Here is a 71,286-nt window from a genome sequence, read left to right on the forward strand (position 1 = left end):
CCTTTATAAGTCCCGCGAGGGGAAATTCGGTAGTGCTTTTTAAAGCCATTCACACATGGATGGATGAATGAATGGATGAAATGATAGAAGTAGTTTCAAGAAGAGATTCATTTAAATGAGTGCACTGATGGACATAGTGATGGATGGATGGATGGGTGAATAAATGAATGGATGGATGAATAAATGAATGGATGAAAGATTAATGGAGGAATGATAGAGGGAATTGAAGAGGTTCATGTGAATAAGTGCATAGATGAACATACAGTATATATGGATGGATGAATAAATGAATTGATGAAAGATTGATAGATGGAATGATAGAAGAGGATTAAAGAAGAGATTCACGTGAATGAGTGCATTGATAAACATAGTGATGGACAGGGCCGGGTCTAGGCAGGGGCAAGAGGGGGCCTGGCCCCCTCAAATAAATGTTGTGCCCCCTCAAACTTACATGTAAGTAAGTAAGTAACAGCACAATGCCCCCTCAAGATTTGTGGCTGCCCCCCCGATTGATGACACAAAGCCTTGAGTGATGTTGAAGAACTTCCACTTTTGCACAAAGACAAAACAGACTTTCATGAACGCCACATCGACACAGATTTTGTTCTCACTCATCTTTGTCCTTCGCTCGCCCAATCCTCAGGAGTCGACCGGCGCACTCATGTTTCCTCACCTAACCTCACCTCCGCTCTAATTGATGTTAGATTTATTAGAGTTAATGAGCCAAATGCCATCTGTGGAGGGACCGACACACACATGCACACGCACACCTACACACACACACACAAAGAGGTTGACGTCCCTCCTTCTCTGGATTCAAAAACAAGCATCACTCAGTTTTTCTCTCTGGTTCGTCTCGAGTATTTTTTTACGACGTTCATATTTCAAGTATACGGCGCTCTATACGGCGCCGCTATACGTGTCCCGTGATGAACCGCCCTCAGCTCGCTCCGTGGGTCCACTAAATCACTCCAGTGTTTTCACACACTTCTCAGAGGAAATTTTAATTTGGAGGTTGAGCATGTGGAGGAGGTGTTGGACAAAAGAGAGTAATCATTTGTGCCTGAAAACATCAGGCAAAGAGAGTGTTGTGTCTTCTGGCTCAGCTCGACGGATGGATGGATCAAATGAATGGATCATGGAAGGATGAAGGGATGGATACATGTGAACAGGTACGATTACGGTTGGATGCTGAGATGGATGCATCGCATGAAGGGTGGAAAGACAAACAGATGGATGATTCATATAATGAGAGATGGATGTATAGATAGATGAGTCAATTGTGGATGGAAAGCAGATGAATGGATGATTAATAGACTGATAGAGAGATGGAGAGTTGGATGGATGTTAGTGAGCAAATTGATACAGGAATGGATGAACCGAACGATGCACAAACTGAGAGATGATGGATGGATCTATATATGGAAGAATATTTTGATGAACGGAGGGATGGATTGATACATGGATTAACACAAGGATGGATGAAATAAAACAGGTCAACATGTGGATTGATAGAAGCAGAGAGAGATTGACACATATAAAGGATGGATGAAAGAAAATGAAAAAATTGAGAAAAAAAAGGACGGAAGATGGTTACTTGTGTTTTTTCCAACATCATCTCCAGTTTAAAAGTCGATTAGAAGTCGTTACAACCAACTTATTTTTCCTGCTTCACCTGGCAGCACCACACAAGCTTGTTCGGGCAGGAAACAAGTTATAAAAGTAAACAGTATCAGTGTGACGATCGCGGAAGTGGTCGACCCAATCGCAGAAGTGAAACGTTTTCTTTCAGCTTTTTATGAAAATCACGACAATCCAAAAGAAAGGAGTTCAGAAAAACGGTAAATCCAAAACGTAGTCGACCCAACGAAACAAACACAGAAACAGAAGAAATAGAATAGAAGAACTGAATAAAAAAAATGAGAAATTACGAGAGAAAAATAAGGCGCAGGCAAAGCTTGGAATGTCCATAGGAAAAAAAACAATTCGATATATCCAACAATATCCCGAGAAACAAGCGGCTGTCACTAGGTTGGGAAACGTGATTCACCGGCGCTGGGTTCACAGACTGTCGGAGATTTAGGCGTCGCTCAGCGCTGATTGTGACATCGCCTAGAGCAGGTGCTTCCTCGCCTCTGTCAAAACAAAAACACAACACAACGACGAACAGAAATAAGGTCTACAACATAACATATAAAGAACTGAATCATGACAATCAGGTCAATTACCAAATTAAACACAATTGGCATATGTTGAGATTCACTTGAAATTGACACAGACTGGAAAAAAAAATGATGGTACACCAGGCCAGGTGCACCAAACCCATAACAGAGAATTATAACAAACTGTGTGAGTCGAGAGTAGACAAATGCATCTTCCCTGTATGAAGCTCCTGCAGTCTCACTGACACCTGTGAAATGAAGGATGTTTTGCGACAAGGTACGATCAGAGAAAAAAATAAAAAGGGTCTTAAATATGAATGAAGGAAAAATTCAACAGGTTGTTTTAACCAAAAGCCAAATTAACAAAAGATCAGAGTTCTTTTTTTTTGAGTCCAAAGAAAGAAAGAAAATTGGTTGTCATTCAATTTCGTTAAATCCGACAAAATGATCTTAAAAGGAAGAGATAGATTGAGATGCCGCGGATGTTTGCATTGCTGTCTTTAAAGCCAGTGGAAATGAAAGGTTTGTTAAATAAGTTCCTTGTGAGGGAGGCGAAGACAAGAGTGCATGCAGGGTTGAGTAAACAGCCGTCAAAGATGAAGGTTCTTGGGTCCGAACCAGGAACTCACTGATTTACTGGCAAGATGCAGGTCCAGACCTAAAGGTCTCTAAAGGACGGTCAACTTGCAATAACGGCTGTTGTTGTTGGTGCTTTATTTTGATTATATCTGCTGCAATAAGAAAGGTTAGGTTTGCACAACATCCGGGAGTCACAGGGAGGATGTTGGCGTCTTCTGTTGATCCAAATCCTGCCCGAGGACATTTACACAGCAAGGCTCCCCTGAGAGCAAGAAAAACACTCGCCGCTGCGCCGCACGTCAGCAGAACTGGTTAATCACCTACCAGAAAAACTACCGTCCACTCGTTTTTGATTCATTAGCTCTCACTTTTAAATTATTTTTAAAAATTCAGCTATTTAAAATAAACAGTATTTACATGTTTCTGTCCTCTAGCCTGTTATTTATTCAGCCATTTTCATTCATGTCTTTGGGAGAGTTGATTGCAAACCCAAATTTTAAAATATTTTTCTTTATAGAAACTTTTAGTTTTGTGGGTTTTGTGTTCAAATTTAAAAAAATGTAACTGACTTTACTGGTGTGAACGTCAAGTCTATTTGTCGTCAACTATTTATCAACAATTTAGTTTATATTCAGGAAATCCTTCAACAAAACTCATTTTTCTTTTGCAGCTACTTTTTGTTTTATTTTTGTAATATTTTAAGGGTTGATTCTACATTTTTTATTAGATTTTCACCCATCACCACTATTTTCAACTTAAAATAATTATTCTCAATGAACGACTTCTTCTCCTGAAACTTGCCTTTTCTTTGCATTGTACATTGAAAAAATGCATTAGTCCATTTTCTAGTAGTTTCTTTACTTCTCGCTGGACTCCGAAAAGAAACCTGACAAAAAACTTCCGCCTCCTCTCAAGTAGCCAATGCGCCTCAGTGAGCAGCGTCCTCGTATTTCAGGCTGACAGAAGGTGAAACCTGAAAAGATGGAAAGCAGGGAGGAAATTAGAATGATTGAGGGAAGCGGCAGCGAGAGGTGGAGGAGCGAGGGAGGAGGAGGGATGGCGATCAAATTTTATGGTTGACTTATTCCTCTCACATCCTGGAGAAAAAAAGCCAAACAATTTACAATGATCTGAAGCTTCTTTGTGGACGAGAAGCTCCTTCATTCATGGAACAAATAAACAGTGGAAACAAAAAAAAAAGGAGAAGTGAGGGAGGGAGGGAGGGAGGAGGAGGAAGGGTCTTTAACAATTCATCATGGAGGTAGGAGGAGTCCAGGAAGGTTTGATAGGAGACTCTGAGCTATTTCCTGCATGACGGCGTCGCTGATCTCCATCGAAGAAAGAGAGACGGAGGTCGAGCAACAGAATCATCATCACTGGGTTCTTGACTCTTCACTGCTGACAAAACTTTGGACCTAAACAAACAAAATTACAACGATGGTCATGTGTCACCTTTCCATGCATTCTCTTTAAACGATACTTTAGATACTTACATCAATGATGAAGTCTTTAAAAAATCCAACTCATGTTTAATCGACAATAACTTTTTTGACACATTTTCTGTTTCAATGATAACAATGTTGACCTTCTTGTGAGGATGTTTAAAAGTAATTCGGGGACTTTTTTTTCACCCTTGTGTTATCTCTGGGTCATAAAATCATTCACATTTCTTTTTATCGAGCCTTCGGGTCACCTTGACCCAGAGATAACACAAGCGTTAAGTCGTTTTTTTGATCTGCTTTTGTTTTAGTTTGTGAATACGTTACTTTTAAGTGTTTGTTTATACTTTTTTTTCCACATTAATGTTTATGATGCTTTAAGAACATTCAATGAAGTAAACTTTATTAAAACTTTCATTTCTGTGTAAAACCATCAAAAACATGAGGAACTAAAAACATGGTTCTTGTGATTCGTGGATGTTAAATTAAGGTTGTCTTTTGATGCGTGATAGATTGGAATTTATATCTTTAGATTTTTCAGTTTGTAACAATATCTTATGAACAGTTAGTTTGGTTATAACTATAAACTACTCTTGGAACAAAGGGATACCTTAAAGATGATTGGCAGACAAAACTCTCCCCGGAACTCTGCTTTACTGGATCTATGCCTCAACACCACCTACGTCAAATTCAGTGAGCGCCACTACAGGGTTTCCCTGTTCTTACATACACAGAGAGGAATGCTCTAACTTCCTTCAGCGGCTACATTTTGTATATACTCTCTATATATAGATAGATAGATGGATGGATGGATGGATGGATGGATGGATGGATGGATGGATGGATGGATGGATGGATGGATGGATGGATGGATGGATGGATGGATGGATGGATGGATTTATTGATCCCTCTGTGTGTATTAACAAGTCTTTACATCTAGAATTATATTTGTAGTGTTGCTTTTTGCATTTTTTTTCACCTGTTTCTACTGTAAACTAAAATTGTTTAAAAGTTGAAACATCTTCCCAAAATCTACTAAAACCTGTTGCTTCGGAACTCCTTGGATAACCATGACTTGGATGAATGAGGACCTGCATGAAAAAGAGGATACATAAAAAATAATAAACGAAACAACAAAGAAAAGAGGTCTAGTCGTGAATCAGGGAACATTCCAAGATGCTAACATCTGACTGAATTTAGGTGTAAAAGCAAGACAAGAAAAAACGAATAGGTTTTAGCTTGATTGATTTCACATATTAGATGATATAAAGTTACTCTGTTACAATATTAGTTAAGTTAGTTTTTATTATTATTTATTTATTAGTTATAAACGCTGCACCATTTTGCCGTTTTGATAGAGCTGGTATTGAAGCTTTCTTATAATTCCTTGTATTTGTGTGACTGTACTTGTGTGACTGTTGAGGAGGAGAGTGTGATTTTGAATGTCATGTGTCTTATCTGGAAAGAAGAGTTGAATAGAAGACGTGAAGATCACATGATAAGGAAACAACTTGGCAGTTAAACAATACCTTTTCTCTGCCAAGTTCAGCGTCAGAATCAGATAACAGGTCGCACAGACGAACACTATCATGATCTCAAGAAAAAAACAAAGTAAAAACGTAATTGCAGTGCAAACATAAAGACGATCCAAGCATATGTCCCTCGTGTGTCGGTTCAACACTCTGAACTTCTTAGTAGGAGTCTGGCAGTCTTTTCAGGTTAGCATTAGCATGTAGGTAGAATATACTGAGCAGAACTTTGTACAATTTTGTGGCCGTTACCAACCAACTTATTTTTGTTTTTGTTTTTAAACATTTTAATTTACTTTCTATTGTCTCACTTACAAAAATATATATATATATTTATATATCTTGTTTTGTTCTACATACGATAGACTACTGAGTGATTCAGGTTTTTAAACATTCAAAAGGTATTTCACATTAACAAGAAAGTCAACAGTAGACTGGAAGTGCTAGTGATATTTACTCGGAATACTTCCTGTCTGTGTAGCATGTTAGCCTTATTTTATAAACATGTTTAAAATATAGAATTGTTATTTTTTTGCCGGAACCATTCCTGATGTCAAGGTTTCAATACAAGAGGGACAGTACAGACGAGCACCCTGGAGGTATTTGGATGTTTTAAAGTTTGTCTTTTGGGATTTTGGAAGATGAAGACAACAACAGAGTTCCAGTCGCTACTTTAAAATGAGGGTGAGTAGAAAACAAGTTTAAAGTTAAGATTTTGGGAACTATCCCTTTAATTATCCCTTTTTTTATTCAATATTTTGCCTTATCATGATTATTCGTTTTAGGATTGATTGATTCAGGATTTAATTTGATTGTTTTTCTATTTTGGTGAAATCCCAATGTTGGTAACATATGTACTTTAGCTAATGGTTGAAAAAAGTTATTTAACTTGTTTTGTTATTTTTTGTATTAAAGCTAATGTATCACTTAATTTGGTAATAAATTACATTTTTTACTGTTTATTGCGTAATTTTTTTTTTATGCAATATTTACCTTCTATGATCTATTTTATTATCGCAATTGTTATCTTGCTAATGTTTAGCTAACGCTACTGTGCTTTATCTGCTTGCCTCCCTTTAATTCAGTCATTCAGCCACATGGTCCGAATTTCAGGGATAGAAAAAGTGAACCTGCTCATCCAAGATGGAAGTTGGAGAAGAGGGTGATAAGTCTTCAGAGTCCTGCTCATTATGAGATATGATCACAAGGACGACGTGGAAATTGAAACAGAGAGGAAGCTAAAGAGATAGCGGCGTGAGAGCGAGATAACATGCAAACGACCCTCTCAGCTAATTACCGGAGAGCAGGATTGAGGCTGGAGGTGACGGGACTCGAACCCATGTCAGCGCCAAGCTCCATCAGTCACTGAACAAAAGAGTCTTGCAGGCCAAGAGCAGTGCCACGGAGCTTCCTGTCCTCTCCTGTTAACCCTTCCTGCTCCTCTTCATCCTCTCGTGCCTCAATTAGCCGCCACTTTACACTTATGATTTATGGACGCCTCGTCTGCTCCGTGGATCGGATTAATATTCACTGCTTGGCCTGATAAATGGAGGCGCAGGAGACACAATGAAGGTTAGAGGTTCCTCTCCGGGCTCTGCGCCATCCGGCGCCCCGGGTTGTCTGAGAAGTTATCAGGACATAAAGAACGATAATGGAGTGTGTGATGAAGTCGCTGGCAGGAAACAATTAGAGTTGTTATTGTGGCCGAGAGGTGCATGATGGGACGTTAGTCCACGCCATTCTTCTCTGTCCACGTGGGAAGAAACTGAGAGATTAGAGGCGCATCCTTAGCCGGAGGGCTTGGGGGTCAACCTAGGTGCTAACATACATCATCATCATCATCATCATCATCTTCATCATCTCACTTTCACACACTGTGGCTGAAGACGATTTAGTTGCCATGGTTCTGGTTTGGAGGTCATGAAGTCATACACACTTGACACTTGACGTGACAATAGTAACATAACCTCCAGTGGGATAAAGTCCAAGTGCATGGCTCTGGCTTTTGACCAGGTTTAACTACACGGCAACATTAACACCTTCCTTCTGCTCCAATGATTCATGTAGTGAGTGAATCTACAAACTTGAGCGGACCAAATGGAGTTCAGGGTCCTTCTGTGTCCGGGACATCTAAGAGAGGCCATGTGACTACAATACAGACTGGAGACCGACACTAATCCGACTAGTCATGATTCAACTCACATTCTCATCCTATGTAAGTAAGTAAGTAAGTAAGTCATTTTTATTTATATAGCGCTTTTCCAGACCAGGGTCACAAAGCGCTTAAAAAATCAAACAATTAATAAAGAATATACTTTAAAGGTCAAGATAAAACTGATAACACAACAGGAGTTCCAGAAAATCAAGGAAAAGCCTGAACAAATAAAAACGTCTTAAGATGTTTCTTGAGGAGTCAGTAGTTTTAATGATCGGAGAAATGTGAGTTCTTCTACTTGAGCGGGTCATAATTCTCGCTGCAGAGTTCTGAATCAACTGCAGGCGAGACAGCTCTTTCTTGTTAAGACATGAAAACAAACTGTTACAATAGTCCAGGCGAGAAGAAACAAACGCATGGATTACAAGCTCCAGATCGTGTTCTGACAACATTTTCCTAAGTTTAGAGATTTTTCTGTTTCTGGTCAGTTTTCTGCAGTTTTGAACTAGAGACATGTCTTTATTAAATACAACACACAGGTTTCTCAGGCTCAGTTTGACAGACTGACCTAAGTCACCCAAGTACTGACTCAACCCTAGAATCGTCAGGAGAAATCACCGAGTTTCAGTTTTGTCCACATTTAGCTGCAAAGTGTTTTCACTCAGCCATTGTTTGATTGTTTGATTGTGATGCGGGTCATTGACTCTCTCAGATTGTTGACCAGGTTTAACAAACAGAAACACTCCACGGAAAAAAAGGCACTTTGAATTAAAGAGTCCAGCATGACTGAAATTAAGTTTTAACCCACTCGACTCGAGGGTTTCCATTCTGAAGAAGTAGCTTTAAATGACCACAAAGATCATCAGCCTCAGGATGGATGGGAGGGATGGATGGTACAACGCTGGCAGTCGCCCTGAAGCAATGGCGGTTATCCGCCATCCCGCTGACCTCATTAAAGGACCTGTGTTTCTTAGCTTTCTCCATCTCTGCCGCTGCTGGTGATAAAGAAGTACCTGTCCGGTCATTAACCCCAGCAAGCCAGGGTGTGCGCGTGGAAGGACGGCCCGAGACCTGAGATTATTAACGGTTTAGCGGCTAACAAAGCCTGACAGGTGCTTCTCTGGCCTAGATTAAGGGGCGCCGGGTTAATGACGGCACCGTGAGATTGTCATAACTCACAATAAGCCCATTAAAGTGGTATCACTGATACGGGCCCAAACACCTCCACGACGTTGAGGAGCCAGCTGCCATTCTTCAAACTATCTTTTCAGATCCGCCGCCGGAGGACAAGATGAGACAAAGGATTAATTTTGACGTTTCTGCTGGGAAATACAAGCATCATGTGACCCAACAGAAAACGCTCCTTTCTTACTTTACGAGATCTGCTCAGGTCTGTGGCTTGAGGTGGACAAAGAACATACCTTCACAGCACTGACACAAAGGAACCGGGGAGGGCAGATTACTACTCCCCTCTAGCGGTCAGTTGATGCCACCGCAGCCCGAGAGGAACAAAGAAGAACAAAGGCAGATGTTTGGTACTTTTTCCTTTTGCTTAATTAATAAATGAATCCAAAAACATGATGTTTGGCTATTTTTTAGTCAATTTAAAACATTCCAATACAAAGATTAAATATTAAATCATCTTCTCCTTCAATTTAGTTTATAGTGAGAGAATGTAGTCTTTCAGGTGCTCAAGTTTCCTCTCAATCATCAGTTGTTTTCCGTTCGTCAGATTCATTATATTTTCATAAAATGTCATAATATTCATACATTTCCTGTTCACCAAATCCATGATTATTATCAAATAGAATCCTTGCTTTCAACATCCTTCTTTTGACAGCATTTGAAAATATAAGAGTGAAAGTGAACTACTGAAGGTTGAAAAAAATCATGAATTTGAGGCAAAAGTGAGCATGTCATTGGGGAAAAAAATATATATATAATTGTATCTTCACATACCTGATGATTTCCTACAGTTACCCCAGGTGCATACAATTTCCCTAAATAAGATGAACTCTACATCTTTGGGCCTAAAATTAAGAACAAAAATGACCTTGACCTTTTATAATTCAGTTAATTTAATTGACAGAATTTGTCATTTTGTGCCACCAAAAATGAAGTGATGACACTGGGAGAAAAATGAACCCTCTCCAAAAAATAACCCCTATTTGCCACTTTAATATGTACATAACATTAATAATTGATGATTTTAGGAGAGACAAATAAGGAGATTGTCTTAGTTTTAGTTGAATGTAAAGCATGAGGGAAAAAGCACTTCTGGTAAAAAAGAACGGGAGATCGGAGAGAATAACTAAGTGGATAAAATAAATTATTGCAGGGAAATGTGTTTCTAAAAGAAAAATGATAATGGACTTGGGAAAGAATGCATAACTACTGAGTCAGTGAAAACAAAGGAAAAGAAATTGAACAGTGGAAGAAATGCATGGCAAGTTACCAAGAGAGTATTGATGTACTGGAGTCAAATCAGAGAAGGAACAGTCTCAGGGTTATTCAGGCCCTAGAGAAGGCAGGAAAAAAATAACATGAATGGATTCGTGGAAAAACAGTGGAGGAACCCTCGGTTTATTAGAGGCTGGTAAAGTAAAACCAACCCTCAGGTTGGGACCACAGAACAGTGAACGGATAATGGTGAAAAAAAATGAAAGTGCTAGGAAGGCAATGGAAGAGAAGACATCTACCATTAACAATGAAAGGGGCATCAGAAACATCACGGCCCACAACTTCTCACCCAGAACGTCAAAAGCTGCACCAACTCAGAAAGAAGCTACAAAAGAGAAAAATCTTGTTTTGAAATATACTGCTCCTGTGACACCCAGGAATAGTCATATTACACACAAGATATGCACACAGAGTGTGTGTAGCTAAAAATAATATATTTGTAAGTGTTTTATTTTTCGTGTTTTGTGTGATTGTAAAAAACCTGCAGAAATGACTGAAACTGATGTTGGAAAATAGATCAATAATACATAGACCGTCAGGTTGTTTTTTATTGTTTTTTTTTGTTTTTGACATTTTAGGTTTCAATTTTCCAAATTCGTTTTTTTTTTTTATTATTATTTTGCAAATTATTTAATAATGTTTGTCTATTTCAAATTGTTGTTTTTTTTGTATGTATTTGACTTTATTCTTACTCTCTGGTGATAAGGTAAGGTAAGGTAAGGTAAAACTTTAATGATCCCTCAGGAGGTCTCCTTCAGGAAATTGTTTTTTCCCAATAGCCACAGAAAATACAGCAATTTTTCATAAAAATAAAATAAAATAAGAACAAGAACAAAGAGAAACAAAGAGAAAGAACAAGATGACACAATCTAAGTCTAAAGATAAAGATAAAGAACATAGATGAAAGAAAACTAACAAAGACAAAGGATACAAAGACTAACATAGAACAGAACATCCAGATACTTTCACTCCACTCCTGCCCCCGAACTCAGAATTGTACAATTTAATAGCCCGAGGAATGAATGAGTCCTTGAGTCTATTTGTTTTGCACCTGGGTAGGAGCATTCGTGCACTCATTCTGCTTCTCTGCTCACTGATGACAGTGCTTTAGTTTGTAGTTTGTTCAATGATCTCCTCTCAACAACTGTCACCAGTGAGTCCAGCTTCATTCCAACCACAGAACCAGTCCTCTTGATCAACCTGTCCAACCTGTTGACACTCCTCTTGGACACATTTCCACCCCAACACACCACAGCATAGAACAGGACACTGGCCACCACAGACTGGTAGAACATGCAGAGGACCAGATTGTCTTACTTATTATTTTACTGTCCAGGGATCGACTTTGTGGCGATCTTACTTCTAGTAGTTTTTTAGTGACAAACTATAATTTTTAATACAATGTCACATACATACAGTGGTATGAAAAAGTTTGGGCACCCCTGTACATTTTCACGATTTTCCTTTATAAATCATAAAATATAAATTCGTAAAATATATCTTATAGGAGACAAACACAGTGATATTTGAGAAGTGAAATAAAGTTTATATGATTTACAGAAAGTGTCCAAGAATAATTTAAACAAAATTAGGCATGTGCATAAATGTAGGCACCCTTATATCTTATTGATTTTAATACCTTTAGCACTAATTATTGGAACTCAAAATTGGTTTGGTAACCTCAGTGACCCTTGACCTCCGTACACAGGTGCGTCCAATCATGAGAAAGGGTATTTAAGGAGGCCAATTGTAAGTGTTTCTCCTCTTTGCATCTTCTCTGAAGAGTGGCAACATGGAGCCTCAAAACAACTCTCAAATGACCTGAAAACAATGATTGTTCAACATCATGGTTTAAGGGTAGGATATAGAAAGCTATCTCAGAGATTTAAGCTCTCAGTTTCAACTATGAGGAACATTGTGAGGGAATGGAAGACCACAGGCACAGTTCTAGTTAAGGCCTGGAGTGGCAGACCAAGGAAAATCTCAGATAAACAGAGGCGCAGGATGGTGAGAACAGTCAAAGTCAACCCACAGACCAGCTCCAAAGACCTGCAACATCAACTTGCTGCAGATGGTGTCACTGTGCATCGTTCAACTATTCAGCGCACTTTACACAAGGAGATGCTTTATGGAAGAGTAATGCGGAAAAAGCCTTTTCTCTGCACACGCCACAAACGGGGTCGCTTGAGGTATGCTAAAGAACATTTGGACAAGTCATCTTAATTTTGGAATAAGGTGCTGTGGACTGATTAAACTAAAATAGAGTTATTTGGACATAACCAAGGGCGGAAAAAGAACACAGCATTCCAAGAAAAGAACTTGCTGCCTACATTAAAATTTGGTGGTGGTTCCATCATGCTGTGGGGCTGTGTGGCCGGTGCAGGGAAGGGGAATCTTGTTAAAGTTGAGGGGCGCATGGATTCCTCTCAATATCAGCAGATTCTGGAGAACAATGTCCAGGAATCAGTAACAAAGTTGAAGATGCGCCGGGGCTGGATCTTTCAACAAGACAATGATCCTAAACACTGCTCAAAATCTACTAAGGCGTTAATGCAGAGGAACAAGTACAACGTTCAGGAATGGCCATCTCAGTCACAAGACCTGAATATTATTGAAAATTTATGGTGTGATTTAAAGCGGGCGGTCCATGCTCGGAAACCAACAAACCTGACTGAACTGGAGAGGATCTGTAAAGAAGAATGGTCCAAAATACCTTCCACCAGAATTCAGACCCTGATTGGAAGCTATAGGGAGCGTTTAGAGGCTGTTATTTCTTAAGAAGGAGGATGCACAAAATATTGAGTAATTTTTCTTTTGTGATGCCTAAATGTATTTATTTTATTTTAACTTTATTTCACTTCTCAAATATCACTGTGTTTGTCTCCTATAAGATATATTTAACTGGATTTTTTTTTTTATTCAAACAACCAATGATTTATAAAGGAAAATCATGAAAATTCACAGGGGTGCCCAAACTTTTTCATACCACTGTATGTGTTTGAATTTCATGTTAAGTCTTCCGAGTTTATAAGCTTGTGCACTTATCAACATGACTTAATAAGACATAGTACACAATCAAATCACCAAACCGTCTGCTGAAGCTCACTGGGTCAGGGATTTATTTGGCTGACAACAAGACAGTTGCAATTCACTTCTCCGCCTGAGGGGCAGTAATGAATCTATCAAACAAGCCAGTTCCCCGAATGTACTAGAGGGACACGATGGACCCTAGTATATCGGCAAGTCAACCAGAAACCACCAATCCCATATGTTCCCTCTCCCTCCTTTCATGACCTTGATGTCAAACACGCCGTCGACGTCTTTTAACTTGCCGGGCGTCTTTTATATGCTACTCTATATGTTCCTCGCACACCCTTGTCGCTCTGACTGCTCCCTAAACACCCAGCTGTTGGGACAGCATTCGGTACCTGAGAATAGAGTGCCGGAGACAAGCTCCAACTTAATTGAGATGAGTGCTGAAGCCATGGGCCGCTTGCTCTGCATGCGCCATGTCTAGCAGCACCTCGGGTCACCCGCTGGATATTCTGTTACAGGAACTCTTGTTGTTATTGCTCTATTGGTGAGTATATCCATCTGATTATCATTTTGAAAAAGCAATAGAGTTACTATTATTAACCCTTTTTGTGACTGGAACCCAAAGACATTAAAATATCTCCAATTAAAATGAAATCTAAATCCTAAGAAAAGGATATTTGTATAATCTCAGCTCCTTTGGTTAATTGTAAGGGGGAAGTGGGGGAAGTGTGATAATTTAAATCCAATTTAATGAAGACAAAACTGCTTGGGAATGAGAATGTAGACTAATGACCTCTCAGTGAAGGTTTTAACAAGGTGGGATAAGGTCAAGGGAGGCAAAAGACCCCCATAGGATTTCAAACATCTCTTATTTGGTTAACAACAGAGGGTTTTTCAGATGAATCCAATACTTTCTGTACATTGTATGTCAATGTTGAATTAAGTGTGTAAGGTGAACCCTGTTTTTTATTAATCCAGTCGATTTAAAAAAAAAAAATGCATTAAAGACATATTTTTTAGGGTGGTGTGTACGTGACTTCTGGTCTTGGACACTTTATCGACTGCTGCTTTTGGCACATCCATATTGACTTCGCTTTACCCTCGTGATCCTACACAGAGATTCAGGCAAGTGAGCAATGGATTGTGAGTCATAGCAGACAACAATAGCAACAATGCTAGGCAATCTAGCGAGAGTTTTCATTTTATGTCTATGAATAACTGACTACAGGACGTTTTGTTACAAGGTCGAAATACTTTGAAATTATACAATAAAGAGATCAGAGTTGAATGTTACATTTATATGTTGAGTTTTCAAAGCATCTTCAACCACTGATTAAATCGCTTACTTCAAAGTCGCTCTTGGAAAAAGCTAACGCTAAACTATGCTTTTGAACATGTCATTATAATTATTTTGGACAATGACAGTATATGTTTGCTGAGTTAGCTGATAGCCTTAGCCTGAAACAACGAGGAGCTAACAGGTTAAACACCCTCGTCTACTTTGAATACTTGAAGCAATATTACAAAAAATTGTCAGAGGGCAGACCATCATTTCACTTTGTTTCCTTGGGTATTATTGTCTGCCAACGTCAGTGGGTGTTGGCACTAAGGTAACGGTGGAAGGGGGTGACAGGGCTTTGGTAGTTTGATTTTCATAAAGTTTAAATCATCATGAAATTTAAAATCTGAGAGATTTCAGCAAGAAAATGTTGCATCCATGAGACTGCGGACAAGTACCACGGACAATTGTAACGTCCATTGTGGCTTCATGGTAGAATATGGAGGCTAGTGAAGGGACGCAGTACAGAGTGCTATCAAAAACTGACACGACTGAGTGGAACTTAACTGGAAGAGTCTTTCCAGTCAAGATGTACTTTATGTGAAAGACAGAAGAATGAATCTTTTGTCTGCAAACGTAACAGAGAAGAAGTCTTGCTCTCTCGTGCTGTCGTACAACAATGTGAAAACTTATTTTTAGCATCCTTTGTTTCTCTCCACACAGTCCCACGGCTAATTCACGACACCACAGACCTCCATCTTTTCAGCCCCGAATCCCCTACCTGTGCTCAGTTGACACCTGTAGGGGTCAGAACTGCCACCTGAGCCAACTCCTCTCCCCTACTCACCCCCGCATCACCACATCCCTCCTCTCTGACCACTCCCATCAGTCGGCCTCAGATTCCTGACGCGGCATCGATGGACCTTTGCAGTCTCCTTGGCTCACCTGGACACACCTGACTAGAACGCGACTGTTTGTCAAGCGACCTTCTCGACACCAACACCCAGCGCTTGAAACTGCTCTGTGCTCAGGTGAGTCGACTCTTAGCTTTGGAACATGTTTGGCCGATTTTTTTAAAACTTTTTCTTTCTTTTAATCCAGATAAAAAATGGGGTGCTTCGGAATCCTCAAGACATTGATGATAATCTTCAACTTTCTAATCTCCGTGAGTACATGTGTTCTCAAATGAGGAGGTAACAGTGTGTGGGGGCGAAACACTTAACTAAACATATTTTCAGGGAATAAAAAAAAAGGAAAAATCCTAATTCCTAGAAAATGTTCAAGAAATAATAATGGAAATAATAATAATAATAAAAAAAACATCCTAAATACAACATATAAAAAAAAACATTTTAAAGAAGAGAAAATTGCCAACGTGCTAGAAAGAAGTCAGAGCAGACACCTTCATGCCTGACTTTGTAACCAATGTTGGTAGAAAATGTAAATTCCTACTGGAATCTTTCACAGACATCATGAGGATCAGCTCCTTTAAATCTGAGACCATGGTTCTTCAGATAAGATCTCCCCACAAGTGTAGTAAAAAAGGGATATGGATGATCAATGCAGTGCCTTTAAGACACTTTCCATGACAGTCGTAGTGAAGAAAGATAAAAAAGGTCTGGATTGAACCGTGGATTTCTTCTTTCACCAGTGGTGAGTTGAGAACAAGATCACAGAGAGGTTTCTCTGTAGGTGGCTGGACTCTCAGCTTGGTGATCCAGGAGAGACTCAGGGAAGAACAAGATAATAGTTAAGAGAAAAGTCTTATTACAATGTCTCCTGGACTACTGAGATCCACATGTAAGTAGGGGCCCTGGGTGGACCCCAGGACACCCACGAGAGAGGACGTCTCTTAGTTCATCTGGCAATTCCTTAACTCCTCAAGGTCAAAATCAAGTCTAAAGTGTTGCGAACACAGCTACACCAAAATTCCATTACATTTGTTGTGTTGTGGAAAACATCACTAGGCATCATAGTTCATAGTATCATAACCATAGCTTTTGATGGGGGATTCTGGTGTTATGGGGAGCCGCCTGTCAGCTGAAGTTTTCCTTTCAGGAAAAGCAACTTGAAGCCGTCAGACGATGACTAATGTCCAGTTGCACTCTTAATGTTAAAATCTAGTTTGAAGGTGTGGTAGGGGATCTTCAAAACAGTGTGTGCATGCTAAATCCAAAACTACCTTTAAGAATGATCAATTATGTTTCATTTTGTATTTTTGATCTGCATCAAGATGATTAAACCACGTTTCCCTAGCATAGCGAGACTCGTCAGTGAAAACCCAAATGAATGTTTGTGAGACTGGTTGTTACTCCGGACGTCAAGATGTCTCTTGCTTTGTTGCTTTATGCCGAAAGAAAGACCTCTGGAAGGGAGGAGAGCCTGATTTTGATCAGGTGGATGGATGACGTCTCTCTCTTTCTCCATCAGTGGAAGCGATTCCATTCCTCTCAGACTGCAACCTTCTTTCTATCATCTCTTTATCTTTCCATCTCTTCCATTGTCCAACCTGAAGTGGATACACTCCACGCTCCCACTCGCTACCTCAGATCTCCTCGGATGCTCAGCAGGAAAAGAATTAGCCATCTTAAAGAGTGCCAGCCGTGATTACACCTGGCGAGGAGCTGATGGACGCAGACGGGAATATGCTTGTCGGATCCCATTTAGCTCTCGCTAAAGTGAAAGGTTCAAGACGGGGGAAACCCTGAGTGAAGGTGCAGAGAGTATGAAATAGACGGGAACAAAGAGAGATGGGAGTGGGGTGGGGTGTGGGGGGCGGTCACTGAGTCCCGTGGGGGGGAAGTGACTGATGAAGAACCCGGGGTCTTCCGGATGCTACAAGGCTGATGGAGTCTGACAGACTGTATCAGGTTTCAAGCGTGCCCCAGACGCCGAGGTATCACTCGGGATGGGAGGGTAGGCGAGTTTCATAGGAACGGTTCTGAGAAGGTTTCTATCATTGATGAGATGTCTACAGCATCAGAGACACTCACTCAGGTTGGATAGCTTTTCATAGTGAGAGTTATCAACTGGGTAATTTTCTCTTTCTACTATAACCTATTTTCTGAAGCCTATGAATGTGTGATGTGTAAGACAAAGATGTCCATTCAATGGTCTGATCACAGTTGAGGTGTATGGACGAGGGCTCATTTAAAACACTCAGAAATGGGTTAAAACAATGAAGATTTGTTTGTTAGGTTAAATGGCGGGTCAACAAGTTAGAAACACCGGCCACGGCTAGCGTCAGTGGAGTTGCAGGTCTTAAAGGTAGTCCCTTTTGAGAACTGAAGGTCACAGAGGCAAACCACAACTTTTGCAAACAGCAGTGATGCAATCTGAAACCAGGACTTCCTAACCACAGCATTAATTATCGTGAGACGAATTTTGGAAGTCGACCAGATGATGGGCAGGAAGACAGTACCGTATTTGTGCTTCTAAAAAATGCCGTTTTTTGGTGAAGTAAAGCAATGTTAGGCCTCAGACCTATTTGATCCGCTCAAGCTGACAACTCGACCCGTAACCACCTTTTGGTCAGAGATTCCTTGGACCAAATCTTGACCATTTTTTAAAAGTGAGAAAGCTTCTTATTTCGTCATTGTAGTTTACCCTTCACTCAAATTAATTATTCTCACGGCAGGGGAATAATGCTGTCATAGCAAGTCAAGTCGAATGTTCAAGTGAGTTTACCAAAAAATTGAAATAAAAACAAAACATTATACAAAAAATATAGTGCATATACAGACATATATAAATGCCAACAGTTAATCTAGAAAGCTCCACAGGGTAGATACAGGAAGGAAATAATTCAATGGAAGATGGGTGTATTTATGATTTTGACTTAAGGATAAAATTGTAGAAAAACTCAAGTTTACCTAACTCAATTAAGTCCCTTATCACGAATGATCTCATAACTACGATAAAAAAACCCTGGTTAATACATACACCCCCACCAGAAGGACTTTTGTCAAATGAATCAAAGCACTACAGTTTCCTCCCACAAATCCAAAACTTACACAGGTTAAACATATCTATATGTTCCCTGGGATTGGCTGGCTAAGTGTAACTGGGATAAGCTCCAAGTTCTGCACCACATTATGGACTAAGCAGAGGAAAACGAATAGATAAGCGACACTTTAATTGATCTGATTTTTGTTCACGACAGAAAAAGCCTGCGCTCTTCACTTATCATGACTCAGTCTTAAGTTCCTGCACTTTCTTGTCTCACAGTTGTGCGGCGCAGTCATGCTGTCCCTGGGGATCTGGGTGATCGTGGACAGACGCCCGCTTCTACAGTTCCTCGGGCCCTTCGTCAAACAAATCCTGAAGTATGCCATCGTGGGATACATCATCGCTGGCACTGGAGCCGTCCTGACCTTGCTGGGCCTGCTGGGCAGCTGCAGCGCCCACAAGGAGAACAAGTGCCTGCTGATGACGGTACGTAGAAGGGTCACAGTAGATTGATTCAACGTAAACGTTTTTACTTAAAATACATGCCATGACATTTTAAAACTAAATAAGCTACAATGTTTGTTTTTTTGGCTATAATATAAAAATGGTAAAAAGGCATGCTTTTTCTTAATATTTTTTCAATTCACTTCAATATTATTTTTCAGAAGTTAGGGCCAAAAAAACTGATGAACCCTTGTGTTATCTCAGGGTCAAGGTGACCTGAAGGCCTGTAAACAAACCTCCACTGCTCATGTATTTATAGAACCCGGAGAGGTCGTTCAGAGACAGGACAAGGGATACCTCACATTTGTTTTTAGGCATTCGGGTCACCTTGACCCTGAATAAAATTGTTAGTTAGCTCTCAGGGGAATTTATACATGATTTTTCTGCACTTGAAACAATGAAATGCTACCTTCAGAAGCACTCACAGGGGGAAAGCTGGTTGTGTGAGTAAACGAAATAAGACCGAGACTGAGGGTAAAACAATATTTTCACGCTCCGTATCACCCAAGTATCAGCAGTTCTACGCCTCCCTGCACATTAGCGCCAGACTGTCACATCGCCCTCATTAACACACCTATTAAGTGTTGGTCCACCAACGTGACTCTTAATGTTCAGTTTCCAGTGAGACAAATGATGGCATCAGAGGCAGAGTTCATGGTCTAGATAAAGTTAAGAGCTTGATAGAACTACAGGTTCTTTCTCCAGGTTCTCTACACCATTCAAACCAGTCCCAGAATATATTATGATGTTAACCAACTGAGCTATATTTGGTTTGAACGGTGTTTTTTAAAGAATCCGTGTGCGTTATTGTAACATTAAGTGCTGTTGTGTATTTAATGATGTTTAATTAGATTGATTTTAGATTAGTTATGGTTTTAACAAAGTTAAGATATGTACTGGATTTCTACTATAGATCTGTGGAGGATTTATTAGAGCCCAGATATGAGGTGGAATTTTGTTACCGTTACCCTGTGGAGGTTTCTTATTCAATTCTGGTCTGTTAAATTTATAATTGTTAAGCTACTTGAAGGATTTAATTTCTAGTGTAGAGTGTATAAAAGTGTTTCATAAAAGTGTAGATCTGTGGTGGTTTTATTAGGTTAAAATCTGTGGTGGTTTATTAAGTTAAGATCTGTGGTGGCCCTATTATACCGTAGTTGGTGGTGGATTATGAAAAAAAAAAAGTTATGTTTTATTGTTTGGTTTTAGAAGAGTTTAGATCTGTTTTTACATTATTATGAAGTTAAGAAATATTTAGGCTTTTTTAAGGTAAGTTAAGTGGTATACATATTATATGTAAATCAGTGGTGGATTTAGATCTGTGGTGGTTTTTATTACAGTAGAATCTGTGGTGGATTAAAACATTTTTTTAAAATCTTTAGTAGTTTCATCCAAGCTTTTTGCTAAATGTTTTTTAACGTAGATCTGTGGTAGATTTTACAAAGGTTGAAATTTGAGGTTGCCTTATTAAGCTTATATTTATGGTAGATGTATTATATTGTAGATCTGTCGTGGATTTTAATAAAAAATTAGATCTGTGGTGGTTTTATTAAGATAAGATTTATGGTAGATGTTTTTATATTGTAGATCTGTGGTGGATTTACAAAAGTTGAAATTTGTGGTGGTTTTATTAAGCTAAGATTTACGGTATATGTATTATATCGTAGATCTGTGGTGGATTTTAATAAAAGTTTAGATTTGTGGTGGTTTTTTATTAAGCTTAGATTTATGGTAGATGTTTTATATCGTAGATCTGTGGTGGATTTCAATAAAAGTTTAGATCTGTGGTGGTTTTATTAAGCTTATATTTATGGTATATGTATAATATCTCCTCTTCTCCCTGCAGTTCTTCTCGACCATCCTCATCATCTTCATCGCAGTGGTGGGAGGGGCGGCAGCGTTAGTGGTCTACTATTCGTTGGTAAGTTCTCAATTCACCCCCTCTTTGTTTCTGCTCTCCTCCCTGTTCCCCCCTCGGTCCCTCTCTGGGTTTATCTCCGTGTAAATTCGGCGGCCATCATTGAATTAGGTTCTTTATGTCTGCCTCACTACGTTCAGCCACTTAATGAATCCGGATCGCCCCCGGCTGCCTCCGTCTCTCACTCTGAGCAATTTATTACTCTGGAATATTGAAGCTGAGGCATTTTATATGCAAAACAGCCTATTTACATCCCGGTCCTCTCTCACGCTCCATTTCCATTTAGCGGATAATAATTACAAGGATTTCAACTGAGTGAGAGAGCGAGGTCGTGACGGAGAGCATAAAACAGTCACGTTTGTAGGAGCTGATGGACAGTCCAACAGATAACCAGACATCGACAGTGTTTTAAGCTCAGGTGGGTTCATTACGCTGCTGTTGACCCAGCGGTGGGCAAACACTCGAGGGCCACAGTAGGAACGTGAGGGAGCGGCCCAGTCGGCTTTGTCATATTAGCCAAGTCATATTATTTAAATTAATCACATGCGAATATTCAGTCAAATTTAGTTAATTCAGTCAAAAAAAACTACTCAATAAATCAGTGAGAGTTTGTGTATGACCTTGTTATTAAAGATTAAATAATCAATCAATCAAAGAAAGGTGACCCACCCCAGTTAATGCTAACTTTACAGGAGGAAAGGAACAAGGTCCACCATATGTGGTGGCTTTATCATAGATGCATGGTTTCTGTATTGGAAGCTTGCTCTGTGGCAGGTTTAATATGAAATGTGGTGGATTTATCAAAGGTTATATTTGAGGGGGTTTATTATTATTATGGGAATCTGTGGTGGCTTTTAACATGGTTTAGTTCTGTGGTGGCTCTACTTGTTTAATGTGACGGTTTATTTATTCTGTAGTTTACACAAGTAGTTCTTTAATGATTGTTTAGTTTTGATCCATTCGGATTTTGTTTATCCTAGTTTGCATGTGGTGGCTTTTGTTAATATTTGTGGTGGATTCAAGTAGTGATGCTAGTAACTAGATTGACTAGATGCCTACAAATGCTTTTTTTTGTAAGGAAGACGGAGGAGAGCTACATTTGTTTAAAGACTTAAGTTGGAGTTACGCTCACCACCCACAGCATGAACGTTGAACTTGAATTCCAGATTTCATTATTTCAAGGCCACGGCCAAGTCGATTTGAGGCGTTGTTTGTTAGCTCAAATGTTCATCACAAACACAAAGGACATCGGAGCCTCCATCCTCCGGATATGACTTAGACGTGTGGCTTCGATAAGACACGGCAAACACAGAATAATGAACAACCGCCACTATACATCTCATACGCATATATATGAGTCTCCTGTGTCAATACCTAAGAGGCGGCCGCGCAGACGACGATAGGAAGCGATAAATAAAGTGTTGATCTATCCAGAGCGACACGCAAATCTGCCTTTTGGCTGCCGGCTGGTGCGAGCGGCGAGCCAATAACCTTCAGCCGGTCAGAATAACAGAGATTTAATAAGCAATTCCAGCCGCCATTATGAGATGTTCCTGATCACGGAGTAGCCGGGGTTGAAGATTTATCACGGCGGATTAATGAAATAGATGCGACGTGACGTTTAATGAATGGCAGCGTCACTCCGAACCCGCTGCAGGAAGGTGCTCTTAAGAAGCTAATCCGGCGCTGATCGCTGCTTTAATTTCTCATCAGTAAGAGGAAAGATTGGCTTCAGACGCCGATGTAAGCTGATTAAAAGCAATTACCTGCACTCTAAAAGGGACAGCAATCAATAGCCGCGCGTTAACAATGATGATGCAAGCCGCGAGGTGTCGTGCCAGATTAGCATCTGAGCAAAGAGATTTGAGCGCGAGCGGACGGGTTTACCAATGTTTACACGATGGTTGACGAGTGATCGAATGGGAGGTTATTTTTTTTTTCTTATCTCTGGATGGAACACTTTTAACCGAGCGGGCCGCGTTCAATCACGGTGTCAACATCACAGGTCAAGATGAGGTCACATCAGGTGAGCGTGGAAATCTACAGATGAATATGAGCAAAGAGGGTGAAGGATTGTTTTCATTCCTTCTGTTGTGCTGTAGATAGAGCTGAGGCAAAAGAACAATACTCCACTGATGTCTCTCTAATTGTTGGTCGCCAATAGTGCTGCTAGCAACTAATGCTAGGAGACACCAATGCTGTTAGCCAATAGTGCTGCTAGCAACTAATGCTAGGAGACACCAATGCTGTTAGCCAATAGTGCTGCTAGCAACTAATGCTAGGAGACACCAATGCTGTTAGCCAATAGTGCTGCTAGCAACTAATGCTAGGAGACACCAATGCTGTTAGCCAATAGTGCTGCTAGCAACTAATGCTAGGAGACACCAATGCTGTTAGCCAATAGTGCAGCTAGCAACTGTTGCTGTTAGCCACTAATTATGTTTGCCAATAGTGCTGCTAGCAACTGTTGCTGGTAGCCGCTAAATATGTTAGCCAATAGTGCAGCTAGCAACTAAAGCTGTTAGCCACTAATTATGTTAGCTAATAGTGCTTCTAGCAACTAATGCTAGGAGACACCAATGCTGTTAGCCAATAGTGCAGCTAGCAACTGTTGCTGTTAGCCACTAATTATGTTTGCCAATAGTGCTGCTAGCAACTGTTGCTGGTAGCCGCTAAATATGTTAGCCAATAGTGCAGCTAGCAACTAAAGCTGTTAGCCACTAATTATGTTAGCTAATAGTGCTTCTAGCAACTAATGCTAGGAGACACCAATGCTGTTAGCCAATAGTGCAGCTAGCAACTGTTGCTGTTAGCCACTAATTATGTTTGCCAATAGTGCTGCTAGCAACTGTTGCTGTTAGCCACTAATTATGTTAGCCAATAGTGCTGCTAGCAACTGTTGCTGGTAGCCGCTAAATATGTTAGCAAATAGTGCAGCTAGCAACTAAAGCTGTTAGCCACTAATTATGTTAGCTAATAGTGCTTCTAGCAACTAATGCTGGTAGCCACTAATTATGTTAGCTAATAGTGCTGCTAGCAACTAATGCTAGGAGACACCAATGCTGTTAGCCAATAGTGCTGCTAACAACTAATGCTAGGAGACACCAATGCTGTTAGCCAATAGTGCAGCTAGCAACTGTTGCTGTTAGCCACTAATTATGTTTACCAATAGTGCTGCTAGCAACTGTTGCTGTTAGCCACTAATTATGTTTGCCAATAGTGCTGCAAGCAACTGTTGCTGTTATCCACTAATTATGTTAGCCAATAGTGCAGCTAGCAACTAAAGCTGTTAGCCACTAATTATGTTAGCTAATAGTGCTGCAAGCAACTAATGCTGGTAGCCACTAATTATGTTAGCTAATAGTGCTGCTAGCAACTTATGCTGGTAGCTACTAATTATATTAGCCGATAGTGCAGCTAGCAACTAATGCTAGTAGACACCAATACTGCATCTAGCAACTGTTACTGGTAGCCACTAATTATGTTCGCTAATAGTGCTGCTAGCAACTAATGCTCGTAGACACCATTGATGTTAGCCAATACTGCTGCTTCTAGCTACTAGTCCTGCTAGCGGCTAATGCTTCTACCCAAAAGTTCTGTTATGCAAGCTAGTCGCCAGCTCCTCGCATGAACTGCTTGGGCTGAACACTGTGTTTTGTTACTATATTCCAACCAAAAACACATTTTCAAACTAATAAACCATTAAATTAGCATTATATTATTATTAACAACTAAAATGAACAGCACTGCTGTAGTCACCTCATCCGAAAAAACATATCAAAGATTATTTTGTGGAAGCACTAGGTCGATAAAACACGCAGAAGAAGACTCTTATCGTGGCCCTATTATTGATGGATGCGTTATCGCTTCTTTGCCTGGACGCCGCGGTGTGTTTGCGCTGCCTTTGTCCTGCCTGTCCGCATGTGTGTGTGTGTGTGTGTGTGTGTGTGTGTGTAGCAGGACGTGGCGAAGCGCGGGCGGCGAGTGACAGTGATGAATTAGCCGCCTGGTAATAACCCGCTCTGATCTCGGGCACTCTCCCGGCTTCTTGTGGGGGGCACTTTTAATTGTGGCATCTATCCCCCCCACCCCGCCTCACGTGAACACACACTCTTCATGACACGGCCTTTGTGTGTCTGCGTGATTATTAATCAAAGTTGGAGAAAGAAAAAAAAAAAGCAGGCGGCGTCGGAGAAGGTGTGTTTGCGAGTCCTGCACAACAAAAGACTCCCACTTAATGGCTATAAACACCTGACGAAACGTGTCCTGACCGCCACTACCCGGAGCGTCAATATATATGTAAATGCTGCAGGCTCCCGTTAAGAAATACCGGAGAGTCGTAGCTTTGATTTATTTTCATTTTTCTGTAGGTGAACGACGGCCCTTTATTTCCCCGGTGCTTTGTGAGGGGTTTATTTGATATGCGAAATAACTTCACTGATGGCGAGGAAGTGGGTCGAACCTCAACTGTTTACGTTTCCTCCCCTACGTCGCTCGGATACTTTTTTCTCCTGGATCACTCCTTTTGTTAGATTCCCTTTGACGCCAACGTTTGACTTCCTCTTCCATCCAAACAGATAGAGGGCATCTTCCAAGAATGGGCCACCTCGACTCTGAAGGAAGACTACGGCACCGACGAAGTGGCGACAAAGTTGTGGAACGGCATCATGACGGCGGTTTGTTTTCTCTACACTTCTCTTGATCACCTTTAGGAGCACATTGAACAAGTGGCTCTCAGGGAATTGAATGTTTGTTTTAGTTTGTAGATACAGAACAAACAGTTATTTACTTACTTGGGGAAACAACATGAATTATTTTACATAACTAAGATTTTTTTTTTTTAAGATGCCAGTTTCTTTAACCTTGGACCAAGTTTTTTAGGGAACAGGACAACTTACTATTTGTGAATTTGAAAAAATAATGGATATTCAAAAAAGTTATTGTTGTGCCCTGACCTTTTTATCTGAAATACCATTATGTATCTTTAAGAAATATTTATATAAGTCTTTATTCTTAATGTAGAGCTGTATGTTATATTAGGGTCTTTTGGATGCCTTAGGACAACAGGTTATCTCCAGAAAAAAAGTGTGTTTAGAGTTTTGTTCAAATAAAATAATGCAGCAGGGAGCTGGATCAGTGATGTAAGGAGTCTGACCATGAAAGGCTCTGAAAGTAAGAACCACAATTAAAAAATTGATGCTGAAAATGGCATCCGAGTTTTAAGGATCGGAGAAATGTGAGTTCTTCTACTAGAGCAGGTCAGAGTTATCGCTGCAGAGTTTGTATCAACTATAGGCGAGACAACTCCTTGTTGTTTAGACACGTAAACTAACAAAAGTCTAAACGAGAAGACACGAACGCATGGATTACAAGCTCTAGGATCGTGTTGTGATAAATCTTCCTGAGTTTAGAGATTTTCCTCAGTTGAAGGAAACATTTTCTGTCCAATAATCAGCCTTAAATGCTGCTGTCGAATGTATCCTCTTGTCCTCAGTCATCGCCAGGATCTCACAGGAGGTCATTCTTACTTTGTCAATCATATGACCTATGACCCTACAGGTCAAGTGCTGCGGATACAACAACCACACCGACTTTGTGGGCTCCCACTACAGCAGGAGCAACTCAAATGCGATGCCTTTGCAATGCTGCCTAAACTCCGGCGGAACCTGCACTCTGGACAGAGCCAGGACATTGAATCTGCCGGTAGGTTTGGCAACTCTCTGGTCTCACGCAATCGTAACGACAAACGCTTCTCGTCCTGCAGGGCTGCTTCGACCATATTCTGAAATTGGCGGTGAAGAACATCCAGATCATTGCGGGCATCGGGGGAGGACTCTGCGGCTTACAAGTAACGACAAGCCGACGCGGAGAGAGTTGGGATTCTAAACTACTTTTGTCCACAGGTGTCCTCCATGATCGTATCCATCTACATGTTCACACAGCTGGATAAGAGGTTCTCGTAAAGGCTCTCCTGCTGGAAGGCTGAACAAAAGTCATCACCTCGTCTGTGATTTCAACTTATGTTCCACGACGGTGCACCTCTAGATTTATCACCATGAGCTGTAAATACGTATCAATAAAACATCTTGTGCACAACCTGGCAGCCGTCAGATAACAAACTGGAACGTTAGAAGACTCCAGTCGCTTTTCTCAACACCCTGAGAGGAAGAATAGACGATTAAACTAGAGATTTCGTGTGTATCGCGATGTAGCAAATGAACATGTGCAGGGTTTTGTAGAGGATCCTACATGGTTTTCTTTTTGCATTGGCTGATCAAAATGGTCAATTTGTAGCCAGGTTCAATAAAGTTTGGAAGTACAACAGAAGCAATTTCTTGAATCCTTAGATATAATTTAAAAATGGTAAAAAACAAGTTTTTCTTATTACAAAAGTGGGTGGATAAAAACGGAGCAAAGAAAATAATTGGAATTGTTTTGCTAGAAGCAACAAATAGTGAATTCAGATACTTGAAAAAAAAATGGAAACAAGTGTATGAATAAAACAAGTAAAAGAATAATAATTACCAGCACAACGATTCAGCAATACCAACGTTAACATTACACAGTGATTTAGAGGATGTGTTCAAAGGCTGTGGCAGATGTAGGAAACTTCCATGTCACTGGAACCACTGGTGATGAAGAGGAAGCATTTGCAGTTTTTGGTTGAAGGTCTTCACGGAGGAGGCGCTGAATGAGACCATGTGACGTCCTCAGCTGCACATGTTGAACTAAAATCCAAACTCCTTTAGATATAAATCTCATCAGGAGGTTTGTTTGTTGAGGTTGTGTATCCAAATCTCAGTGACGTTAATGAACACAACCGAGAACTAACACACACACACACACACACACACACACACACACACACACACACACACACACACACACACACACACACACACACACACACACACACACACACACACACACACACACACACACACACACACACACACACACACACAGGAACACGAGCAGTAACGATAGAGACAAGCAGTCATTTTCACGAGTAATGAGCAAAACGCTCACATGACTGAGCCAATTACACACCTGCGAGGTGTTTAGAATGAAATCTGTCATCTGGAGAGCACTTGAAGCTCATGTTTAACACACACACACACACACACACACACACACACACACCTGCACACACAATCAATATTCCATCTACATCAGAGACATTAGCTCATCGGCATGCTCGATAGGTCAGAAATGACATTTTAAAGGGGAGTGAACACACAAACTCACACACACACACTTTGACACAATGAGTGACTTCTGACTGACAGTCACAAATGAGAAGGAGTGATCGTGTGTTTGTGTGTGTGTGTGTGTGTGTCCACACAAGGAGTTGATGTATGTTGCGAGAAACTAAACATAATGCAACAAATGGCTCTTAAATTAATCTTACTTATAAAGCACTTCTCCAAAAGTGCTTTACACTTAGTTACGCACTCATCTAGTTACAAACACAATCACACAATGATAGGAGTTGGCCGCAACGCAGCACTTAGACTTAGACTTAGACTGCACTTTATTGATCCCTTTGAGATGACACTCTCAGGGAAATTTCTGTTTTCCAGTAGTATAGAAGGAATAGAGAAAAAACTAAAACAGCACACAGAAGAACGATAGTATTAAATAACAACAACAGTCACTGAATATAACGATACTATAAATAAAATAAAAGCCACTTCAACCCCCTGAAGCAATCTGGGCAAAGTTTCTTGCTCAGGGACACAACGCCACAATGTCATACTGAGCTGGGATTTAACCTTCCACATCTAAGACCACAAGCCAACCCCTCTACGTTCGGAGCTAAGGCACAAATCCAAAACATAATTCTTGGCTCAATTTTGGAATATAGTACTTACAATAGTATTTAATGGAGACATGAACGCAAAGCCACCCTTCTTTGGCTATGTCTTTAAAAACACATTATTTAAAAGGAAACTAAATACAACAAACCTCTAAACACAAGAACTACAAATGAATAAAAAGAATAAACAAACAAAACAATTAAATAATGTGTTGTTTAATTTTCAGACAACAACATATTGGAAGCACCAAAAATATATTTTAAAAAAGTCAGGACAAAAGAGGCAAAATATATCAACACACTAAAGCAGGAATATAGTAAGGGTGCTTCATGTGAGGCAACACAGCCGGCATGATTGTCACCCTGTGGGTCAGTGATGAGTTTCCCAGTGGAGCGAGGAGGGAAATCTATGTAAAACCAGGAGGCTCTGTGGATTCCTCGCTCTCCGGTGCAAGGACAAATGTAATGTTGTGACTTTCAGGTCAAGCCATGTGATAAATCACTCGCTCAGAGGGAGAACTGATTCCCTTAAACGGTTTCAGAGCAAGTACGAAAGGAAACAAACTCTTCCACTCCCCAAACACACTGGAGTCGTCAGGTTGAGACGGAATCCAAAAATTCTTTCTATAGGAGATAAATATATACATATAGATTCACACTCTCACATGATAGATTATTCTGTATATTATTATATTTGTAAAGTGCCTTTTATAGACCATGGGCACAAAGTGCTTCAACAACAAATCAATACACACAAATACGCATACACATTTAAAAACTTTAAAAGGTCAAGACAACAGGGTGACAAATATAGGAAGTTATGACACTTATTCAGACACTGAATTTTGGGTTTTCATTATCTATAAGCCAAAATTATCAAAATTTCAAGGAATAAATGTTTGAAATGTTTTACTCTATATGTAATGAATCTATATAATATATGGGTTTCACATTCTGAAATGAGTAACAAAAAATATTTAACTTTTTCATGATTATTTTCGAGATGTACCTGTAAGTAAAAGTTATTTGTACAGCGCCTTCCTAGACCAGGGTCACAAAGCGCTCTAACAAACAAAAACAAAATACAGTTAAAATACATGCTTTAAAAGGCCAAGACAACATAAGACAGACACAGGAGTCCCGAGATATCAGGGAAAAGCCTGCACAAATAAGAATGTCTTAAGATGTTCCTTGAAGAAGTCAGTAGATCCATCAAAAGCAAAGAGAGGAAGATCGTTCCAAAGCTTAGGAGCAACAGCCTGGAAGGATTTCTCTCCTCTGGTCCTGAACCGTGTTCAGGAACCATCAGTAGATTCTGATCCACAGACCTCAGAGCCCGAGCTGGGGTGTAAGGCTGGATCAGATCAGTGATGTAAGGAGGAGTCTGACCATGAACAGCACTGAAAGTAAGAACCAGAATTTTATAATTGATCCTGAAAGAAACTGGCAGCCAGTTTTAAGGCCAAGAGTTTTAAGGATACGGAAAATGTGAGTTCTTCTACTAGAGCGGTCAGAGCTCCTTCTTGTTTTGACATGAAAACAAACTGTTGCAATAGTCCAGACGAGAAGACACAAACAAATGGATTATAAACTCCAGATCATGTTGTGACAACATTTTCCTAAATTTAGAGATTTTTCTCAGTTGAAGGAAACAGTTTCTGGTCAGTTTTCTGCAGTGTTGAACTAGAGACATGTCTTTATCAAATACAACACCCAGGTTTCTCAGGCTCAGTTTGACAGACTGACCTAAGTCACCTAAGTACTGACTCAACCCTGGAACCTTAACATCAGAATGTCATCTCAGTTTGATTATTCATGTCTGTTCAGACTTATTAGCATGTCATGAAGTTGACAAATCCATTGTTTTTTGTTTATTACTATAACAAAACAAAATGACATTGATGCGACTACCTGCATTAGATGTTAGATCTTGTGGCCTGTGGGCTATTTGCAGCCTTTGTGAAGATATTCTACAGCCACCCATTTGACGTCCAGGTTTCGAATGAGAACAATGTGAGTTGAGACATTTCTTCTCATTCTCAATTATGTTTGCAACACAAAAATCAACAACACAATATTTAAAGGATTTTAATCAAATTACGTCTTAGAAAAATAATTTAAGTACTCCTTCCAATCGAGTTGCTGTTTTAACCAAAAAAATGGAAAAGATCAATAATAAGAAATGGACTGTTCCACTTCAAAGTGCTTGTGGGCCACATAAAATAAGTTGGCAGGCCAGATCCGGCCCCTGTGCCCAGGTTTTGTACCTGTGACTTTGTACATTGAAGAGTTCAACAATGGTTGTTGTTGATCCGACACAACACCATGTGCATGCGTCACAGTTGTGTTCGGTTCCTGCTAACAGACGAGGACCGGCTCTCCCCGGGGCCTTCTATCAGTGAGCATTGAGTTACTGGGATGGTTTCAAGTGCAGCTGAAAATAACCGCACGGATACACAATTCTTTTTTTGGACTTGGGGCGACACCAGGGACCACCGAGATTGACAGGAAAATTGCAGCAAGAGAGCATCCAGGAATCTGGGACGAGGATTGAAATCGCTGCGAGCTGACAAGTTAATGCAGGATGAAATTTAAAGCTGGGTATGTTCCCTCACTTCCTCCCTTTTTGTCGTTTCAGGGTTTTCGTTTTTAAAAGGATTACTCAACCGATGACTTTGGCAATATTCCAATGTTAGAATTGTGTTTTTACTCGTTTTCCGCCTTTATGCTCCTTTTGACCATAACTTCTTTTTTTTTTTAATTAGCTTACTTTATTTGTACTTTAGTTGTTAAAATTCAATATTTTCCTCTTTTATTTTTAAAATATTTGTACTTATTACTTATATTACTTCTTTCTGTTATTCATTTTTTTTATTTTTTTTTTTATTTGCCATAACTCAATTGTACCAAAAATATGAATGTGTTGCTGCCGAGCTGGTGTTTAAGTTTTTCTGCTCCAAAGATTCAAGACTAAAAAGCAAGTTTAAACTATTCCTTGAGTTCCTGTAAACTGACATTTATTCCAAAGTAAGTGTGTGTGAACAAAAAGGAAATTTCTCAAATGATGTAGAAAACCAAAACAACTTTATTCAACACTACTTCAAACTGTTTTCACTCATAGTCACGTCAAACAAAACCGTTGAATAATGCAAAAAAAACCAAAAAAAACAAAACACAGCAGACTTCGACAACGGCAGTGCTATAGAAAAGTTGTCCAGTTCCGAAATTGACAGGAACACTGGAATAAAAGCTCCCGAAGGAGTGACAAGTTGAGTACAAAGAGAGAGACATGTTGACTCGATGCACTTGGTCCAGGACTAGAAGTGGACTTGCTTCACACCGTCATGCATTTTAATAAACCGTAAATACATATTTTGTTGATTTTCTTTCCAGAATCAAAAAAAGCTGCTGGTCTTCTCTGTTGGAATCAGACTGTGGGATCTTGGGTGGCATTTGCAAACGCTAACAGTCATTAACCAGATGAAAGCATGAAGTTTGAAATCCTCCCATTTGCAGTTTTCAGATACTGGACTTTGATGAGAACATCAAGCTGGATTCAAACAAATCGTGAGACGTCCATGAGTTCTGGTTTATTAAACATCCAGGTGTTTTAAGGTGGATCTTTAGAGCAGTATTTGACGACTGAAGCGTTAAACCTGGAGCTGGTATCATCCTTGGTTCAACCATCCTTGGTTCCTGACCAAATAATGGGAATTTGAAACCAGCACTTGACTCCCTGGTCTATCATGATCTGTTCTGTGCCTCAGGTCCAACACTAGTGTGTACAACCGCACTAGATCCGTCATGTCCTTGGGCACAGGTTCTTCAAAGACAAGAGGTGGATCCAAGAAAAGATTAGCTGCAGGTCTGGGTCATCATAAGACTGTGGCCGCATGTTTCGACGTCGGTGTTGAAGATCCTCGGGGACCGGCATGATCGGGAAACACTTCAGTGTAAAGATTCTAAAAGGACATAACGATTGGGTCCACACGGTCCTGGTCTACGACTCTCAGAGTCCGCCTCTTCACCTTCCATCATTGGTGGTCACGTGATTTAAACAAGAGTTTTATGCAACTAAAGTGGCTCCAGTTGAGAAATCTGAACACTAACGATCAATATTGTTGACAAACTTAAATGATAAAAGCACGACTACGTTCAAAAGTCTTTGTTGCTCAAAAATATGTGAATCCTTCTCAGACAAAAATAGATATTTGGCATGTTTACATGTATGTACACGTGTGTGACGGGTCAGGATCGACGGGGGTCGACCAGATGATGAAATAAATATTACTCGATGGAGACATCAGTAGTTTGAACTCTAAAACGCTCAGTCGGTCTGGGAGATTTTCCCAAAGTCAGGAAGAGGAAGTAACACTTCTATATGTCCGACTCACTCACAGTCTACAAGTATGACTCGGCGTTTTTTGTCCAAGACACACACATAGTGTCTTAAGGACACCCACAAAGTGTCTTAAGGCTTGCGAGTGAGTGTGTGTGTTTACATCTGATCCACCGGTGCTCCTTCTTCTTTGGGCGGCGGCTCCAGGTGAATCGGGGTGACGTTGGCAGGTTTCTTCACACTGAAGGAAGAAAATTGAGGTTCAAAAGTTAAGACTTTTTAAGAATAATGAAGCTGGTAGAAGTTAACATGTGAGATTTCTAGTGTTTTTAGGAAGCCTTTTTTTTTTCTTTCAATTCTTCTTATCTAGTCCAGTTTCTGTCATCGAAAAGTCTGAACAATGGAGTATTTTCGTTTAGATTTATTCAAAGAATATTGTATTTAAGTATCTTCTTGGTGAGGTGTTTAATTTTACTCCATCTTTGAGGATAAATTTTATACCAACTTTTTTACGGGACTTTTGGGTATAAAAAAAAAACTCACTGCTATTTAACATACATGCGTTTTCTGGTTCTGCTCATAGCAATGATGACATTTTTTCATCGTTTTTTTTTTAAAGATCAAAAGATATATGACCTTAAACCAAATAAAGTTTTACCTTACCTTACCTTAATATGAGTCAGTGTAGGTTCTCATGTAATATTACCAAATATTTTGAAACCAACAATAAATCTAATTTATTATTTGAGTTATGAGAATTCGATAATCCCTTTTTACTTCATGCATTAGATAAATGGCAACAACTCTGCCTGGTCTTTCATCCACCACTTTGACTTTCTACTAACTCCCAGCTATATGTTCTACTTCGAAGTTGGTTTGGTTACTAGAAGCGAACGACCACTCAGTTTAAAGTAGCAGAAACAAGTGATGTCAAGTCGTGTTTGGTCTTAACGCACCAGTCGTTGAAGATGTTCAATTAGCTGCCAAGAAAAACACAGTTGTATAGGGGACTCACGAGTACGGAGAGATGGGCGTGGCCACCACCAGCACCTGATTCCTCTTCCTGAACAGTCGCCAAATCCCGCGGTGATATCCGCGCACGTCCAGGTCCCAAACATGGAGGCACTGAGAGAAGAAAGAAGTCGAGAGTCCAGGTCTGCATCCACAAGAACACTTTACGCACCTTAGCCAGCTCGGTCCAGGTCCCGGTGTCCGCCTCCGTCTCCATTTTAATGAACATGATGTAAACTTTTCCCTCGGTGTCTGGTATGAAGGCGTCCTCGCACGGATTCTTGGAGTGATCCAGTACCTCCGCCTCTCTGGAGAGACACGATGAGAGATATTTGCAATAACTCTTGATGACAACTGCATGACATTGTCGAGCTTGAAGACACAACAATAGACACAGAATTTATTTGGTCTTCATGTATTATTTATGTAAAAAGAGCTTCTAATGTGTTGCTTGCACTGTCCTCCCTGGAATATATCCAGTGCTATGCTTCTTAAAAAAACTGCCATTTTTTATTTGCCTCCATTTTTTGCTTACGTTTAATCCAAGCTACGGAGAGTTTTATATTTCTTGTCCCCTCAAAAAAGAAAAACATAATCATAAAAACTTTTTTTCTGTGTTACTTAGTGTTTTTTTGTAAATGTATGACCCCTGGGCTGGAGGGTGTGTGACTCTTACCTTAGCAGGTTTTGAATTTCCACTTCATATGCGTCCTTCTTCAAACTGAGAGAAATAAGAATGATACACGATATTACAAACCGGGAGACAGTCTTTGACAACCTCAGAAATCCAAATGATGTCTCACAGAGTCATTGAGGATTATATGATTTGGTTTGATGACCACATACATTTCTGCTGAAAAGGTGTATTTCTGGAGAGTTAAGCACTTAAACTTACTTAAGCAAATATTGCGACAATGGCCTAGAATCCATTATGAGCAATTGTTCTTAATCTGTCCAGGTAAGAATTAAACACTTGCACAGACAGAGATGGTCAATATTTTGGGGTCTTGTTCATGAGTGACAAAAGGATGGAGAAGTCTGCACTGGTCCAACATGGAGAAGAAGGAGCTGAGCCAAATGACAGTTTTCTTATGGACAGAAGTCATCTACTAGAGTAGATTAGACTAGAACTACTGCTCCAGTTGAGCTAAGGAGTCTGTTCACGCTATTGACGTGGCGTGAGTGTTAAACTTCCACCAGGTTAGCCGCCGTAGCATGAACATGAAACATTGGTGGTGTTCATGAAAGGACATGTATTCATCGGATCACTCAATAAAAACCGATAGGGATTCCCCGAAACAACAGGTGTTGTTCACAATTTCAGAGAAACCACACTTTTAAAGCTTTGATGCATGAAAGTTTCATCGTGAATCTGTCACCGAGAGCAGGGAGGGACGGAGGGGCGCTGGATTTAAATGCAGACTGGATATCTCGAGCCAACAGGTCTGACCTTCTGAACTGTCCCTGGAGCACAGACATGGATCCTGGAATATTATAAACTCATGATGGAGATATTGATCGCTCATCTGTCCAACCCGAGAAAGCTCTGCCCCCCTGAGGTGTTCCAGTCATGCACGACTGTGCAAAGGAGAACCTCTGGACACTGGAGGCACAAACCTTTCGACATTCTTCAGCTGTACGTTGGGAACAGTGTTGAACTTGTGTTTCTTGAAGTAGACCTCCTGCAGAACAACATCCGAGTTAATCGTCTTCACTGGTCCGATTAAAAAAGGAGAGATTTGTGAACTCACGTGGAAATAGCCGTTCATGTTCAGGCCAATTATGCCGAAGTGGTACGAGCGGGAGACGTCGGGGATGATGCACTCTCGACCTTTGCGCTGCTCCGGCATCCGCATCCACATGTCCCAGTCCCACAACTGAGGAGCACAGAACAGATGAACACCCCATCCAAGAAAACAGCACCCAGTAGACAAGCAGCTAATTGTGAACAAACAAGAAAAGAATACAACTTTAAAATGTTGTCTTAAATGACCAAACATACAGTAAAAATCTACTGCGAGTGGGATGATAGAGTTGAAAACAATTGAGATGACTTGGAATTTGTTTATCGAGTAATAAAGTGAGTCTGAAAGTTGTTTTTATTGTTGTTAGAAGCCATTTAGACAGTGCTGTATCACACTATTGAGGGTCACGCTTTAGCATTATAAGGAATCAGTTTCAGTTCAGGAACTGCTTCAAGTCGTACCATGGCGGCTAAATATTCAATCTAAACTTATCTAGAAGCATCTGGACATTGACACAAAAGCTGAAAAATCCAGGAATGAAAGTTTGTTATTATAAATATGTAAAATAGTTCAATCTAAACTGGTGTTACACAGAAAGCAACTCTCAGTAATCATTAAAATATTATAATAATATTAATTTTTAAATTATATTGAACAAAGTGAAAAAAGTCACTCAATACATTTTGAACAATTCGACCCCAACCCCAAAACGTGTAGAACTCTTTGTAATAAAAGAGTTTAAAAAAATTAGACGTCAGCAAATCAACCATCCTCACAGGAACAGTTATGACTGTAGCCTGGCTCTAGTCCACGTGAAGGTCTTGTTTACCTTTTCTGGGGTGGGCCACCTGGGCTCCAGCTCGTCCTTGTAAAGGCTCTTCTTCAGCACCCAGCCCAGGCCAGGCATGCTCTCCACCCTGTAGAGAAGGGCCGGGTCTTCTGCTGTATGCTCGTAGCCCTGCACAGACGGATGAAATCAAGCTGGAGTTCTCTACGGCTAGAACAGGATCGGGGATCAAGCTTTAATTTCACCTGCAGGTCATGAAAGCTGAGAGGTTACATCACTGAGTGTCTTCATTGTTGAATAGGTTTCTTATATACCAATTTTATATAGGCAATAGAAACATAGATGAGCAGGCGAGGACCCTCTTTGTCATGGATCATTCTTAATAACAGACCGTGGATGCAAGAGGTAAACTGACCCGGAGAGATAAAAGTTCATCCCAAGAAACCACAGAATGAAAGGTCAAGACAAATGAAGTCTTGTCAGAATTCCTCATGGATGGAAAAGTTTTTAATATAATGATCAAACTTTTTTTTATTATTTAAATCAATAATTTCTACTTCCAAATATTAAATACATTTTATAGCATATTTAATCATTTAAATACAATAATTTGCATATTGAAATGTTGATATTTTTTCTATGAATGAAAAAAAAAATTGAATATTCGCAAAATGAATGATTTTATACATACAATTCCAGTATATTCAATATTTTTGGCCTTTTAAATTAAATATAATGACATTTTATAGCCTATAGAATACCAAACTCTCTGTTAAAAGAAATGTCATTCATTTTGAAAATTTTCAAATTTTTCAATTAAATAATTTAAAAGAATACATTAAAATCCAGCCCTTCAATAATAAAAATGATTTAATTTAACTTTTAAAGAAAAACAAATTCACCCTTTCAATACACAAAGTATTATATGCATTTATTAAAAATATGATAAAAAAGATAAAAATCATGAAAAAGTTTGAATTAAAATGTTAAATGTAATCATTTTATATTCTGATTGCAATTATATACTTCGATAAATGATAACCTCCTTAATGATGGACTTTGCCTGTAATAGAAATACAGTAGTACATACAAATTTATGTCATTTGTATTATGAAATATATACACATAAACTGTATTATAATCCATTTTATTACTTCACAGTGGACTACAAATAAAGATTTCAGATGACAATACAAACACTCACCAGGTCGTTCCAGGCAGAGATGCAGTACACACTCTCGTCTTCATCCAGCAGGTGGATGGTCTGGCTCATGAAACTGTGGGTCAAAGGTCAACCTTTTAGAGACTCATGAAGTAAGAGGATTCAGATTCAGGAAGGACAGCGGTATAGGTTTGGGATATTGAGAGAGAAGTGAAAGGGTTGGACCAAGAATGATGGAGATGAAATCAAATAATCTTATCCTTTAATATGCCTTGATACAAATTAGTACAATAATATAAAAATAATGGCTTTTACTTAAAGGTTCTTTCAACAAACCTTAATCAACATATCAGAAATAATCAACTAGTTTTGAGAAGCATCAGTAAAAAGAAAGACTCAAATAATTGCTGAGGTGACACATCTTGCTGTGGATCTATTGCCCCCTAGTGGATAGAGTATGAGAAGCGCAGCATAAACGGATTGAATACCATCTTCCTCCTTAACATTTATACTGGAAATGTATTCTTAGAGAGTGGATGCATTTTGGGATATTGAGAAAAAGTGAACTGAACCCTGGTGGATCTCAGAGAAACGCACAGAGAAACACCGACAATATTTTACCTGAAGAAGTCAATGGAAACGTCCAGATCTTCCTCCAGCACGATGGCAAAGTTGGCCTCCTTTTAGAAAACAGATGATCATTTTCTGTCTGTCCACGTCTGGCCATAAAAAAATGTAATCATCATGAAGAAAGGACTCACCGGATGGAGGTTGAATGTTGCAGTGAAACTGGCCTTGTAGTGCTGTGACACACAAACACATGAGACGGTCATATTCCACAGCTGTACTCAAGAAAGCATTTGGATGCATTTGAAACAACAACAAAAAGGCTGATTTAGATGTCAACTTCCACACACAAACACTTAAATTCACACTTAAGAAACCACATGATGCAACGTTGTCCCTTAAACAGCAACACAAACACAAACCCAGAGAGAAGCACTGAGCCACCACACATGACTCACCTGTGACACCCGGGCGTTCTTGATACTGATGGGAGTGTGTTGAACTCCCTTCAGACCGAACAGCTCCACAACATCCATCGGCTCCTGCACACATCGTAGCATTTAAGAGAATAGAGCAAGTTAAAGTGTGTCATCTGGCAGAGACTCTGCTATTAACTAATCCAGTGACTATACACGTCAACTGTAACGAGTTTAGAGCTTATGGAAGACAAAACTTGACCTACTTCATAATACCCATCGATGAAGACGGTGATCATCAGCGGGTTAACCCCGTGAGCAGACAGAAGTGATCTCAGCATCCTGGGAAAAGGTGTTTTTAGCTTCTGTGGTACGACTTGAAACGGTTACTGAACTGACACCGATGTGCATGGTTTTAGGAGAGACACAAAAAATGGAGCAAAAACACTGTACAACTATTTTCTCAACTCAGTCATCAACTCAGTCTTAACTTGTTTTTTCCTCTTTGTCTCACTCCCTCTCTATGAACTCATCACTGTAGCTGCATGCTCTGGGCTCTGTTAAGCATTACATTATTTTAAATTACCATCAATCGTTCATGAGTTATCCAACAGAATTCCAACAAGATTTCTGCAGGTGAATCTGGTTTAACTCTGTGAATGTTTATTACCAACTAAATTTTAAGTTATTTCAAAAAAACGTCCAAGATGGACACCTGGACTCCGAACCCCCCTTGCCAAGCCCTTCATCCCCCGCCAGCAGAGGAGCTTGTACCTCACCTAGTACCTCCATCAATAAAGGGTGAATGTCAGGTGATTTATCGTTATTGATTAACGTACAAAACAGTCCTGAATTACAAACTTCTTGCATGTGAAATCAATCTAACAGCAGTAAGTAAGTAAGTAAGTAAGTAAGTAATATTTATTTATATAGCGCTTTTCGAGACCAGGGTCACAAAGCGCTTAAACAATCAAAACAATATTCAATAAAGTATATACTTTAAAGATCAAAATAATACTGAGAACAACACAGGAGTTCCAGAAAATCAATGAAAAGCCTGAACAATTAGAAACGTCTTAAGATGTTTCTTAAAGGAGTCAGTAGATCCATCAAGCGCAAAGAGAGAGGAAGATCGTTCCAAAGCTTAGGAGCAACAGCCTGAAAGGATTTCTCTCCTCTGGTCCTGAGCCAGTGAAATTGTTGCATGGCTCCTGAAGTTTTGATCAGACATCTCTGGAACTCACCGGTAGAGATAGTTGGGTCTGTTTCCAGCGATGACGGCCACTGGGACGTTGACGACGTTGTTGATGGGCAGCTGAAGACAGTAAAAGACATTTACGACTTCAACCTTAGTGGTGTTACCACTCATTTTGACATATTTTAAAAGACTTGGATGGATGAGGAAGACGGGCGACGATGGAGGATTCTTGAGGGGGTCAACAGGATCTTACTGGGTCAGGGTTGAACTCGATGGGAGCCGGGTCTTTGCAGCTGCATATGCTGCCATATCCTTCCACTTTGCTGCAGAAAAGCTTCCTGCGTCGGTTGAGCTCCGTGTCTGCCCAGTGGCACTCTGCCTCTGCACGGACGACAGTGAGAACGAGAGCTCCGGGCTGATGAAGTCGTTGATGAGAGTTTCACCTTCTGAAGCGGTCAGCTGCACTTCGGTCTTCAGGAGAACTGGATCGCCCCACGTGGACAGAGCCGGAGATTTGGAGTGCTTCTCCCCATAAACCTGACCTTAGAGAGAAGATGGAGACACTCTGTATAAAGCAGTGCTGGGCTTTGATGTGTCCTCAGGGGCCACATTTTATACTGTGGCTGCTGTGAAGAGCAGTCAAGCATTAATAAAGAGCGAAAAAAATTAAGTAATAAAATAAAAACTAAATGTGCTACCATTATGAATTCATTGTATATAATAGAACTGAATGAAAAAACTGGTATAAAAGCCTCCTTCCTTTCCCAAATACGTTTATAATATTAACTTAAATTTCTTTAAGGGGCAATACATTCTGTCAAAATCAATGATACGATTATGAGGTTGTGACAATCGACTGCCGAAAGAAACAAAACACACACATTTTATTGTGTGGCTCGCACACAACAAATCCAAGATGTCGCACACTTTACCTCCTTTCTTCACCACCAGCGTCCACATGTCTCTCCAGCTCAGGCTGAGGGACACTTGACTGCCGAGGCCCTTGAGCAAGTTCTTGGCTGCCTCCTTAAGGTGGAATGTTCCTTCATCCTGGGAAGACAACGATCGGATTCTGAAACCCATTTTCCAGGAGACACTCAGGTGAGTTCCGCCTTCGTCAACTTCGTACCTTGATGGTGAAGATGAGGACGCGTCCACGCGTCACCATGTTGAGAAAGAGGATCATGGCTTCATCCTCGTGAGGGGAGTATGTGTCAAATATCCTCTTCGCCATCACATGACCCTGACACACAGAACATGTTTCTCAGGCAATGTGGCTAAAAACATTACGCTGGTGCTACTGGATCATTTTGAATGAATTTTACATGATAAGAGTTTACTGCTCGACTGTACAGAAATAGTTAGAATTTTCCTTCAACTCACCGTTGCCTGGTTGAGGACGATAACGTGGATCCCTCGACCTTGTTCCCGCATGTCGTCCTCCAACACCTGAACAGGGAAAATAATTAGACACGTAGACCAAGATAGGATTCATATGATCATTTCCTGTTCCTGCAACATCACTCCAGAAGAAAACAGTTTCATTTTCAGAAGCAGGACAGACTTTTCCTAAGTTGCTGTTGTTTATGTTTCAGAAGTTTAACCTAGTCAATGGTCTGAGAGACTCGGGGCCAATGAGCAACATCCAACTGTCAAATTTCCATTTTGATTATACTCTTAACTCACTAGGAATTTTGCAAAACAAGCAACCGACTGTGACTGAAAAGTAAACAAAATGGTTTCAGGTTTCATTTAACCAATCATAATTCAGCATGCCGGGACTCAGCCGCCTGACTGAAGCAAAACCGGCAGACTAGATTTACAAGTGTTCTTTACCTAGCGAAATGAAATTCAAGCCAGAATTAAATATATATATACGATTTATACGAAGTATAAAACAGAATTTGAAGCACCAGTGCTGTTCATTACTTCTACCTTATGCAAGCTGCTTCTTTTAACCAGTGAGAAGGGTTTACAAATATGTCTTGCCAAGTCACAAGAAAAGTTTGCCTTTGCTTTTGAGACAGTGATTAGAAAATAAGCGTTAACTTATTTTTGTATTGCCCGTTTTGAGTTCATGAAGCCTCATCAAGTAATGAAGTATTATCTCAAGAGTAGAGATTAAAGGCTGGTATTTTTGCTAATATTAACCTTTTCTATTCTGCTAGATTAAAGTGCTTATGTTTTACAATTTAGCAAAGCTTTTTTGGGGTGTGTGATAAACTCACAGTTGTACCGTCAACAGCCACATAGACTTTGGAGCGACTGGAGTACACCTCGATGTCCAGGACCTTTCGTCCTTTAGCAGGCCGACGCGGTGTCTCCATGTTGGGCAGGACATCGTCTGAAAACAAGATGAAAAGAAGTTAAACCTCAGTCTATGAATAATCAAATGAAATCAGAGTACTGCAGAGTTCCACACCATATTCTTGCGCAGCTTCCTCGTTAGCGACTCTTCTCGTGTCCAGGATCAGTTTGATGTTGACGATGACGGTGACCAGGAGAAACAGCACAGCGCCAGCCTGCAGACATTTCATGTCCCACCTCAGTTATTCCAATGTTTTATAAGCTTTGATTGGTTTTTAGTTCAACCATTAATAAGTGGGTGCAAATATTTTGGGAAGTCCAAGACCATGGTTCCGATTGAAAAAGGTTTAGAAAAATAAATAATAATTACAATAATAATCAGAAGAACATTTGAAGGTTGTAAACATAAATATTGGGCAAGAAAGCCTGATAAAAACTAAATACAATTCAGTGTTCCTTTCTTGGCAATGCTTTACATACATAACAATACAGATTACCCAAATGAAAAGGTTAAAGTAAATTGGAATATCTTTAGCTTTGAACCAATAACTTCTCAAATCTGTGTTTTTTATGTTTTCTGCGCCAAAAACAGTACTTAAAAATTGACATTAATTTTCCTGCAAATTAAAGTTGTTGTTCAAATACTCTGACAAACTGCAAGGTTTGAAAACAATTCACATATGTGAAATTCTGCCAGTGTCATTTGGGGTCTACAGTGCGAGTGTGTGTTTGTGCATGAAGAGCTTTGCTAGTCGACCTCAGGAGAAGAGAGAGAGAGTGAGAAAATGTAGCGATTCATTGATCTGATGTGCCTATTTTTGAATTCACGGTAATGTCTATATTTCCTAATTTTAACATTTAACACAAGCGTGGATAACGCTACTCCATCTACATCAGGATCCCTCCCTTCTTGTAGATTTGACTCTTGAGGAATGTGTCTCAGTTCGTTGTGGTGAAAGGAAGCGCTGAGCCTGTAGACAAAGCTCTCCACTGATGGCTGGAATCCTACTCTAACCTGTGGTCACCTGCTTTGTGCAGGGTTCCCTAAAGCTTAAGGCAAGTAAAATGAACACTTCTAAATCCTTTTTTTAAAATACCATTTGAAATTAAAATCAGGACACAATAAACTAACATTTTAAAAAACAAAAAAGACACCACATCAATTCAATTTAGGTTAAGGGACAATATAATCCAAATGTTTACCTTAAAACAAAATAAACATGACAGTGTCATATCATAACAAAGTGACCTCAAGACACTTGACAACTTGAGCGAGAATATATTGGAGAAAGGAGAAACAGATCCCAGCGAATCAACAATGAGTCATTCGCAGCCTGACAGTGTCAGGGAAAAGTTTTTTTTTTTTTTTTTTTAGAAGGCAGAAAACTCGAACATAACCAGACTCAGTGTTGACTTGTTTTCAAACATTTCCTGCCTCGTATGCGTCGTCAGGTAATGCTTTTTAAAAGGAAAAATATACCATTAGCCAAATTCTCTATATAGATTTACACAGGTTGCCTCATTCATAAAAAGTAAAAAAAACACTTGCCATTTAACAATTGTATTTTTGACATTTAATGCCAAGCCCTTTTCGCTTATTTCACCTTTTACTACTGTTTAAGGATCCATTTTAACCCTTTAAGTCGTGACTGAAAGAGCAAGACCACGGAAATTCACAGGTATCGACTTTAAAGTCTCTTTTACAGGTTTATATCCTGTAGTGTGTTATCTCTACACCGTCTATTTGGTGCTATTTGGTCTTGGTGTATCTAACAGAACCCAAGAGCTCAATTTACTGGTGGATCGGGACTTTGTCGAAGCATTTAGAATGCGATATATTGTTGTTACAGGATCACAAGCAAACGAAAGAAAGTTTGATGAACTTCCAGAGCATTATCGAGGCTTGTGTTTATTGAATAAAGATCTGCTCACCTGACAGAACCGACGGAGCGAACGTTTGTTGGTCAGTTTGTATTTCCAGGTGAGGTACAAGCTCCTCTGCTGGCGGGGGATGAAGGGCTTGGCACGGGGGTTCGGAGTCCAGGTGTCCATCCCGGTCCTTCGCCCGGATCATGCACTGATCCACGGACTCACCTGCACACGTCCAACATCGTCCTCCCGCTGACAGGTTTTTAATCCCAGGTAGAAACAAGCCGGTTAGCCGCCGCAAACTTTAGCTAACGGGGACTATTTTGACGCCGAATGTAAAAATTCCATGTGCATTCCTTCACGCTTGCTTCCCCGCTCATTCGAAGAGCGGTCACTGACTTATAAAAAATATCTTTTAATCACTTCTCTGTCAAAACAAGCAGCGAGCGGCTCCCGCTACATGCTATGATGGTGACGTCATCGTTTCTTCTACGCTCAAACAAGACACTGGTGTTGACAGACGTCACATTTTACCGCCATCTACCGGTTAGTAATGTGCACTGAAGCTTCGCCACAAAAACGCTTCAGTCATCAGGATTTTACCAAAATAAAATAAAATAAAAGTATTCTCAGTGATTCGGAGTTGAGTTGAGTTTATTGATTTCGATTACAAGCGAAAGGCATCTATAATAATCTAAGATTATTAGAATTATTCAAATCAATCAATAAACACTGTATTAAGGTAAGGTAAAACTTTATTGATCCCTCAGGAGGTCTTCTTCGGGAAATTGTTTTTTTCCAACAGCCAATACATACAGCATTTTTTTATAAAAACTAAAAACAAAGAACATAGATCAAAGAAAAACAACAAAGACAAAGGATACAAAGACTAACATAGAACAGAACATCCAAATACTTTCACTCCACTCCTGAACCCGAACTCAGAATTGTACAATCAGAATTGTTATATATTATAATAATATATATATATATATATATATATATATATATATATATATATATATATATATATATATATATATATAATATTAATGGTATATTCGTCGCAATCAATTTATATTCCAATTTTATTATTTTGTAATTTCGCAGTTTTATTCTGCATATTCAGTTTATTCATAATTGTTTTTAGTGATCTTTTCTAAATTTGATTATATATATTGTGCATTTATTATTTTGCTTCCAATTGTGTGAAATACCGAACAACCTTCAGTGAACAGCACTATCCATAACTGTTTTGTTACAATAAAGACATTCTATTCTATTCCTTACAGATGTTGTTAACAAGAAGGATCTGTCTCGCCTGAAGTTTATACAGAATTCTGCAGCTAGGATTTGGACCCGCTCTAGTAGAAGAACTCACATTTCTCCGATCCTTGAAACTCTTCACTGGCTTCCAGTTTCTTTCAGGATCAACTTTAAAATTCTGGTTATTTTTTCAGATCTATTCATGGTCAGGCTCCTCCTTACATCGGTGATCTGATCCGGCCTTACAGTCCAGCTCGGGCTCTGAGGTCTGTGGATCAGAATCTACTGATGGTTCCTGAACACGCTTCTGGACCAGAGGATAGAAATCCTTCCAGACTGTTGCTCCTAAGTTTTGGAACGATCTTCCTCTCTCTTTTTGCGCTTGATGGATATACTGACTACTTCAAGAAACATCTCAAGACATTTTTATTCGTGCAGGCTTTTCCTTGATTCTCTGAGACTCCATCTCGATGTTGTCTTGAACTTAAGCATATATTTTATTGAGTATTGTTTTGATTGTTTAAGCGCTTTGTGACCCTGGTCAAGAAAATCACTTTACAAATATTACATACTTACTTACTTACTTACTTAACCCTTGTGTTATCTCAAGGTCAAGGTCTCTGTCTCCGGGTCAAGGTGAACGACCCCCACCACTGACCCAGATGCAACACAAGGGATACCACAGGCACATTTGTTTTCGGGCCTCCGGGTCACCTTGACCCTGAGATAACACAAGGGTTAAAGTATTATCTGAGGCAGTGGTCAAGTTGCAATGACATGTCAGCAGATATCAGTGTTTCCCCTTGATGATCATAAATAATGGACAGAGTTGAACGGCCCGAATTATCAAGGCACAAAAGCTGTTTTAATAAACATTAAAAGTTAAAGACTGTCATCCAAAGTCTCTTGTTGTGTCTGTGTGACATCAAATCAAGGTTAATTATATTGTGTCCTATGTCCTTTGTTGAATCTCTAAAAGTGGAGAAAGAAAGAACAGTGTTCTCATTTTGAAACAGACAGCCAAAGAGAGGAGATATTCTCACCACAGAGCATCCATCACAGTGTCGAGGTTCTTCAAAGGCTGTGAGAATCAGTAGTAATCTGACATTATAAAAAGTAGATTCAATGGTTACTTCATTCTTATTGGCCCCAGAGAAGAACCTGTTCCAGTTGTAGCCAAGTTCTGACTTCAACCACTGATCAGAAAGATGGAGGGAAATAAAGGACATTTGGATTCCAAAAGCAAACCTGCTGCTTATAAGAGAGAGCAAATCAAGAACCAGATCAACCCGGATGATCAGCTGCCTGCCTCACAGAAGATCTTTCTGAAATGGGATGAAGTCAGTCTGGAGCTGGAGAACTTGTACAAGCAACTGTCCAAAGAGAGTGACTTAAATGTTGTAGAAGAGACACAGAAGTTTGAGAGGGAGATGGTGGAGATGAAGAAAGACCATCAGAATTTGCAGGGGAGCCACCGGAGTGTTCAGGAGAGGTTCTCAGCTGACCTCCAGGAGAAGAGAAAACATGACAAACTTCTCAAAACACGTCTGCTGGCCATTAGAGAGTCTCAACTGAAGATAAACAACCAATTGGGATCTTTTGGAGCGCAAGCAGAAAACTTGAAGCAAAAGATCGATACGGAAATCAACTTGCAGGCAGTCGAGGTCGAACATCACAAGCAAGGGATCGAGACCTTCAGGGTCAATCGGAAAGCCTTTGCCTGTGTGATGGAACAAGAGCTGGCAGTGCTGAGGAAAAACGCCTTCAAAAGAGAGGAGACTCTTCGCAAGGTGATGAAGGAGCTGAAGCTTCAGCTCGGAGAGACTTCCAAGCAGACGGGAGCCGATCTGATAGAGCCAGTGGAGGGTAACAACCCCCCAGAGGTTCTTTTCATGGCCAAGAGGAAGGTTCCACCGACCAAGTGGTCTTTGTGGAAAACAGCAGGACACTTCATGAAGCCGAAAATGAAGGAAATCCAGAGATAGATGTGACATCGGAGACTGTCATCTGCCTGCCTATACCTGTTTGCTATAATAAATAATCTGTTTTGGAATCATTGTTTCTGTTGACCACAGGGTTCCTACGTTAAAACTGCATGAGTCCAACCACAACAACTGCTGATTTCACCAAATAAAAAATTAATTAATGAATCAAAAACATTATACCCATGGGATCTTAGGGTCCCTGAAGGATGTTGTTGAAGCCTGATTAAAAGACTTGTATTTTTAAAATGATGCTCTAATAGGAAGTCATGTCAGCTGTTATGTAGCTCCAGTCTAGAAGGCCGAATTTAAATAAACTAACCAAGACTGAGAGTACTATGCAAAATTATGACAGATGCTTTGTTTTTTTAACTAATCGCACTATTTTATTGTTTCATCTGAGCCAGATATTCAAAGGTAATAAGGGAAAGAATGATTCTGAAATCAGATTGAATGACGTAATCCTATCCTAGTTTTAATTTGAATCACTCTTAGTTTGTGTTGTTCAGAACATTTCTGTAGGATCTGGACTACTTTTATCAAAGGATTATGGATTATCCTGATCTCAACAGGGGATAGGATCACAAGTAATAATACATTAGTATATTTTTAATTTATATTTTCGAACAAAATCTTTAATATTTTCTATTTTGAATCAAGGTTTTCACTTTTGAAATGTTATATATAACCTTTCAACATTCTGATGGTACTCTCCACCGTCAAACTGGATCAGATTGATCTAAAATACAAATATTTTTTATATTTATTTAATCAATTAAATATTGAAAGTGTCAATATTGAAAATGTGACTCTTAAAATATGCAAAGAAAAAAACAAATTAATGGCCATACGTTGTTTAAAAATACAGTAATGGAAACATCAAGCAGTTGCGGTGTATTTTTATTAGATTGAATTCATGAAATTAGTGAAAGTGAAATTCCAGTAAACATGGCTGGTAGGACTCGACTCCGATTACAAGTGACCAGGCAGTCGGTGGGTCAAAAAAAACAATGTGCGAATCCATCATTTAAAACAATATGTGGCAGACAGATACATGTATAACGTACTGTAATATTATAGCGATTCAAATTATTATTTCACTTTGTGAGGGAATTTGTAAAATGTTGACAGAGAATTGAACAATCTATTCTTGCTAAACCAGGACATGTGTTCTACGTCATCACTATTGTTGTAAAGTGGTAAGGAAAACAACGCAAGTTGAACCGGGAATACATGTGTCTGGCAGAAATCCCATAAAACATCATTTGGTTGTGGAAACCTTATTAAAAATCCATTTTGCGTTCGTTTCAGGCCGAACTAGGTCCGCAGAAGGCTACTCATCAGCGCAACACTTCCTGCATATGACATAAGATGACCTGTAGACATCTCTGTAATATATTATGCCTTTATAAGCAATGTTTGAAATCAAAGAAGTGACTCAAGTAGTTCATCTTTGTATTTGTTTTGAAAGTTCACAAGTGTGATATTATGTTGTATGGAACCAAATGGCTTATTCAAGTGTCTTTAGGTCAAATTAATTCCTCTTTCTTCTTTAGAACACTTTCTTTTACTACTAGATTGTCTAATTGTCTAATGATTTAACTTCGAGTTATCCCATGGCCTCTCGTCTAAAGGTATCCTTTTAAAATGGTCACAACACCCATACAAATATGACCTCATCCCACCACCATTAGGGATTCCAGGCCCCAGTTTATCATCTCTGCCACCTTTTCAGAAAACCAAGGTCAAATCAGTCATATTGAAGAAGTTGCCTGGTCATCCGGACTTGCTTTTATCCAAGGATGTAAAACGAGCTGGTCCAGGGTGGGGCGCTGTTTGGGGTCTTCAGCCAGGCACAAACGCAGCACATCTTGACAACTCTGCGGCAAAGTTTCTCTGATGTTCAGTTCATTTTTCAAAAACCTTCTCGTCTCAAAGTCGTCACCGTCGTGCAACATCTCGTACAGGACAATGCCCATCTGCCAAACGGTGGTCGGACCAGGTCTGTAGCTCTTGCGAGTGTACCATTCTGGGGGGATGTGTGCCGAAGTGCCATAGAATAGACTGTACCAAGAGCTCTTTTTGGTGAAACAGCTTAGTCCGAAATCAATCAGCTTTAAATGTGGGATTCCGGAGCTGGTGTCGATCAATATGTTGTCCACCTAGGGAAAAAAATACATAATTGACATCATGTATGACCATCAGAACACACACTGGGAACCAAGAAAAAATAATAGCTAGAATAGAAATGAGAGATGGGTTAGTTGTTGAGGATGTTTTCATTATAGGTTAATGTTAGGATTTCTAAATCTCTTTTGTCTTTTAATGACACCGAAAGAAAAGTGTTTCAATCCAAGGTTTCAATGCAAGTTAACCCCCAGTATCTTCTAAACCAGTGGTTACCTGGAACTTGAAGAAAGCCTTACTGTTGAATTGCTGTACTAACCAAAAGAAAAGTGTACCTTAATGTCCCGGTGAAAGATAGATTTCAAATTGAGCTCGCTGAGTGCTTCCACTAGTTGCTTGAAAATGAACCTTGCTTCGTCATCCTGCAGGAAACCTCCTTTGGTCTCAGCATAATCCCGAAGATTGCTAACTTGAGTCGGACGTTCCAGGACCAGCACGAGCTCTTCTTCGAGTTCGTAATAATCCAACAGTGATATAGCGATGGATCTCCCTTCTGACTCTGCGTCTCCACAGGCCACTCTGTCCATCATGACCACTTCTGAAGGGACCATCATGTTTCGATACAGCACTGATTTTCGAAAAATGTTTTTTCTTGGAATACGTTTAATTGCCACCGGAACATTGTCAACTCGTCTGTATCCGGTGTAAACAGATGCATGACCGCCTCTGGCCAACAAGTCTGACTGACAGTATTTAGCTTCAAAGTCCAGCCTCCTAATTTCGTGTGGTATCTGGACCACATTAGGAACTATGTTCTCTGCTGTATCTCCAGCGCAACCCAGATATCTGGTTGGCTCTGTTTGACTTTGACTGCTTCTGTGTCTTTTGCTGACCAGGTCATCCTGACATGGGGTGTTCCTTTTCCTGTTTCTTGTCCTGAGGTTGTATTTGCCAGTGTTTAGAGAACCGCTGCACCTCTCCAAGTCTTGGGTTACATCTCTCAGAAAAGATGATGTGTGAACACTCATATCAGGGTCAAACAATCATGCAAATTAGTTCAGTAAAATAAATGAACCAATAATCTGTGTCAAGTGGACATCTGCTTCTGTTGTTAATATGTCTTCTACATCAAAGGTGCAGTTTACAGGCATACCTTTTGTGTTAAGCCAATCAGTCCTTTTATTCCTTTATTTGGAATCATATAGGGAAACAATTAAAGTCATATGAACCAAGTAAACCTATTCATTATCTCTTGATGGCTTTTAATGTTATGGGTAACAACATTTAGCAACATTTTAACCTCATCCTACAGCTCCAGCAACTTCTCCTCCATTGTCTTCATCAAAGATCTTTTCTCTTCTTGGCTGGTGATTCTTTCTGTCAGGATTGTCAACCGATAGACCACCAATTTTCTAAAAAGTTTTTTGCCTCGATGGCCTTGAGTTTGACAGCAAAGTGTTTTTGGCATTACACTCTCAGCTCCACTGAATGGGTTATATGTACGCATTAGTTTAGAAGACCGTCCTTAGAAGTATGCAAGAAAGTTCAAGTAGAACGATTATAGAAGACATTAACAAAGTCATGTGCCTTAGTTTTTTTTCGTTTTCTGAGTGATGCCTTATTCCTTTTCAAAGGGGCTTAGCTGTGTTTGTCTTATGTTTCTTGGCCTTCTATAATATATAGTTTTAACAGTGTATTGTTTTTGATTGTTAAAGCGCTTTGTGACCCTGGTCTAGAAAGACACTTTTGAAATAACCATTACTTTACTTACTATTAATATCCTACATGGATTATTGTTTCTTCCTTTTTTGTGTAACTGTTTAAGATCCCCATTGAAACCTCTTATCTTCCACTCTCACTCTATAACGTTGGCGCCGGCATGTTGCCTTTCCTGCATTGGTATGACTTTAAGTAGATGTTCTTTTATGTGCAGTGTAGTTGGACTTGTGTAACCATCTCCTGAACGATTTTAATGCACTACAACCTTGAGAAATACATTTACTTTTTATTGACTTAAGCTTATCTACAGCTCTTGGGTCACCCTAAACTGACTGCACCTAACAAAAGCATCTCTACTAGTCCTATGACCGATCTAATATCCAAAGTCTCTGAGGACCTTAAATGAAATATGTCTATAATCTTTTCCTTTGATGTGAAAGAAAGTGAAATATTCATTAGAGCAGTTTCAAAGGGATTCCTTGGAGATCCGCAACATTACATCTAAAGAAATTACATTGTATTTGTTCAGAGTGCGCTGTATTGTTGTACAGATTCAATGTAAGACACAGGTATGGGATGTTGTGTTTCAAGGAACCATTTGAACTTCAGAATGTCTCAGAGGGAATGGTCGGATTGGGACACAGACATTATGGCTCAACCAGAACCGAGGTTCCACAAACAATATCTGCACAGCAAAGAGATGGTTGAGTTGGAACACTGTAAGGGAAAATACTTTCAGCTGGAACAATTGGCAATGGGAGGGAATGCATCAGTTTACGCCGGTTACAGGAAAGCAGACAAATTCCCTGTGGCTATTAAACACATTCCAAGAGAATATAATGGCAGCAAAGGTGAAGCAAATGACAGAGGGACGATCCCGCTTGAAGTGGTCATGATGAAGGAACTCATGGAGGGTGACATCGGGGCCAACAGGAAGTCTGCATTCATATCACTGCTGGATTATTATGAACTAAAAAACGAACTCGTACTGGTTTTAGAACGACCAGTTCCCGCTGTTGACCTCTATGATTACGTCAATATCAGAGGAAACAGACTGAAAGAAAACAAAGCTCAACAGATTCTCAAGCAGCTGGTAATTGCCTTGATCACGCTTCACTCCAAAAACATCTTCCATCGTGATATAAAGATGGAAAACATCCTCATCGAGACAGGAACAGCCACCCCACGCCTGAGACTGATCGACTTCGGGCTGAGCTGCTTCACAAAAGACAACATCTCGACTAATTTCTTCTGTGGAACCACTATACACATCCCGCCTGAGCTGAAGAACTGTAAGAGCTACAGGACCATCCCCATCACTGTTTGGCAGGTTGGAGTTGTTCTGTATGAGATGCTGCACAGTGACACACTTTTTAAGACCTCCAAGTTCTTGAACAATGAGTTAAAGATCAGAGAGGATTTATCCAAGGATTGTCTGGAAGTACTACAACTGTGTTTAGCTACCGACCCACAACAGCGCCCCTCTCTGGAAGAGCTCCTGCAGCATCCCTGGCTGAAAGATGTCTATGTCTGAAAACAACAGTTTTGCATTAATTATGTCCAACTGTGCACCACTCATTTGTCGACTTGTGGGTCAGATTAACTAAATCACTGATCTTACCTGCTGAGCTAGTTTTAGGAGTCCAGGACTATGATGTGTCCATCGACTGCTTACTAGTAACATATGCCAGGTTTTCGCAGTTCTTAACTAACAACAAGGATTTTTTCACTTTACGTCTGTCAGTCTTAGTTTTTATTGTTGTGCTTTTTATTCCATTTTTGTGTTTTGACTACCATGTGTGTTTTGATTTTTTTTAAATTCTGGCCTGGTCCTGTTGTTGTTGAGATTTTTTTTTTTTGGAAATGCATGGACTCTCTGTGTTATTCTCTTGTTTTGATTTGTTTCACTTGCACTTCATTCATATATGGAATATATGAAATAACATGAAATACAATGCATGAAATATAGCATTTGCCGAGTCCACTGTTTAATAGTTAAAAAGGAGCTTCACTTTTCTTTTTTGATTCCATCCATCCATCCATCCATCCATCCATCCATCCATCCATCCATCCATCCATCCATCCATCCATCCATCCATCCATCCATCCATCCATCCATCCATCCATCCATCCATCCATCCATCCATCCATCCATCCATCCATCCATCCATCCATCCATCTGCCAATGGACGGTCTGTTGTGAGGATGCTTCAACCTTCAGATGGTGACCAGGTCCAGACCCAGCTGCAGAAAACATTTAAGGGGGGGCATTACATTTTGTCAGGGGGGCAAACTTTTCAACCTAAAAACATATTGGCTTCAGGCTGCACAATCGCTCTGGGACGACTCGCACAGTACAGAGAAATAATTCTCCCATTAAACTAAAGCAACACAGCTTCACTTCTACTAAAAACATAAGCACTGAAAACAACCTGAACACTGGATTGAACATCAAATAAGTTGTCATCCGATTCTACAAAATCATGTGAGGTGTGATGTGTGATCTGTTTGACTACTTGATGAAGTCTAGATGCTGAAAAATATATTTTTTTAAAGGGCACCAAATGACCAACATGAAAATATAGGCTATTTAGTCATTCTACAGGAGCCTTGTTTTTAAAAGATAAAAACAATACTGAACTTTCACCGAGCCCAAGTCCAAGGCAGGTATCTTGGTGAGTTTAAGTACAGACTTTAGCTGCAGCTACTCTCTCAGTTTAAATGTTCACTCCAGTGTTCAGGTTGACTTCAGTGCTTGTGTTTTCAGTAGACATGGATGGCGCTGCTTCCTGCTCGCTCTCCTTTACGTTACTTTTTCTCGTCAGGGTATTACGGATGTTCATACTGAAAACCAAAACTGTTACTGACTCTATAAGCAACTGTAACCATTAATGATAACAATAACTGTAGTGGAACCTAATGACCACTTGGGTGTGCTGTTCTCTTGACATTGATGGATGTGTGTTGAGAGCTCGACACATGCGTAGAGTAGTCATGGTTTATCTACAACCTGAACCTCAGCTTCTCACATCCTCATTCAGGGCGATCCTCTAACAAGCAGATACTTAAAATGACAGGTTCATTCCGAAGACCATGAGATGGGCCTTGGGATTGGGACACATTGCGTTCATGACCCAAATTAATTGGGACTCCCAGTTGCATGATTTGGACGTCACTAGTATTAATGAGGGTGACCCGGTCTGCACCTCTATATTCAGGTGTGTGATCACCCCGTTTTCTTCTCTTATCTATGATTACTCAAAAGTGCTGCCCGAGTTTTCTATCCTGTCAGTGAGCTCCATTTGAATAACATTTCTTTAAAACTCAGTTCAGTTTACTGTCAAGCTGTTCCTCCACTACTAATAAGTTATTATTTTTACAAGTACTTTTGGCCATGGTAAGTGTATGAAAGAAAGAACCAATTCACTCACTTTATTTCTTCATATTATTTCTTCATATTTTAATTTGAAAGAAGTTGCAGAAACTGCTGTTTCTGCGAGGAGGCTTGTGTGGCTTCAGCTGTGCTTTCTGCAGCCATGATTTGTTGTGTGTGTATTTGGACACTTTATACAGTTTAATGACCAGTTATCTACTACAGTGTTTTAAATATCGGATAATCGTTGATACTGCTTAAATAATAAGCTGAGGTAACCGCAGCTCTTTTAATTATTCCATTCTTTTTTATTGTGTGTGTGAAAATAAGGTTTTATTATTTTCTAGAAGTACTACGCCCCCTGGTGGTGGGTTTCTCTGCACTTGTTTTGTTGTGTTGCTGAGACCTAGAGTTTCGCTGCAGACAAACCTTAAAATATATAGATTATATTATTTGTATTTACGATAGACTTATTTTTCTGAACAATTTGTTATATTTGTTATAGGCTTAAATACAAGATGAGCGTTACAAACATTTTTGACCATCCCGAACCGACACAAGGGAGAGTAGAAAATGAGTAAAGTTTTAATTTTGTGCCAACTATCATTTCAACAGAAGTTAACAAAATCTTTTCTAACATCACAAAAAAACTCTTCACGGAACAAAAAGTCGTCATCATGAAAAGTGATGATGAAGATCCACATTGTTAAGGAAGGAGGAGACAAAAGGGTGATCTATGCCAGGTTTATTGGGTTTGTTAGCAGAGGAGCTGTCGTTACATTGTTTACTGAGTCATGAAGCTGAGAAGACAGATGAGGACGACGCGCAGTTGGACGCTCAGGTTGTTCCCGCCACATGTGAATGAACTAGTATGCTTGGTCTTATCATAATTCTCAAACATTTTGAATCCAGCACATGTGTGTGAAGGAACACAGGCAACTAGGGTTACTGCATATTTTTCTCGTTGGCCAAAATAAAGGGTAGCTGTTGGAAGACAAACCCATCAGTTCATATTGAAGAGATCAGAGTTACACTCAAGAAATATACTTACTGGCATACATGCAGCGGTCCTGGTTTCCAATGCAATCCACTGCTGAGTAACAGTTCTTACCATTTTTCTGCTGAGGGAGAAAAGGATCTGAAAAAGTTGACAATCAGAGTTTGTAGAGGAAGAAAAGTGTTCTGACCTGTCTTGCTAACTTTAGTTTCTTTATTCAGAATCTTTTCAAATTGACTTTTACATTTTTCACTGAAATGTATTACACACTTACAAGTTCCGTTGTAGCTGTTGCAGTAATCAGAGTTGCAGCATCGAGCGAAGACATAGGCAGCACTGTCGAAATTCTGAAATGTGAATTGCTTTTCACAAAGCAATGAAGGCACACACATCTTTATGTTGGGGATTGAACGATCGGTCCCATGGTAGTTTCCTGCAGAAACAGCTTGTATGAGAACATTAAAAATACATTTAAGATATTTGAATATTCACCTGGAACTTTAAATGCGATTGAAGCACATCGATAATCAGTCGATGGACATATTTCAGATAACTTTGGTGGATCTGAGGAAATGCAACGCAAGCCGTCGGCTGGAACAAACAAAACTCACAAATCATTCTCTGAAGACATAAAGATTCACTTTTCCTCTGACAGTCAAATCTTAATTTTACCTTTAAAATCAGTATTATTCTTATATTTATTATTATTATTACTATTATTATATATGTATATATATATATATATATATATATATACAGTATATATACTATATATATATATATATATATAAGTGAGAGAAAAAACATTAATAAATGATTGTAGATGAGATGTATTTTTACTTTCTTTGAAAATACATTTCTAAATTAGAAAAGCAAAAGGTTTGTTTATTAATTATTTATAAAAATGTATCCCAAATATACAGTAAAAAGAAAAAGAAAATGATAATTTGAGAAATGGAATAATAATTGCCAAAGAAAAGAAAAAAAAGAACCTGGTAGGTCTTTTGTATAACTATAAAAAATATAGTTTTTAGGTGGAAAATAAATAAAACCCAAGCATGTACAGAATGTTTTTTAATACCGAAATCAAGTTGATTGAATCAGAAGAAAATGAAAATCCAAAAATAAATCAATAAAATTATGAGATATTACCATTTTGTTCTAGTTGAATATATGTTAATCTTTTTTAAGTTCTATTAAACCAAAATAATGACCAATTTGCAGCTTTAATAAAAAAGACAATTTGAAGCAAATCTGTAAAAATTTAAAAATCCCATTGTTTGCAACATCATTTATGTTTCGATTAAAATGACTAAAATATTTTAAATAAACAAAGTAAAAAACAAAGAAAAGAGAAATTACCAGAAGTGATGAGAAGCAGGACAAGAGTCAGTGCAACAGTTGCTTTCATCTCGATGGATTTTGATGCAGATCAAGTCGCATCTGCCGTTTTAAGCTTTATTTTATACACACACACACATGCACGCCTACACACACACACACACACACACACAAACACACGCATGCACACGCACACATACACACACGCTTGCACACACACACACACACGCATGCACACACACACACACACGCCTACACACACACACACACACACACACACACACAAACACACACACGCATACACACACACACACGCTTGCACACACACACACGCTTGCACACACACACACACACACATGCAAACACACACACACGCCTACACACACACACACACACAAACACACACACGCATACACACACACGCATACACACACACAAACATATATATATATATATATATATATATATATATTCTATACATGTTCATTTGATATCAAGAAAATAATGTTGGTGACTTCAGGTGAGCTGGCAAAGGACTTGTTTCAGAAATAAGACACAGTTAAGGATGCCGTATTTATTTATTAAAACCTTCAGACAAATCACATGTTTGGTTTATCTTGATCTCAGGAGGCAACGAAGACGCCGACGCCAAGCCAGAAGACGCTCAGGACGACGGTCATCTTCAGAGACTTAGCTGAGTTGCACAGAGAGGTCTTGCAACATTTGGGATCCCGTTGGATGTCCACCACATTTTTCAAAAGATCGACCCCTTCACTTTTGGACAGCAGATCACAGGCGTTTGAAGACATGCATCCTCCACTGACGAGCCCCTTCCCTGTCACTGTGAAGAGACAGTAGGTCAATACACACTTCTCAGCGACACTATATGTGCACACAAGCGTCTACCATTGTGACTCCAGCATTGATCCTGATCTCCAACACAGTTCATCTTCCTGGTCACATTCCCGAAGAAACAGATCAGGTTGTTCAGTGTCTGATTCAGAGTAGGATCTTTGGAAAAAAGAGGAACACTTAGAGATTTTTAATTTTAAGGTATTTTTAACCGTGTATTGTTTTTGCAAATGACTTACCTACTAACTCATGTTTGTGTTGTGTACACACAATTTATACATTTAAATCAGTATCAAAAAGGAAAGTTATAATTTAGGGAGGAAACCATGGTCAGAAGACTTGAATGAATAATAAATGAATTAAAAAAATTGCTAAATAAATTTAGAACTACAAATTCAAAAAAATGTAGCAGGAACCAAACTTAAATTAGATGATTCCAAACAGTTTGTGGTTGTTAATGGGTTTTTTCAAAGATAATGCTTAATGAAAATTCACTTAACGTGTGGATTTTTATAAAATACTAAACCGCAAAAAAAAAATTTAGATGAAAAGTTGAAAATTGTTTTACTGTCCCTTTAACATGGACTTAAAGAGTGAAGATTCCCCCCAAAAATAACTTGATTAAAACTTAATTGATTTATTTTTTATTTTTTTCTTGCTTGACGCATTTCAAAAGATTTCCTTAACCCCTATGGATTTTTTATTTTCTTTTTCTTTATTCTTTTTTGCATGTCTTCAGCGGTTGCCTTTTTAAACTTTTGTGTCCAACTCACAACTGTCTTTCTTGGCCGGGTCACAGCAGACGGAGAAGCTGGTGTTTTTGAGATGTTGAATACTCAGTTTCCCTTTTGTCGAGCAGAGTGAGTCGCTCAAGCACACATGTTTTTTGCTCGTCTCTTTTCCTCCAGGACTCTCTTTAGGACATAAAACACTCAGTGAAGAGCAGAAACTTGACGCTGACCACGACAGAGGTTTGACACTTACCTCTGAATAAAAGGGTTGCATTCTTCTCATTTTGTTTGCAAGCATTGGCTCCAGCTGTGACAGAATAAAAACAACAAAAAAACTGTGACATCGTGCAAAAAGAAGCGGTGGTTCACTCGATTGACTTGTGAGTTTGTTTGTGTAAGTATAACCGAAAAATATATCTTTTAAGTAAAAATAATAAGCGCAACTTTAACTTTTTTTAAATTTTTTAAATTAAAATAGTTAAGGATTGAATCTTATATTTGTCACATTGTCATATTAAACACGCTGCTGCCACCTGCTATATTATTGAACTCATTTAAATGTTTGCTTACTCTGCTCTGGGGTTTTTAATAAGCAATTTGACTAACTAAGCAGAAACAAATGCAAAATTATCAACACATGAATAATGTTTTAAAGCTTCACACACATATATATATTGTATATTAAACATTCAATGTGCATGTGGCAGCTGTGGTTACCTGAGCCGATCAGCAGCCAGACGAGCGAGAGAGAGACAACTGCCTTCATCCTGTCTCACCACACACATCAGCTTCTTCTTCCTCTGAACCTCACAAGACTCACTTTTAAGGCAGGGCGTTGTAGTTTTCCAGGGTTTAACCTTTCAGGTGTCACTTTTTTTTGAAAAGGGCGTTTTTTTTTGTTTTTTTTCAAAATGATCAACCGTCGTGTTGTGTAGCATGTTTAGAAAATAAGCTTACTCTTAGTTTTTGGTTATAAAAAGGCTAGATGGATCAGAAGTCTAGTTCAGCTCAGGAGAAAATGCAGGAATGGAAGACACGTAGATATCATATTTTAGTTTCAATAGTAATATATATTTAGATGGAGAAATATGGACACACAACTTCCTCTAACCAAAGTTAAAGACAATATACAATTGTATCAAAATAAATGGTACAATGTTCTGACGGAATCACAGGAGCCTCCTGTTCAACTTCTTCTTCGGCGTTTTCATAATCATAGTCATCATCATCATCATCATCATCATCATCATCATCATCATCATCATCATCATCGCGTTGACACCTGGCCTACAACAGGGCCAGAGCAACAGTAAATCTCATGTGTACACATCTTGGTTATAAATTGTGGGATGAGTAAATATTTAAGTGAACTTATCATGCTGCAACAATGACTCGCCCTACAAGAAGGGTCAGAGTCGTCTTTATCTCCTGCACTCTTTTGGGGGGTGCAAGTCCACTGCTCAGGACCTTCTATGACACTACGGTTGCATCAGTGGTCCTGTTTGCATTGGTGTGTTGGTGAGGGGGTTGTCCTGTGCACCCCAAGTGCAGGACTGAGCGGCTCTACACTCTACACTAACTTCATCCCATCTGTCCGTCTGTACAACAAAAGTGTCAAAAACAAATCATGGTATTGTCCCCGTTGTATAGGCTGTTGTGGTTTGCACCTTATATATACAACTTATTTCTTTACACTTTTATTTCTTGTATGTAAAGTTTTAATAATATTTTGTAATTGTATGTGAATCATTTTTATTGTGTATACAACCATTACTTTTTTTATGTGTATATTGAGCTGCTGGAATTATGTTCTTTTCCCATTGCGCGATAAATTAAGCTATCTTATCTTATCTTATATTAGGTTTTGATTATTGTCCAGGCTGCGATGAAGGCCCATAAACAATATAAATGATGTTATAATAATTAGACAAATGTCCTCTCATGCTATTTTCTTGTGATACAGTTTAAACTGGTTAAGAATAGAATGGGTTTTTTTAAAAGTTGGCTCGGCAGAAGACATTTTCAGAAAAAGGAGGCTGTGTAATCAAGATGGTTTCCTGTGTATTCAAGTTCTCTCACACTCACTACCAAGTTCTCTTCCTGTTGCATGTCCTGGTCGTCTGTGGAGAAATAATACACATTTTAAAGGGTCCTTTTTTCACAGTGTTCTCATACGATCCTTCTATCATCTACTCTGATGAGTAACTGAAGTATTAATATTTACAACAACATTACCATGTGTCACACCTGAGGAGAAATAGGACTGATCTAAAGTTTCTACATTTTTCATATCCCCCTTTAGTTAATGAATGATTTGGTTTCTTTCTTTTCGATATGACATTAATCTGAAAAAAAGTAAAAAGGATGAAGTAAGTTTTCCGTGTTGAAGTCACGTTTTAAAACCGTTTTCATTGGTGTCACACAAGTAATGGTCCTACCGAAACATGCAAATAGGTTCCTAGCGAAAGCAATAATATTGCTGCAATAGTATATTAAAAAGAGACAATATAACGTTGATGTGCACAACGAGAGCTAATAATAATAAAACAACTTACATGCTCATCTTGTGAGTGTTGAATTCACTCTTCAGGCTCCACTGGTCTATAAAAAGTCAGGCACTTAGACGGACTTCAGGTGGAAATGATGTACATCAGCAGAAACGTTCTAATAATTGCGTTATTAATGCTGTGATATCATTCAATAACGTGATCATATCAATAATAACATGATAACAATCCTAACATTTGTATTAAACTGCCGGAGATTAAGTATTGATTTAACAACTTTATTTTGAAGTTGCAAAAAAAAGGGGCGGCTTCCGGTGTAATCAAGATGGCTTCCTGTGTAATCAAGTTCTCTCACACTTACTACCAATTCCTCATGCACTTATCAGAATCAGAATCAGAATCAGAATCCCTTTATTATCCCGCGAGGGGAAATTCTTTTTAACAAACAGCAAGAGCAATATACCAGAAGAAAAATAAAAACACCCAGAAATAAAATATTAAAAAGAAAAGAAAGAATCTAAATAGAATAGAAATGTATTTATTATGTACAAGATATCTTACGCTCACTATCAAATACTCATACACGTACAATCAAGTACTCATACACGTACTGTTAAGTGCTAATAAAGAGTTTGATAGTATATGTGAGCAAGTTAGATAGAAGGTGTGAGAGGGTTTAATATTAAGTGTGTGAGAACTTGGTAGTAAGTGTGAGAGAACTTGGTAGTAAGTGTGAGAGAACTTGATAGTAAGTGTGAGAGAAAAACAGAATTTTGTTTCCGACGGCCCCTCATAAAGATGCTGTTCTAGTCATCCACTGTACATTCTGCTGCAATTGAGTGTTGCCTGCAACCTCTGTTTCAACCAGCAGGGGGGAATATAAGTGTGTTCTTTTGTCTGAATCATTATAAAAGAAGGTTCTACGTTAACACATAAAAGAGCTAATATTGAACAGACCAATCAATGTCCACTCCGGGGATGTGACTGACATTGTTTTCTTTTAGCCTAACAAGACCAACGCACATAAGAAAAAACAATGAAGTTATAAAATGAAATTTTGTGAACAGAACCAGTGAAGAATACATAAAAAATGAGATAAAGTGATTTAAAATAAAATAAATCCCTCCATATAAACCTTCATTCATCTCAACGTATGTGATTGTCTCACTTTTGTAGTTTGCAACTAAACTAAAATATAAATTCAAGCTTTAATTGAAATTAAAAGTTTAAATATCATCATAAATAGTATATAATTCAACAGTCATCCCTGTGATTTATCTGTACATGATTGAGAATTGGGTTGTTTGTACTGATGTAGAATCAGCTTGGTGAAAACGTTAAGTTTCATGACCCATGGAACTTTTTCTGACCGCAGATTTAGTTTCCGAGCTAAAACACCCCTGTATACCTGGAACCTGTTCTACTTCACAGTTCATCTTGTGGTTCAACCAACTTTCAGTACAATTTCTTTTTGAGGTTTGGGTTTTGTTCGTGACTCCTTGTCTGAGAAATTTCTTTTTCTTTTCTTTTTTTTTTTTTTTTCTGTACTAAACATGAAGAGGTGCATGTCAAAGGTTGCTTTTTTATCACATTGAAATATTATGTTCATAAATGGTTGATCATTTATATCAAAATAGAATGTATATATAAAAAAAGAATATACAATAAATTTAAAGTTTTAGCTTGTTTGGATAAGGTCATGGCCAAATTATATTTTTTAATATTCTAATTTAGATTTTTTTTTTTCTCTTTTACTTGTAAAGTATTTTATTTGCGAGATTTGGCATCAACTTAGAGATGAAGATACATAGAGATGAAGATAATGAGGTTGTCGTTTTTAGTTCCATGTGGAGTATCTTAGAAATCTTTCGGAATTGTCTAATTAAATGATGTGTAAATGTCGTCACAAGACTTCATTTATTCAACATTAGCTTTGTATAAATACAACTTTATTAAGTTTATTTAAAAAAATAATCATGAGAAAAAAAAAAAAAATTTCCACCGCATCTTCAGCTGCATTTCTTTGACATTTTGCATTCGTGCAACTCGATTTGTGGAATCTACTGCAGACCACATCCCACCACAGGTTTCACTCTCGCACAGACCATAAACCTTTTCCACCCGGCAGAACATCTTCCGCTGGCCACTGCCATCAATGTTTGTGGTGAGGTACACGAACTTGACTCATTTATACATCTGAATTGATTCTGACGTCTATTTCAAATAAACGTACTCCATGCCAGCTTGACCTTCAACCTTTTTTTCTGTGAGGCGTTTACTCTTACAACTAAAACATCATAGACCCACAAGAACAACTACTATTGTTATTATATGATACATCAATACTGGAGTCCCCCAAAGGGTAAATAGTGTCAAACTCCAACTCTCCTGACTCACTCGATTGTTTTTAAATGTTGAAGTCTTCCGCTTCGAGATGCAGTAAGTCTCTCATCGTTAATATATGTTTTGAGTCCATTATGACTCTTTAATGGTCTTCACTTCTCCTCCAGCCAGCTCTAATCACGCCCTGCTTTGTTTATACAGCAAGTCCCTTGGGGGTGAAGACTTTTGGGATGGATGACGCACGGTGAAAAACCTTGTTGCTTTACCAATCACAACAGAGTGGGTGTGGTTGGGGTAAAACATCTTCATCATTTTCTAATACAAATATTTAAATCATAAGAGTTTTATGCAACGATGGACATACTGATGAGTACAATAGGGATCCTAGATCTATTTAAGTGACACTTAAATCAACATAAAAAACACAGTCTGATTCATACAGTAGAGTCATGGATGTTGAAATATAATGTATTAACATCAACAGAATTGTATGCAAAAACAATGAATAAATATATAAAACTGCAGATTGTTAACCGTGGTATGGCAGTGGACACTGTACTAGTTTCAAACACATACTTTTAGATACTTAAGCTTCCAGGTTGTATATTAATAGGTAAACATTCTGATCACAGCCAATCAGAATAATATGTCAGTATTAACGACATGCACATATTATAGTATACTAATGGATGTAATCATTTTTATTTTTAGGCCTTATCTGAAGGTATATAGGTCCCGAAAAGTTCCCCCTGTACAACTATTTAATGTTTATTTTCCACCAGAAAAATACTATGAAAAGATAATATCATTAACACATGACCAACACTAAACCACATTATTTAAGACAACGCAAAGTCACGTTCATTAACACGTTTCAACATTGGTTTGTTTCAGTCGTCACCACTAGGTGTCGCAAACTGATCACGCTAAAATTTTGGAAGTCGTTTATTGAAGACGATCACATAAGCTGTTGTTGTTATAGTTACTTTATTCCTTTTTTATTCTGCTTCAGGTCCAAAAGTCAGTCTGAGACATGCATCTCAAGCAATGTCATCTAAGGCAAGAGATCCCTTCAGGACTGAACAAAAACCCAAGAGAGGGGGCACATGTAGCTCATGTGAAAGGTTAGTTTGAGTCAGTTTGTTTTTTTGAATCGCTGTACTCCGTGAATGTGATGTTGATAAAATCGTCCAGTATACCTCCGCATAACAGTGTATTTTTTTTATTAACAAGATAAAATAAGAAAACATATCAAAGCAGGAAATATAGATACACTGTAGAAGAATAACATTTTCTTTTGTTTGTATCCAAAGTGTAAGTAAAGGAGTTTGATTAAAAATCAAACACTCAAAAAATAATATGAAATTCAAGTTGGTCAGGGATCATCAGGGATAAAATATTATATTAAAGCTGATAACTGACATTCCTCTTTTACACTAATCACATTATTGATCATTCAATAAATACCAATCGGGCAAAAAGAAAAGAAACACATAATCTAAAATAATAAGTCGTAGTTTTTGAACAGGCCAAAGGGCTACTCCTTTGGTGTTGCAGGACACGTTACGTTATTCATCCCTGAACTAGATAAACAACATACAACTGAGGCGGACAATATATAAAACAAATTTAAATTGCAAAAAGTGAATAAAATAACTTTTTTTTTATTAATCTTTTTAAATAAAAAATGAGGAAGGGTGATTGTTTAAAAGATTTACAAAAAAACAGGGGGACTACTTTAGAAGGACGGATGTTTTTTGTTTATTTTTCAAATACTTTCAAAAACAATTTGACGTTCCGCTAACTTTAGACCTGCTTTTAAAGAATCGATTGGTCAGATGCAGGTTAAATATACCTTAAGTTATAGTCTCAATAAGGTGTTGGCATGGATTTAAAATATATGATCTCAAACGTTGTTCCATAGGCTTAACTCGCTAGCAACTACTGGCGCTAACAGCTAACTATGCTATACATTTCTTAAAGGGAATATTGAAAGCAGAATTGACACTTTCAAGTTCAAGGACTTTGTAACCCCTAATTAGCCATCGGGCCTTGAGTTTGACTAGAAATCCCATTGGAGACAGAGAGCTGGTCAGAAGGATTTTTAAATGTAGGACAGTAACATAATTAAAAAAGAAAAACCACTGCTTTAATGAATTATTTGACATGAAACAAAATGTCAAATAACTTCCTCTTCTGGTCACTTCAACGGTCCAGCTCCAGGCGTGGCCCGGAAGATGTTTTTTTTTGGTAATTTTGGTTTGGTCATAACTGTTAAAAATTGTCCACTTGTTTGATTTACTTGTAGTGGGTGACACTGTGATTCTCATCTGTTCTAGTCAAACACCTTTTACATTCAAACAAACATTCTCCAACTCCATTTGTCTCCCTCAGAGATCTGTCGTCCGGAGTTTCGGAGAAGAGCCACAAAAAAGAAAAAAAAGGGCTGATGTTGTTTTGTTATTCAATAAGGACAAACTTACTTAGACAATATTCATGAAACAGTCTGAAGGTTTTTCGGCACCAAATATTTTCTCCTAGTCCTCGAGTCATGGCAGGGACTGGGAGAAAACGTTTCTTGATTTTGGAAACGGGTGTGAAGAAGGTGTGTTGACAGGATGACGTTTTAGGACACAAAAGAAGAGGCCAGCATCGGGCCGATCCTGAGGAGTTCCAGTCGCTCTGGTTCTGCCCGGATGTCATCGCACGTGTGGCGTATATAAGGCTGAGCAGGTGAGCCGGCGCCAGAACCCACCTGATGGACACGTTCACCGGGACTAAGCTGATCCTCATCAGCGCTCTCTTCAGCACAGGTAGAGTCTTGAACTGATCGTATTCATCACACCATTTATGTCCTGTGGTAATAACATTATAATTATTATAAAAACATTTGATAACTTAATTAAAAAAATTGCACTAATATTTTAGTTTTTTTTGTTTTCATTATTGACTATATTTTGCTTTTCCATGTTCAATAAATAAATGTAATAATAAAAATTTGTTTCAAATAAAAAATATATTTACAGTTATACATTACGGATGATAAAATGATGAAATAAATCAAACAGTTTATTACGTTTTAAGATTGTTTATAATAAAACAGAAAATAATTATAAATGTTATGCCATTCATAACTTGATTAAATACAGGTCAATAATATAATAAAATCAATGTATAAAATTAAACAATATTTTGTCATAAATCTTGGTCGTACAATTATTAGCTGTTAAAATTTAAATACATTTTGTAAAATATTAAATGCATATTTGTAAAAAAAACAAAAAAAAACATATATGTATTTATATATATATATATATATAGAATCATCATTTTATGACCAAGATTTATGACAAAATACTGTATATTTTTATACATAGATTTTTCCACGTTTATTTTTTACATTAAATATATTACAAAATGTATTTAAATAGCTATATAATACTAACTACTACTAACTTTGTATTTTTTTAATAGCCTAATTATTTGGATATTAATTAATAAATGTATGTATTAATGTAGTAAATAAAAAAGGAACTTAATGTTAATTTTGTTGTATCATTTGAAACTATCAAGCACGGCATGTTATTGTGTCGCAGCATTTATTGATTGATGATGGAGGTTCATGTACAGAATATAATGTAAAAAGTGATAAATATACAAGAATAAAGAGTTTGAAACTCACTGAACATTTTAAACATTTTAACTTTTTGGATGTAAATACATATATACAGTATTTATTGTACATATTTTTTCATTGATCACTTTTAGTGTAGCTTGCATTTCTTTATTAATTAAACATAATAATACTATAAACGGGTAATAAAGTTTCTTTCTCATGTAGTTGGAGCTCGCGACTGTCACACCTGCTCCAATGGAGACTGTTCAAGCACAGTGACGTGCACGTCGGAGTCGATGTGTGTAACCGCGTCCATCACAGGTAACGACTCAAACATGGAGTCCGACGCACATATGACTCACTCACACCTCTTCCCCCTGCAGGGGTCGGAGATGGAGTTCCATTCCAGAGTGTCTACAAAGCATGTGCGCAGTCCTCGATCTGTCCTGAAACTGGATCCTCGACCTTTTCGGTCGACATCAGTCAATCAAAAGGGATCGCTTCTGTGGAGTGCTGTGACTCTGACAACTGCAACTCAAACACATTACCTTGTGAGTAGCAGCCACTCCCCCTTTTTCTTTTCCTCTTTCTCCTCCTTCTCATACCATCTTATTTTTTTTATATAGATATAAAAAGATATCAATATATTCACTCAATAAAATAAAATCTGAGTCTTAACCCTTGGGTTATCTCAAGGTCAAAATGACCGACCTCCACCACTGCATATGTATTTTTGTAAGCCAGGGAGGTCATTTATCTTGAATCAAAGGCAACAGAAGGGGTAGAATAAATACATTTGTTTTGGGGCCTTTGGGTCACCATGACCCTGATATAATGGGTATATATAACAAATGTTGCTTCAAAACTTTGTTTAAAAATATTAATAATCAAATTCAATATATTTTATAGTTATATTTAATATTTAAAGATGTTATGCCCAAAACTTTAGTCATTCTTGAAACAATTGAATTTTAAACACAGACAGGTCAGTTGAACAGCTACGAGTACATGGGTTCCATTTCATTTAATACTTCTTTATTCTTCCCACATTGGGAAGAAACAGTTGTGTCTGGTTTTCTTTCTCAGTCCATAGTTGTTAGTGCATAAATGTGTGTTGTGTAAATCATTAGTCTAACTAAATGAATACAAGTAAAAGAACAGTTCAATTCATTTTGAGACTGTATTGAATTACAGTTTTTTTTTTTTTTTTTTTATATTGTCAAGTACTATGAATAGAAAATCTGCGAAATAGAAAAATCACTGAAAGTGTAATATGCAATAATATGTCACTTGAAACCAATAATGATGACTGGTACACAATCAAATGTGATGGACACATCATTTCTTTTAATAAAGAATGACATCTTGGAACCTAATAATAACATTGACCGACAACCTTTTTAAAGTTAAACAATAACAATCTGCTGTTTCAGACCCGGTTGAACAGAGTGGCAACAGTCTTTGGTGTCTATCATGTGACCAAACCACTGGTGATTGCTCGACACCTTTACAATGTCAGGGAGAGGAAAACCAATGTTTCCAGGCAACAGGTGAGTCTGTGATAAAATATGCGGATAAAAAAATGTAAAAAAAAAAAGAATAATATAATTGTATAATTGTATATAACAATAATGTCATCTCTGTGGTAGTAAAAAACGGTGCAACCACCTACCCAGCTTTTGGCTGTTCGTCCTCAAACATGTGCACAGCTTCTAGAGCACTGGGTACTTTACCCTTCATGTCCAACGTGGGAACTATTGAAAGTGGCCCAAATTGTTGTGACGAGAGCTTGTGCATTGGAACAACTACAACCTTCAGACCGACAACGGTGAGTGACACTACAACAAAATCAAACGTCCAGGCCATGACAACAGTTGGTGCCACGACAACAACTCCCAACCCGAAAACAACAGTATCAGTCTCAAAAACAACAGCACGTGCATCTACAACAACTTCAAAACCCACAACTGCTGGTGCATCGACAACAACTCTGAATCCCACAACAAAAGGGTCAGTATCAACAACAACAGCAGGTGCCTCTACCACAACTTTCAGGCCAACAACCACTGAATCAGTGCCAACAACAGTTGGTGCCACTACAACAACTTCCAAACCAACAACTGCTGGTGCCTCAACAACCACTCCAAATCCAACAACAGTATCAGTGTCAAAAACAACAGTGGGTGCCTCTACCACAACTTCCCGTCCTACAACAACTGAATCAGTGTCAACAACTGTTGGTGCCACTACAGCAACTTCCAAACCAACAACTGCTGGTGTCTCAACAACTAATCCCAATCCAACAACAGTGTCAGTGTCAACAACAACAGCAGGTGCCTCTACTACAACTTTCAGGTCAACAACCACTGAATCAGTGCCAACAACTGTTGGTGCCACTACAACAACTTCCAATCCAACAACTGCTGGTGCCTCGACAACAACTCCAAATCCCACAACAACAGTTTCAGTGTCAACAACAACAGCAGGTGCCTCTACCACAACTTTCAAACCAACAACTGCTGGTGTCTCAACAACCACTCCCAATCCAACAACAGTGTCAACAACAACAGCAGGTGCCTCTACTACAACTTTCAGGCCAACAACAACTGAATCTGTGCCAACAACTGTTGGTGCCACTACAACCACTCCAAATCCAACATCAACGTCTGTTTCAACAACACCAGCAGGTGCCTCTACTACAACCTTCCATCCAACAACAACTGAATCAGTGCCCACAACTGTTGGTGCCACTACAACAACTTCCAACCCCACAACAACTGTGTCAGAGCCAACAACAACAGCACGTGCATCTACAACAACTTCAAAACAAACAACTGCTGGTGCCATGACAACAACTTCAAAACCCACAACCACAGTTAGTTCATCGACAACTGCCGAGCCCACATCAGCTTCAGTGTCAACAACAACAGTTGGTGCTTCTACAACAACTTCCAAACAAACAACTGTTGGTGCCTCGACAACGACTCCGAATCCCACAACAACAGTGTCAGTGTCAACAACAACAGCAGGTGCCTCTACCACAACTTCCAAAACAACAACTGCTGGTGCCTCGACAACAACTCCGAATCCCACAACAACAGTTTCAGTGTCAACAACAACAGCAGGTGCCTCTACCACAACTTTCAGGCCAACAACCACTGAATCAGTGCCAACAACTGTTGTTGCCACCACAACAATTTCCAAACCAACAACTGCTGGTGTCTCAACAACCACTCCCAATCCAACAACAGTGTCAGCAACAACAGCAGGTGCCTCTACCACAACTTTCAGGCCAACCACCACTGAATCTGTGCCAACAACTGTTGGTGACACTACAGCAACTTCCAAACCAACAACTGCTGGTGTCTCAACAACTACTCCCAATCCAAAAACAGTGTCAGTGTCAACAACAACAGCAGGTGCCTCTACCACAACCTTCCGTCCTACAACAACTGAATCTGTGTCAACAACTGTTGGTGCCACTACAACAACTTCCAAACCAACAACTGCTGGTGCCTCGACAACAACTGTGAATCCCACAACAACAGTGTCAGTGTTAACAACAACAGCAGGGGCCTCTACCACAACTTCCCGTCCTACAACAACTGAATCAGTGTCAACAACTGTTGGTGCTACTACAAAAACTTCCAAACCAACAACTGCTGGTGCCTCGACAACAACTCCAAAACCCACAACAACAGTTTCAGTGTCAACAACAACAGCAGGTGCCTCTACCACAACTTTCAGGCCAACAACCACTGAATCAGTGCCAACAACTGTTGGTGCCACCACAACAACTTCCAAACCAACAACTGTTGGTGTCTCAACAACCACTCCCAATCCAACAACAGTGTCAACAACAACAACAGGTGCCTCTACTACAACTTTCAGGTCAACAACCACTGAATCAGTGCCAACAACTGTTGGTGCCACTACAACAACTTCCAAACCAACAACTGCTGGTGTCTCAACAACCACTCCCAATCCAACAACAGTGTCAGTTTCAACAACAACAGCAGGTGCCTCTACCACAACCTTCCATCCGACAACAACTGAAACAGTGTCCACAACTGTTGGTGCCACTACAACAACTTCCAAACCCACAACTGCTGGTGCCTCGACAACAACTCTGAATCCCACAACAACAGTGTCAGTGTCAACAACAACAACAGGTGCCTCTGCCACAACCTTCCGTCCGACAAC

At 39.0% G+C, this 71,286-nt stretch overlaps 5 protein-coding genes and 1 long non-coding RNA gene across 7 annotated transcripts; 2 read left to right on the forward strand and 4 right to left on the reverse strand.

The window, feature by feature from the left end:
- The first annotated feature begins 13,745 nt into the window (after positions 1 to 13,745).
- On the forward strand, positions 13,746 to 27,336 carry tspan1 (tetraspanin 1). Of its 2 annotated transcripts, XM_087782940.1 has the most exons (10): positions 13,746 to 13,904; positions 14,381 to 14,485; positions 15,363 to 15,670; positions 15,741 to 15,804; positions 18,867 to 19,073; positions 20,938 to 21,012; positions 25,587 to 25,685; positions 26,569 to 26,712; positions 26,774 to 26,857; positions 26,913 to 27,336. In XM_087782940.1, exons 4-10 carry the CDS (start codon positions 15,748 to 15,750, stop codon positions 26,970 to 26,972), a joined length of 726 nt encoding a protein of 241 aa, XP_087639066.1. In that variant the 5' UTR covers positions 13,746 to 13,904; positions 14,381 to 14,485; positions 15,363 to 15,670; positions 15,741 to 15,747; the 3' UTR covers positions 26,973 to 27,336. The 2 variants fall into 2 exon arrangements, with proteins under 2 accessions (XP_087639066.1, XP_087639067.1); XM_087782941.1 differs by lacking the exon at positions 14,381 to 14,485.
- A 4,554-nt stretch (positions 27,337 to 31,890) lies between these two features.
- pomgnt1 (protein O-linked mannose N-acetylglucosaminyltransferase 1 (beta 1,2-)) lies at positions 31,891 to 44,689 on the reverse strand. Its single transcript, XM_087784653.1, has 21 exons — positions 44,293 to 44,689; positions 42,476 to 42,575; positions 42,282 to 42,397; positions 41,437 to 41,502; positions 41,183 to 41,296; positions 40,986 to 41,103; positions 40,497 to 40,595; positions 40,307 to 40,434; positions 40,100 to 40,170; positions 39,122 to 39,197; positions 38,898 to 38,981; positions 38,634 to 38,675; positions 38,494 to 38,552; positions 37,915 to 37,987; positions 36,753 to 36,881; positions 35,930 to 36,055; positions 35,796 to 35,860; positions 34,855 to 34,899; positions 34,351 to 34,486; positions 34,183 to 34,292; positions 31,891 to 33,408 (listed from the first exon to the last, which is right to left on the reverse strand). Exons 1-21 carry the CDS (start codon positions 44,410 to 44,412, stop codon positions 33,327 to 33,329), a joined length of 1,959 nt encoding a protein of 652 aa, XP_087640779.1. The 5' UTR covers positions 44,413 to 44,689; the 3' UTR covers positions 31,891 to 33,326.
- Positions 44,690 to 48,361: 3,672 nt separating this feature from the next.
- Positions 48,362 to 50,665, reverse strand: LOC148086519 (serine/threonine-protein kinase pim-1-like). The gene is made up of 2 exons (XM_087782942.1): positions 49,940 to 50,665; positions 48,362 to 49,639 (listed from the first exon to the last, which is right to left on the reverse strand). The coding sequence occupies exons 1-2, from the start codon at positions 50,630 to 50,632 to the stop codon at positions 49,232 to 49,234; spliced, it is 1,101 nt and encodes a 366-aa protein (XP_087639068.1). The 5' UTR covers positions 50,633 to 50,665; the 3' UTR covers positions 48,362 to 49,231.
- Positions 50,666 to 51,894: 1,229 nt separating this feature from the next.
- LOC148086520 (serine/threonine-protein kinase pim-1-like) lies at positions 51,895 to 52,886 on the forward strand. The gene has a single exon (XM_087782943.1). The coding sequence runs from the start codon at positions 51,895 to 51,897 to the stop codon at positions 52,855 to 52,857; it is 963 nt and encodes a 320-aa protein (XP_087639069.1). The 3' UTR covers positions 52,858 to 52,886.
- A 2,566-nt stretch (positions 52,887 to 55,452) lies between these two features.
- On the reverse strand, positions 55,453 to 57,121 carry LOC148086521 (uncharacterized). Its single transcript, XR_015710456.1, has 5 exons — positions 57,056 to 57,121; positions 56,186 to 56,284; positions 55,968 to 56,126; positions 55,748 to 55,834; positions 55,453 to 55,680 (listed from the first exon to the last, which is right to left on the reverse strand). It is a non-coding gene; the product is annotated as an uncharacterized LOC148086521 (long non-coding RNA).
- A 472-nt stretch (positions 57,122 to 57,593) lies between these two features.
- Positions 57,594 to 59,712, reverse strand: LOC148086522 (uncharacterized). The gene is made up of 5 exons (XM_087782944.1): positions 59,335 to 59,712; positions 58,871 to 58,924; positions 58,660 to 58,800; positions 57,941 to 58,045; positions 57,594 to 57,875 (listed from the first exon to the last, which is right to left on the reverse strand). The coding sequence occupies exons 1-5, from the start codon at positions 59,381 to 59,383 to the stop codon at positions 57,658 to 57,660; spliced, it is 567 nt and encodes a 188-aa protein (XP_087639070.1). The 5' UTR covers positions 59,384 to 59,712; the 3' UTR covers positions 57,594 to 57,657.
- Between the last annotated feature and the right edge of the window lie 11,574 nt (positions 59,713 to 71,286).

Source organism: Callionymus lyra, chromosome 2, assembly GCF_982586985.1.
Source record: "Callionymus lyra chromosome 2, fCalLyr1.hap1.1, whole genome shotgun sequence".
Classification (NCBI taxonomy): Eukaryota; Metazoa; Chordata; class Actinopteri; order Syngnathiformes; family Callionymidae; genus Callionymus; species Callionymus lyra.

What these genes read in the sequence shown, in the direction of transcription:
- pomgnt1 (XM_087784653.1), bottom strand. Translation starts at nt 44,412, where the DNA reads ATGGACACCTGGACTCCGAACCCCCGTGCCAAGCCCTTCATCCCCCGC. An exon ending in GCAGCTGACCGCTTCAGAAG is followed by an intron (nt 40,435 to 40,496) that starts GTGAAACTCTCA and finishes TCGTCCGTGCAG; the next exon opens with AGGCAGAGTGCCACTGGGCA. An exon ending in ACGCCCATCTCTCCGTACTC is followed by an intron (nt 33,409 to 34,182) that starts GTGAGTCCCCTA and finishes TTCTTCCTTCAG; the next exon opens with TGTGAAGAAACCTGCCAACG.
- LOC148086519 (XM_087782942.1), bottom strand. Translation starts at nt 50,632, where the DNA reads ATGAGTGTTCACACATCATCTTTTCTGAGAGATGTAACCCAAGACTTG. An exon ending in TCTTTCACCGGGACATTAAG is followed by an intron (nt 49,640 to 49,939) that starts GTACACTTTTCT and finishes TTTTTTCCCTAG; the next exon opens with GTGGACAACATATTGATCGA.
- tspan1 (XM_087782940.1), top strand. Translation starts at nt 15,748, where the DNA reads ATGGGGTGCTTCGGAATCCTCAAGACATTGATGATAATCTTCAACTTT. An exon ending in ACAAGTGCCTGCTGATGACG is followed by an intron (nt 19,074 to 20,937) that starts GTACGTAGAAGG and finishes TTCTCCCTGCAG; the next exon opens with TTCTTCTCGACCATCCTCAT. An exon ending in TAGTGGTCTACTATTCGTTG is followed by an intron (nt 21,013 to 25,586) that starts GTAAGTTCTCAA and finishes CCATCCAAACAG; the next exon opens with ATAGAGGGCATCTTCCAAGA.
- LOC148086520 (XM_087782943.1), top strand. Translation starts at nt 51,895, where the DNA reads ATGGGATGTTGTGTTTCAAGGAACCATTTGAACTTCAGAATGTCTCAG.
- LOC148086522 (XM_087782944.1), bottom strand. Translation starts at nt 59,383, where the DNA reads ATGAAGGCAGTTGTCTCTCTCTCGCTCGTCTGGCTGCTGATCGGCTCA. An exon ending in CTGGCTGCTGATCGGCTCAG is followed by an intron (nt 58,925 to 59,334) that starts GTAACCACAGCT and finishes ATTCTGTCACAG; the next exon opens with CTGGAGCCAATGCTTGCAAA. An exon ending in TGCAACCCTTTTATTCAGAG is followed by an intron (nt 58,801 to 58,870) that starts GTAAGTGTCAAA and finishes TATGTCCTAAAG; the next exon opens with AGAGTCCTGGAGGAAAAGAG.